This window comes from Balaenoptera musculus, chromosome 6 (genome assembly GCF_009873245.2).
Source record: "Balaenoptera musculus isolate JJ_BM4_2016_0621 chromosome 6, mBalMus1.pri.v3, whole genome shotgun sequence".
Classification (NCBI taxonomy): Eukaryota; Metazoa; Chordata; class Mammalia; order Artiodactyla; family Balaenopteridae; genus Balaenoptera; species Balaenoptera musculus.
Genome location: NC_045790.1, coordinates 22,473,893 through 22,545,981, shown reverse-complemented (window position 1 = coordinate 22,545,981; position 72,089 = coordinate 22,473,893).

Below are 72,089 nucleotides of genomic sequence, written 5' to 3'. Positions count from 1 at the left end.
CAGGAAAATCAGCCCCGCAGGTTTACTCAGATCATTAGGGCAGGAATGCAGGCCAGAGAGTCACAGTCCTTCTTAGGATGGTTCTGCCTGAACTGCACTGGCACATGGTGTGCATTTTAGGTGAGTAGACAGCCAACATTTGAATGCTGTCCTAAACATTTTCTATTTAGGAATTCTAAACAATGATTAGACAGCACTTTATGTTTGTGGAGTATTTTTACACTAGAATCACAAAGCCATAACCTTGCTCAGTTTTCACTGCCAGCTTACTTTCAAGTTTTAATGTGGTAAATGTAATCCACATTAATTCATATGCATTTAATTTAAATGCAAAATCATTTTCTTACATTTTCTATATACATGCTTAGGTTTGTCTTAGAGATAAAATATTCAATATACTCAAAAATTTTAAATAAACCTCCAGTATTCTAATATTTTAAAATCTAGTTGGTGGTAAGAAGTAATTTATCATGTTTTTGCAGCAATCACATTGATCTCACTTATCATTTAAGGCTTAATGATGATTAAGTGTACTTAGAAAATTCAGGAAGACTTTGAGAAATGGACCTTACCTTTCTGTTATGTGTTCAAAAAGACCCTATGATAAACAATTTAAACACTAGCAATTGTTTTCTCCTCTGGTCAGTTTCCCAAAGCATTTGTTTTCTAACAAATATGTTAAACATATAAACATTTCCATTATGAGATACTTAGGGATAGATGTAAATTGGGCATATTTCAGATTTCTAATAAGTTTAAGGATCCTGATTTGAGCAAGAATGGGAGGGTCAGATTATATGCAGTTCTAGCCAGTCATTTGTGACTCCTCTACCACCATTAAATTAAGACAGTATATAACAAATTTTTTAATTCATAAAACTCTTCATGTTTATGGATAGTCATTAAAAGAGAAGGTAAATTGTTAGTAGTGATATGTGTCCTGCATCATGGTAAGCACTTTGCCTAGATTATTGCACAGCCTACAAAAGAGTCACTGTCAAATCCTACTTTTCAGACAGGGAAATTGAGGCCAAAGAATATTATTTCCCTCATTTTAGAAATGAGCAATCCAAGGCTAAGAGTAGTAAATAGCTTAGGCCATATCTGTTGGAGCAGGGAATTTAATCTGGCCCTTTGGAGCTAGAGCCCAGGGAGATTTTAACTAAGAAGTTGAACAGGGATGGAACCGGGATGGAATGGTTTCTCCCGGTCAAAACAACAAATTATTTCACAGAGGAGGCTTCCAATTTGTATACCTCAACTTAATGATTAGTGAACAAGAGGCTTTTCCCTGAAAAATATCTTTTAAGATTACTATTATTCATCTTATATTTAATAAACATTTAAGAAATTCTTACTATCCTTAAGGTAAAATAGAACAAGATAAAATGCCTGCTTTCAAGAAGATGGTAGACTAGGAGTCCTGTGATACGCACAGTGCAATTAGGAAACCAGGTAGAAAGCAAAAAGGACCTCGAGAGAGTTCCAGAGAAGTAGAGTGACCCATTCTGGGGAATTCTACCATTATTTCCTTCTGGGTTGGGTGAAGTTTTTCTGGAGGAAGCAGCATGGATCTGCACACAAAGATGTGAAGAGGTTCGAGTCTGCCTGATCTGAGGGGCAGAAAACTGGAGCAAGGCGCATATAAAAGAAATGATGAGTAGGTCTGTTTGTCTGCAGAGGACTAAAAGAAATTAAGCCTGAAGAGAGGCACTGAAGCCAAATTTAGTATGGCTTTTAAAGCGAAGATAAGAAAATGCAAAGTCATTGAAGAATTTTACCTGGGAAGAAGTGTCAACTAAAAATATTATATATACAATGGATAAAGAACAAGGTTCTACTGTACAGCACAGGGAACTGTATTCAGTATCCTCTAATAAACGATAATGGAAAAGAATATGATAAAGAATGTATATATTTGTATAACTGAATCACTTTGCTGTACAGCAGAAATTACAACATTGTAAATCAACTATACTTTAATAAAATAAATTAAAAAAAAAAATTCCCTTACAGAACTTTCCTGGTGGTCCAGCAGGTAAGACTACATGCTCCCAATGCAGGGGGCCCGGTTTCGATCCCTGGTCAGGGAACTAGATCCCGCATGCCTCACCTAAGACCCAGAACAGCCAAAATAAATAAATAAATAAATAAATATTAAAAAAAAAATTCCTTTACAATAAAGGGGGCACCTCCTTGCTCTGTTCACCCAAGTTTCCAAGATTTTCAAATTCAGAACATTTGCCCTGTCTCTAGGCTTTCATAACACCCTGTGCATGGCTTTATCTTGGGATTTATAGTGTTAATATTCCTTTCCCCTTTATCAAAAAGAAGATAAAAATCAAAAGTCTCAATATTCTTAACCCTAAGATTCCATTAGTGGGGATCAATACTGCTAAAGGTCTATGCAAGAGACCAGAGGAAAAAGTTGGGGTGGGGTGGGGAGCGTGGAGAGATTTAAGAAAGCAAGAAAGGAAAAAGGAATGGAATAGATGCTTTACATAAATGGGGAACACAATGCATGATGCAATTAGCAGGGTAAGGTTGGGATCCATACTTCATAGTGCTTTGTGTGCCCCAGGTAGTCCTCTCATGCTCAACCAGCATACTGAGGCCCAAAATCCAGAAGTTGCGTGTCAAGTGACCAGAGGCCCCAGAGTTCTGATGTGCCCATCAATTGTTGCAAGGATAGGAAAAACATCACATTATATAACAAGACATGATAAGGAAAACGAATAATCATTTCATCTCATTTTTAGTCAGGTGGACACACACTTTCAGGACATTAACACTGAAGCATTCATTTCAAAGACATCCATCTCGAATAAACACACTGCCAGCTACACAACTACATAAAGAGCCAGTCCACCCCCCCCCCCACCCATGAAGTTTCCCTTGTAGAAAGCCCTGGGTGACCTAGATAACTGACCTCTTGAGTGACCCTGCTTTTCTCTTCCTTCTTCCCTTTTAATTCCTGCTCTTATGTATTAAATTCACCAGTAAAGAGTAAAGCTGTGAAACCCAAGACACCACACTCTCAATCCCAATAAAGGCAAAGACCCAGGTCCTTGTGTTCTCTCTCCACTTGAGACCTTGCTGTGTGGCCCCAGATGTGCTAAGTACTCGCCAGGAAGTGAGAAAAATAAACCTTGTTTTTTCAAAGTTCCCTGATGATTGTTGCTGTGGTGTATCCTGCAATCATAATAAGGGCCACAAGGACCAGTCCAGCCACAGCATTGGCTCTGGTTGGGAAATGTCTGTGGGAGTGGCCACAGGCAGCAGTAGAGCCCAGGTGAGTGCCCCAGGTGTTCCTAACCAATGGCATCATTATCAAGCTAAGACTGGCACAAAAGGATACCTTTATATATAACAGAGATAAGGGAAAAAAAGTTACAAACCACTATTTTCAGTTCATTATGGGCAAATCTTATATCTATTGTATATCCTTCCTAGATCTTTAAATAGTACATTGCATATTAAAGCTCTCAGTATGTACCTTTTAAGATACAATTCATATACAATGCTATTTACCAATTGAAGTGCGCAATTCAATATTCTTTAGTATATTCATAGTGTTGTGCAATTATCACTACAATCTAATTTTAGAAAATTTTAGTTCCCTCAAGAAGAAATCATGCACCCATTAGTAGTTACTCCCAGTTCTCCCTTCCCTCTAGACCCTTACATAGATTATTCTACTTTCTGTCTCTATATTTGCCTATCTTAGATAATTCATATAAATGGATCATGCAATAAATGTTCTCTTGTGATTGGCTTTTTTCACTCAGAATAATTTTTTCAAGATTAATCTATATTGTAACATATGCCAGTACTTCATCCTTTCTCGCTGCTCATTTTATTCCAATGTACAGATATGCTACTTTTTGTTTATTCATTAGTTGAAGAACATTTGAATTATTTCCACTTTTTGGTTATTATGAATGATGTTGCTATGATCATTTGTGTACAAATTTTTGTGTGGACGTATGTTTTCAGTTCTTTTGAGCATATACTTAGGAGTAGAATTGGCAGGTCATATGGTATCTCTATGTTCACTTTTTGGAGAACCACAAACTGTTTCCCAAAGACAGACTGGCCTTTGGGGAACAGAGGAAGCAAGCAAACTCCAAATTCATATAACATTGGAGTTACTATAACTCACAACACCTGTATTTTAAGTGAAACACGGGACCTGTGAATGTGAGTCAGATCAAATTTTGGAAAGCAGAGGTAGGGAAAAAATCATAAGATCCAGACAGAACAAGACAAATGTGGTAAAATAAATGAGTGTGATGCTGGACCCCTGGGAGGAGAAAACTTGTTTTTTCATCTTTATTTTCTTACAACTCTGCTACTGGTAAATTGTAGCTTTTTGTTAGTTTTTTGTTTTGTTCTGTTTTCTGACAAGAAAAACATAATTGGCACTGACATCTAATATACACAGTACTAACCAGACTTGTATTTAAGAACTCTGGGCACTTATGATAGACAAAAGAAATGCCTTTTGAGCACACTCTGAAGCTTGGATAGAAGGTTTCAAGATACTATGTTGTATTCTTTAGGGAGAACTAATATTATACTTTTTGCGGTGCCCATATGCAAATACAGGCGAGATTGACTGCCAGGGCTGCAAACCACAGGAGCACCAGCCCAGGGGCCCCCTGCGGACAATCAGCAAGAGTGCAAGTGGGTGGTTATACACTGTTTCTGCTCATTTCTCCTCTCCTGCTGCAGCTCATTCCCACCCACAGTCTCCCTATCTGGGATTACTCCTTTGGTTTCTTTTAGGAACTTTTTTTCCTTTGGTACCCCTCGTCAGGAATGTTAAGTAAGTTCTCTTTTGGACAATGTGTGCTAAAGCACCTTAGAGGCTGTTAGTGGAAGGATCTGTCTTGGGGGTGTGTAGAGGAAGATTGCACACCTCACTGAGATCTACTGGCCTCTGCAGTGTGTAAGGTGATAGCCATGTTTGGGGGCAGATTGCAAGAAGTCTGATCTATTTGTGGACCTGTTATGCACAAAAATATCTGGTGAGTTAGGAGGTAGCCAGGGAGCAGAAAACCCAACCATCTACAGATGTGGATTTGAGTAGGGACTTGGCTCAGATGAGCTGAGTCACCTTGCATCCCTCCCCTGCAAAGTGAAGCATTAGAACAGATAAGATTGATAGATGCCCAGATAAAAATATTCTATAGTTCTTAATAGCAGCTCTTCTGTCTGGGCCTCAAGGGTTCTCCCTGATTATGTCATGGCGCTCACAACTCCGATTACCTTAAAGATTGACCCTGCCTCCTCAAATACTCAGGGTAAGAAAGGCCATTTTATGAGTATTCAATACTCAGTTTGCTTCTTTTAAATAATTCTAGATTCAGAAGTTGAGAAGTCAGCCCTTTGTTCTTTATTACTTCTGTAAACATTTCAAAGGAGAAATAAAACACAGTCACCCCAAATATTTACTCAAATAATAGAATTAAGCACCTTTAGCCAAATAACTGGGCAAATACCTCTAGCACTGCATTCTCGTCAGTGACCAATTCCCTAATTCTCTTCACCTTCTGTTACTGTCTTGCTGCCATCTCTCCTTGGTTACACCTCCTAAATCCCACAGTTTGTGGCTCCATGCAATACGTGCACCCTTGTTCCTCTCTCATCTCCTAGCACTCACTGTGGAGACAAAACCACAACCCTGGTTAACCCCACCCTTCCACCTTTCCTTTGCCTGCACCTGAGCAGCCAAATAGAATAGAGAAAAATACACATCTACGTTGAGATCAAATGAGCTGAAACATCTGTGTACACTGAATTTTGCCAAAAAGCATACTATGCTTCTGTGTCTCTTGACTTCTTTCTTCTCCGCTTTTTAAACCTTCCCTCACTCTTCTCTCTCCCCGCATCTCCTCACAAACCTCACTCTCAGCTTCTTATTTTTCTTGCTTCTGACTTCACTAGAAGCGAAGAAATCAGTAGAGAATTTCCACAAGCCGCTTGTCTTGCATTTACCTGCCCACCAGCATCTGTCCCAGTACACTGGATTTCCCCACCTTACAACAGGATGATCTATCCATCCATGTACCTAATTAAGGACAAAGGTCCATTAAGGATTTCCTCTCTCTCTTCTTGTAATTTTTCACTTTTCCTTGAATTATTTCTAATATCATCCAAGTTTATTATTATATATGTCCCATCTTACAATAAGTAAATAAAACCCTTCTTTTGGCCCACTTCCTCAGCTATTTACTGGCCCACTTTTCTCTCCTCTACACCGAATTGTATGTACTCACTCTCCCCAAATCTTCTCCATCCATACTCTCTTAAACCCACTCCAGTCAGACTTTTGACACTCTACCAAAACTATTCTTGTCAAATCACCAATTGTCAAGTCACATTTCCAAAGCCAATAGTCAAGTCTCAGTTTTCATATTTCTCATTTGACACAGCTCATGACTCCTTTGCCTTGATGCACATTCTTCACTTATTTTCCAAAATAACAGCCATAGGTGATTACGTTAAAATGAGGCTACTAGGGTAAGCTCCAATCCAATCTGACTGGTTTCCTCATAAGAAGAGCAATTTGGACACACAGAGACATGGGGACATGAGTGCACAGAGAGGACGTGTGGGGACAAGGCAGTGACAAGGCAGTCAGATGTAAGCCAAGGAGAGGGGCCTGGAACAGATCCTTCCATGACGACCCTCAGAAGAAACCAAACCTGCTGACACTTTGATCTTGGACCTCCAGCTTCCAGAACTGTGAGAAAATAAATTTCTGTTGTTTAAATCACTTGGTCTGTGGTAATTTGTTATGGCAGCCCTAACAAAATAATGCATTCCTAACATAAGATCTTTTTGTCTTAATTTCCAAAGATGTTTTCTTCTGCTATATGCTGTTATATAATATATCAGCACACACAAAAACAGAAGATCCACAACAGTTCCCTGTTCTGATTATTTCCCAACTATATTCTGATAATTTTCCATATTTTGGATGGCCTCATTGCCTAACAAATGGCATCAGTTTCTCTTAAATATGCACTTTACATTTATTTTCATGTGTATCAATTTGTGATGTTTAGCTTTATGTGTCAATTTGACTGGGCCACTGGGTGCCCAAATATTTGGTTAAATATCATTCTGGGTGATATCTGTAAGGGTGTTTCTGGATCAGATTAGCATTCGGTCAGTAGACTGAATAAAGCATATTGCCCTCTCCAATATAAGTGGGCATCATCCAATCCATTAAAGGCCTGAATAGAAAAAAAAAAAAGATGCAGTAAGAGAAAATTTGCTTTCTCTGTCTGACTGTCTTCAAGTTGGAACATCGGTCTTCTCTGGCGTTTGAATTTGGACTGGGAGTAGAACTTACACCACCAGCAATTCTGCTTCTCAGGCCTTCAGACTTGGATAAGAACCATACCATCAGCTTTCCTGGGATTTCAGCTAGCTGGCTGTAAATCTTAGGCCTTCTCAGCCTTGATACCCACATGAGCCAGTTTCTTATAATAAATCTCTCTATATATATCAGATTGTTTCTATTTCTCTGGAGAATCCAGACTAGTACACAATCATTCATTATTTGAGTGAAAAATGGGGCTGTCACATTTGAATATGAACAGAAAGCAAATATCAGATAGTTGGAAATCCCATTTTCTTGGATTGATCAAATTATACAATAGGCCATGCTCTTTTTCCCGTATTAAAATAACAAAATGTTATACAGTTGCTTGCCATAAACTTTCATGTGTCACAAAATAACCCCAACGTCTAACTAGAATCACTGATGGACTTGATGCCCTAGAAGATTTTAATTTATGGTCAAATCATAGAGAACCTTGAAATAAGCTTTTCTAAAGGAAAGCTGAATTAGGACAATCCATCAGCTGGTATTGAAAGACCAGAATCAAACTGCTTGATTTCTAAGAACATAGATGTTAACAAGATGAAAATTGCCAAAGCCCCACCATGGCATGTGCCCCACTTATCTTCCCTCCTGTTATGGCGAATGACCTGTCCATGACGTCTTGGGGCAGCCCCACCATCTGGGCATGACATCTTTCTCTCTCACTCACCAGGTATTCTCCCTTCCTCTGCATCATTTTCCCCTTCCACTGATCTGGGGAGAATACAAACAAGAAATCAAACATGGATCCCCTTCTAGTCTCTTCTCCCCTTTTCCCTCTACAGCTCCAGCCCCGTTTCCCCATTTCTCTCCTTCCTTTACAGCAAAACATACACAAGAAACATATGTAATTGTTTTTAATCATACTTTCATTCTCCCTTGAACTCAATCCAATAACTTCTCCTGAAGCTATTCTTGTCAAGGTCACAATGACCATTGCTAAATCGCAAGACTGCTTCTTAGGCCTCATCTTCCTAGAATTTCCAGCACCATTTGGGTTGCTGAACACACTCTCCTGGTGGATGCCCTTTCCTGACTTGGGTTCTTAGCTTTCCTTCTGACACACTGACTGCTCTTTCTATTCTCTGTGCTGCTTTCTCCTCATCTCTGTGATCTCTAAACTTGGAGGGTCCAGGGTACAGGCTTTGGACTTCTCCCCCTGCCTCCTCCCCACTGCCTCTTCCGCCTCCTCGTCTTCTTCTTCTCCTCCTTTGCCTCAGGCCCTCCTGGCATCATAGAAGCAGACCAGCTGCAAATTGGCCCCAGCCACCCTCTATGCCCTGACTGGCCCTGACAACTCTACTCAGGCCACAATGTAGCCACCAAACAGCACGTGCTCACCCTGGGCCACCTGAGTCACATAGCTTCCTTACAAATTACTTAACCCCTAGTATTTACCTCTGATCCAAGGAAAGACTGAGGGCGTGAACCCCACAATACAAAGCCTTTGGCTTCCAAGATGATGGTATTTCTTTTTAGAGCCTGACTGAGGACCAGAGGCTGCTCTCCACACCATACGGGACCTCAGGTTGGGGGAGCTCCCTGTCAAGTGCACAGACCCCTGACTCATCTTTGTGGTAGAACAAGAAGACTGTGGTGGCCCATGCAGAGCAGCTAATGGAGACAAAGGTGGAGGCTGTCCTACTCTTGGTTGGAACTTGGCCTACGACAGGTCAAGAAGAAGCCTTCAACTTCCTTCGTGGGCATAGTCTTTAGGTTATAGTCACCCAAAATACACAGGATGCTTCTGGTCTATACATATCCAGGAATTTTTATTTAGCCATCTGGAGGCAGGCAACAAAAAACTTTCTCCTATTTTTGAATTCCAGAATGTCCTTCTCTGCCTGGCAGTCTCCTCCTGGTCCCCTCAGGAGACACCTCAGATGCTGTCTTTCCCAAAGCCATTCTCCACTTTCTGTCTCAGCCAGCACAACTTGTGTTCATTCATCAGGACCATGAGTCAGTATCATACTGGTTTCTCCTCCACACAGGGGCTTCCCCACACGCTCCTTTAAATTGCTACATCTAGTCTCATTCTAGGACCCCCACCACACACAGAATGCATGGCTTACACTTGGGGGAGAAAAGCTGACACAGCGCACAGAACTGGGTAGACAGGAGGAGGAGATGAATTGAGGAGATGAATGTGTTTCTGAAGCTCATGTAAACCAGATCACTTCCATTTTTTTAGAGCTGTAATACGTTTTAAAAATTAATGAAATGCAAAACAAGATTACAAAAACTGGGATATATTTACATGTTAACATTAAAAATTGAACAGTTTAACATGAATCAGTATCTAATTGTGCTGTTCACAAGATAGTTACACAATGAATAAAACAACTGGATCCCTAGAGTAAGGCAAGAATTCGGGTCCAGGCCCAGGACATAGGTTGCAAGTTGACGATGACAAGCATCATCATTCTGTCTCAAGGATATTTCTGTGGTCATATGAGTAACCTCAGGTGAAGATGAAATCCATAATATAAATGTGGGCACTTCATGAGTATCAAGTCCAGATCAGGAGGTTCTGGTCTTTCCCTGTGTAGGGCTTGGGAATAGAATCCAGGCTGGCTGTGATGAGGGACCTCATCACGAACTGGGAGGGGCTAGTATATCTTCCTGGAAGAGGTGGTACATCTTTATAAGGTGGTTCTGCATTGTGTGCCTGTACGAGCATATGTGGTGAAAGCACATGCAAGACAGGGACTTATTCCAGATCAATAAATAAAAAGGAAGGGTTTATTTCTGAAATATGTGTAAGATAGAGGTAAACTCTCTCAACTGTTAAGATGATCCTGGTTTGTGGACATACTTTCTGTTTTTAATCTGGCCCTATCACAAAGACATTCATTACAAGTTTGTATGTAATTTGCTGTACAGTTAAACTGCATGGACGCTGCCCTCCATCTAAGTAGAAAATAGAGAGAACTGACCCTGCTGTGATCTGGGGTGAGATAAGATCAGTAGCCTCTAGGCTGCCAATTTTTATTCACTATTCAAATATGAATGTGTTTGACTTTATAAACATTAGTTAGCTTGTTTACTTGAGGAAAAAGTTTTCATTGCAGCATTATTTGACTTTTTTTTATAAAAGGCAACTTTCAAATTAATCACAGTAGCTAGATTTCCTAATCCTAGCCTCTAATTAAATAAAGCTGATAAGTACTGGTACAAAGAATTCAAAGTATTAAAGAACAACACTGATGATTCTGTACATGACAAATTATCTTTGAAGGAGGAGAACTGTGAATGAATCTGATGCAGAGGAGACCACCACTCTGCATCTGAACACAAGGGGTGAAGTTATTACTTACTAAAGCCAACTGGGAACCCCATTTGTAGCTCATGGCCACACCCACTGGAGAAAAGAGCTGGTCTGACTCAGAGGCCATGACAAGTGTGTATTTCAAGGGGTTGGTTGATTCTCAGAGGTGTGTATGCCAGGCCTTATTGAGCTTGGCTATGGGAACATGATTACCAGCAGCAGTGTCACTAGGTTCCGTCATTATAATGATTAAATGGGTTTAAAACAGGTTTTAGTGGTTGCTTGTCCCCTTGGCTACAGAAGAGTCAGTCTTTTCTAAGGACAGTGAGTTAATTTTTCTCCAGTATTCTTTATTGCATAGGTATCTAGGAGTCCTCAGCCCATGGTTCCATGTGCACCTTCCATTTGTGGCCCCCCACTCCTTGACCCCCATTCATCATTTACTCTTTACTCTTTCATGCTTTCACACTCTTCTTAAACTGTGCTTAAATGAAATAATTCGTGTTGAGAATTTGCCTATGCACCTACACACACACACACACCACACACACACACAGGAGAAACCTCAGGGGCAATACCATCCTACCCTTCATCTGATCAAAACTATGTTTGACAATAGTCCTCCGACTCCACTTTTTACCCTAAAAATTCAAATAAATTCTTTCTTTCACTTGGCCATCCTATAGAGTAGATGAGCATGAATTCAAACCACAGGGGGAAATCTAACTCTACACTGTAACTCTATTTGCAGAGCATTTTGGCATCATGAAGAAAAGGAAAAGACCAAATCACAGAGAAAAATGAAGAGATTTTTGAAATTGTTTTGCTATGACCAACACACCTAAATCTCTTGAAAAAAATAAATCTCTTTGAAAAAAATAAAATAAAATAAAATAAAATAAAATTTTGGAAGTAAAACAGATACTATTATTAAAATAAATATACAAGAAACTTTGGAAATATAATGTATAAAACATGAAGCAAGAAGATATTGAGTTAAATTGAAATAGACTAAAAGGATTGACAATTTAAAACTGAAAATTAGTTTTACTGAGCTCTGACCGCCACAGCAACAGTCAGCTCTATCCACCACCAGAGCCTCCCATCAAGCCTCTTAGATAGCCTCAACCACCAGAGGGCAGACAGCAGAAGCAAGAAAAACTACAATCCTGCAGCCTGTGGACCAAAAACCACAGTTACAGAAAGATAGACAAGATGAAAAGGCAGAGAGCTATGTACCAGATGAAGGAACAAGAAAAAACCCCAGAAAAACAACTAAATGAAGTGGAGATAGGCAACCTTCCAGAAAAAGAATTCAGAATAATGATAGTGAAGATGATCCAGGACCTCGGAATAAGAATGGAGGCAAAGATTGAGAAGATGCAAGAAATGATTAACAAAGACCTAGAAGAATTAAAGAACAAACAAACAGAGATGACCAATACAATAACTGAAATGAAAACTACACTAGAAGGAATCAATAGCAGAATAACTGAGGCAGAAGAACGGATAAGTGACCTGGAAGACAGAATGGTGGAATTCACTGCTGCGGAACAGACTAAAGAAAAAAGAATGAAAAGAAATGAAGACAGCCTAAGAGACCTCTGGGACAACATGAAACGCAACAACATTCACATTATAGGGGTCCCAGAAGGAGAAGAGAGAGAGAAAGGACCAGAGAAAATATTTGAAGAGATTATAGTCGAAAACTTCCCTAACATGGGAAAGGAAATAGCCACCCAAGTCCAGGAAGCGCAGAGAGTCCCATACAGAATAAACCCAAGGAGAAACACGCCGAGACACATAGTAATCAAAATGGCAAAAATTAAAGACAAAGAAAAATTATTGAAAGCAGCAAGGGAAAAACGACAAATAACATACAAGGGAACTCCCATAAGGTTAACAGCTGATTTCTCAGCAGAAACTCTACAAGCCAGAAGGGAGTGGCATGATATACTTAAAGTGATGAAAGGGAAGAACCTACAACCAAGATTACTCTACCCGGCAAGGATCTCATTTAGATTTGATGGAGAAATCAAAAGCTTTACAGACAAGCAAAAGCTAAGAGAATTCAGCACCACCAAACCAGCTCTACAACAAATGCTAAAGGAACTTCTCTAAGTGGGAATCACAAGAGAAGAAAAGGACCTACAAAACAAACCCAAAACAATTAAGAAAATGGTCATAGGAACATACATATCGATAATTACCTTAAACGTGAATGGACTAAATGCCCCAACCAAAAGACATAGACTGGCTGAATGGATACAAAAACAAGACCCATATATATGCTGTCTACAAGAGACCCACTTTAGACCTAGGGACACATACAGACTGAAAGTGAGGGTATGGAAAAAGATATTCCATGCAAATGGAAATCAAAAGAAAGCTGGAGTAGCTATACTCATATCAGATAAAATAGACTTTAAAATAAAGAATGTTACAAGAGACAAGGAAGGACACTATATAATGATCCAGGGATCAATCCAAGAAGAAGATATTACAATTATAAATATATATGCACCCAACATAGGAGCACCTCAATACATAAGGCAACTGCTAACAGCTATAAAAGAGGAAATCGACAGTAACACAATAATAGTGGGGGACTTTAACACCTCACTTACACCAATGGACAGATCATCCAAAATGAAAATAAATAAGGAAACAGAAGCTTTAAATGACACAATAGACCAGATAGATTTAATTGATATATATAGGGCATTCCATCCAAAAACAGCAGATTACACGTTCTTCTCAAGTGCGCACGGAACATTCTCCAGGATGGATCACATCTTGGGTCACAAATCAAGCCTCAGTAAATTTAAGAAAATTGAAATTATATCAAGCATCTTTTCTGACCACAACGCTATGAGATTAGAAATGAATTACAGGGAAAAAAACGTAAAAAAGACAAACACATGGAGGCTAAACAATACGTTACTAAATAACCAAGAGATCACTGAAGAAATCAAAGAGGAAATAAAAAAATACCTAGAGACAAATGACAATGAAAACACGACGACCCAAAACCTATGGGATGCAGCAAAAGCAGTTCTAAGAGGGAAGTTTATAGCTATACAAGCCTACCTAAAGAAACAAGAAAAATCTGAAGTAAACAATCTAACCTTACACCTAAAGAAACTAGAGAAAGAAGAACAAACAAAACCCAAAGTTAGCAGAAGGAAAGAAATCATAAAGATCAGAGCAGAAATAAATGAAATAGAAACAAAGAAAACAATAGCAAAGATCAATAAAACTAAAAGTTGGTTCTTTGAGAAGATAAACAAAATTGATAAGCCATTAGCCAGACTCATCAAGAAAAAGAGGGAGAGGACTCAAATCAATAAAATCAGAAATGCAAAAGGAGAAGTTACAACAGACACCGCAGAAATACAAAGCATCCTAAGAGACTACTACAAGCAACTTTATGCCAATAAAATGGACAACCTGGAAGAAATGGACAAATTCTTAGAAAGGTATAACCTTCCAAGGCTGAACCAGGAAGAAACAGAAAATATGGGGATGGTGGTGTGCTGAATTACCAGTCACAAGTAATGAAATTGAAACTGTGATTAAAAATCTTCCAACAAACAAAAGTCCAGGACCAGATGGCTTCACAGGTGAATTCCATCAAACATTTAGAGAAGAGCTAACACCGATCCTTCTCAAACTCTTCCAAAAAATCTTCCAAAAAATTGCAGAGGAAGGAACACTCCCAAACTCATTCTATGAGGCCACCATCACCCTGATACCAAAACCAGACAAAGACACTACAATAAAAGAAAATTACAGACCAATATCACTGATGAATATAGATGCAAAAATCCTCAGCAAAATACTAGCAAACAGAATCCAACAACACATTAAAAGGATCATACACCACGATCAAGTGGGATTTATCCCAGGGATGCAAGGATTCTTCAATATACGCAAATCAATCAATGTGATACACCATATTAACAAATTGAAGGAGAAAAACCATATGATCATCTCAATAGATGCAGAAAAAGCTTTTGACAAAATTCAACACCCATTTCTGATAAAAACTCTCCAGAAAGTGGGCATAGAGGGAACCTACCTCAACATAATAAAGGCCATATATGACAAACCCACAGCAAACATCATTCTCAATGGTGAAAAACTGAAAGCATTTCCTCTAAGATCAGGAACGAGACAAGGATGTCTACTCTCACCACTATTATTCAACATAGTTCTGGAAGTCGTAGCCATGGCAATCAGAGAAGAAAAAGAAATAAAAGGAATACAAATTGGAAAAGAAGAAGTAAAACTGTCACTGCGGATGACATGATACTATACATAGAGAATCCTAAAACTGCCACCAGAAAACTGCTAGAGCTAATTAATGAATATGGTAACGTTGCAGGATACAAAATTAATGCACAGGAATCTCTTGCATTCCTATACACTAATGATGAAAAATCTGAAAGAGAAATTATGGAAACACTCCCATTTACCACTGCAACAAAAAGAATAAAATACCTAGGAATAAACCTACCTAGGGAGACAAAAAACCTGTATGCAGAAAACTATAAGACACTGATGAAAGAAATTAAAGATGATACCAACAGATGGAGAGATATACCATGGTCTTGGATTGGAAGAATCAACATTGTGAAAATGAGTATACTACCCAAAGCAATCTACAGATTCAATGCAATCCCTATCAAATTACCAATGGCATTTTTTACAGAGCTAGAACAAATCATCTTAAAATTTGTATGGAGACAAAAAAGACCCCGAATAGCCAAAGCAGTCTTGAGGGAAAAAAATGGAGCTGGAGGAATCAGACTCCCTGACTTCAGACTATACTACAAAGCTACAGTAATCAAGACAATATGGTACTGGCACAAAAACAGAAACATAGATCAATGGAACAAGATGGAAAGCCCAGAGATTAACCCACGCACCTATGGTCAACTAATCTATGACAAAGGAGGCAAAGATATACAATGGAGAAAAGACAGTCTCTTCAATAAGTGGTGCCTGGAAAACTGGACAGCTACATGTAAAAGAATGAAATTAGAATACTCCCTAACACCATACACAAAAATAAACTCAAAATGGATTAGAGACCTAAATATAAGACTGGACACTATAAAACTCTCAGAGGAAAACATAGGAAGAACACTCTTTAACATAAATCACAGCAAGATCTTTTTTGATTCACCTCCTAGAGTAATGGAAATAAAAACAAAAATAAACAAGTGGGACCTAATGAAACTTCAAAGCTTCTGCACAGCAAAGGAAACCATAAACAAGATGAAAAGACAACCCTAAGAATGGGAGAAAATATTTGCAAATGAATCAATGGACAAAGGATTAATCTCCAAAATATATAAACAGCTCATTCAGCTCAATATTAAAGAAACAAACACCCCAATCCAAAAATGGGCAGAAGACCTAAATAGACATTTCTCCAAAGAAGACATACAGATGGCCACGAAGCACATGAAAAGATGCTCAACATCACTAATTATTAGAGAAATGCAAATCAAAACTACAATGAGGTATCACCTCACTCTTGTTAGAATGGGCATCATCAGAAAATCTACAAACAACAAATGCTGGAGAGGGTGTGGAGAAAAGGGAACTCTCTTGCACTGTTGGTGGGAATGTAAATTGATACAGCCACTATGGAGAACAATATGGAGGTTCCTTAAAAAACTAAAAATAGAATTACCATATGACCCAGCAATCCCACTACTGGGCATATACCCAGAGAAAACCGTAATTCAAAAAGACACATGCACCCCAATGTTCATTGCAGCACTATTTACAATAGCCAGGTCATGGAAGCAACCTAAATGCCCATCAACAGATGACTGGATAAAGAAGATGTGGTACATATATACAATGGAATATTACTCAGCCATAAAAAGGAATGAAATTGAGTCATTTGTTGAGACGTGGATGGATCTAGAGACTGTCATACAGAGTGAAGTAAGTCAGAAAGAGAAAAACAAATATCGTATATTAATGCATGTATGTGGAACCTAGAAAAATGGTACAGATGAGCCAGTTTGCAGGGCAGAAGTTGAGACACAGATGTAGAGAATGGACATATGGACACCAAGGGGGGAAAACTGCGGTGAGGTGGGGATGGTGGTGTGCTGAATTGGGCGATTGGGATTGACATGTATACACTGATGTGTATAAAATTGATGCCTAATAAGAACCTGCAGTATAAAAAAACAAACAAAACAACTAATACTAAACTTTCATTGGGTTATTTGTATGGAAATATGTTAATATAAATGTTTCAGACATTACATGAAATTTCTAAAAATCTTATATTTGTATTTGTATGGAAATATGTATGGAAATATGTTAATATAAATGTTTCAGACATTAAAAAAAAAACCTGAAAATTAGCTAACTTATGTAAAAATAAAGTCAAGCAATATTTTTACTGAAAAAGTATAGATATATACATATACAGACAGAATGAAAAATGAAAATGCAGGGCTCTTTGTTCAAAAAGCTAGGAAAAAATTCTGTTAAAAATACTAAAGTACAAAGCTTTCTTCTTCCTTTTGCATCCTCTGTCTCTCTAGATGTTTAGAGTACTTTTCATTTGTTATATATCATTCTAAGTTAAGAAAAATTAAAATTTAAAATATTAGTATAAATTTACTATTCATTTTTATATTATGCAATGCCAGTTTTAAATGCAAAAATAAGAGCATTTGACTCATATGTAGAATCACTGAATTTATACAATTTGTATTTTGTAGCTTGTCCTCCAGAATGCCTCAAACTGGCTAAATGAGACAAGTGCAAGCCAGACTTGGAAAGGTTGGAAGGAGGAAGGAGAGGATCCCTCAGGTACCAAGTTGGTAACAAGGCAGTGTTGCCTGTGCATGGGTGGAGAACGTGACACCTGGGACTCTCCTTGAGGTTAGTTGTATGGGACCCTGAAATCCAATGACTTAAGAGGTGAATCAAAATAAAGGACTCAGGGAGGAAAGTGAAGAATAAAGAGGCTGGGTATTGAGCTTTGTATTCATTTAAATAGATAACATAGTACCGAGTCTAAAAGTTGTGGAAATCCGAATTAGAGAGAAAAATAAATGCCTTAGTTCATAACAAGTAAATACCGTGATGGGATCAAATTGGGATGGGGGGAACTCTGTATGCTAAAAGCCCATATGTCGTATAAAGAAGTCAGTAAATGCAGTATAAAATCACAATGTGTACTTGAAATAAGACTCAATCCTACACCAAAAGCTCAGGCAACAAAAGAAAAAAAGAAAAAATTGGACTACATTGAAATTAAAAACTTCTATGCATCAAAGAACACAACTAACAGAATGGAAAGACATCCAACGGAATGGGAGAAAATATTTGCAAGTCAAGAAAGAGATTAATATCCAGAATATATAAAGAATCTGTTTAATTCAAAAATAACAATAAATGTTTAAAGATGGACAAAGAACTTAAATAGACATTCCTCCAAAGAAAATATACAAATGGTCAGTAAGCACATAAAAAAGATGTTAAACATCACCAATAATTACGGAAACTCTAAATCAAATCTACAACGAGGTACTACCTCACATTCTTTAGGAAGGTCACTATCAAAAACAAGACAGAAAATAAAAGCAGTATTGGCAAGGATGTGGAGAAATTGGAATTCTTGGGCACTGTTTGTGGAAATGAATATGGTGCAGCTGCTATGTGAAACAGTATGTTTATTCCTCAAATAGTTAAAAAGGGAATTACCATATGATCCAGCAATTCCACTCCTAGGTATATACCCAAAATAATTGAAAGCAGGGTCTTGAAGAGATATTTGTATACCCATGTTCATAGTAGCACTATTCACAATAGCCAAAAGTTGAAAGCAAACCAACTGTCCATTGACAAATAAAAGGATAAACAAATTGTAGTATATATGTACAATGGAATATTATTCAGCTTTTTAAAAGGAAGGAAATTCTGTCATATGCTACAACATGTATATCCTTGAGGACATTATGCTAATTGAAATAAACCAGTCACAAAAAGACAAATTGTACACTTAAAAATGGTTAAGATGATAAATTTTCTGTTATGTGTATTTTGCCAAAAATTTTTAAAAAAAGATTTGAAAGTCTAAACATGAGGAAAACTCCATCCTATTAACATTCTTCAAAAAATTTTATTGATCTTAATAAAAAATTTTTAAAAATGTTAAAATACAAAAGAAAATTTTTTTAAATACAAAAATTTTTATCGATCTTGGTGAGAGCAAGGTAAGCACAATGGTTGGGACAGAAGCCAGACTTAGTAGGCTGAGGAATACCTGGGAAATGAGAAAACAAAGATAGGTATGGATAAATGTAGCTAAACTTGGCCATAAATGGTAGGAGGAAGGACAGCTTCTGGGGGAATAAACGATATGCTTTTTGAAGATGGGAGAGACTTGAGAATGTTTTACTGTGGATGCGAAGGAGCCAAAGAGAGAAGATGGAAGTCATGGCATGGGGAGTAAGAAAAATAATTGATGGAAAACCACCTCTACAGAAGAGTTGCTTATAGACACAGATGGAGAGATTATTGTTCAACTGAAGGAAGGATGTCTTCCCAAAAATAGAAGGAAAGACAAAGGGCTGCAGGCATTATTTACAATAGCCAAGATATGGAAGCAAACTAAGTATTCATCAACAGACAAATGGATAAAGAAGATGTGGTATATATATTCAATGGAATACTACTCAGCCATTGAAAAAATTAAATTTTGCCATTTGCAACAACATGGATAGACTTGGAGGGTATTAGGCTTAGTAAAATAAGTCAGACAGAGAAAGACAAATACTGTATGATATCTCTTTTATGTGGAATCTAAAAAATACAACAAACTGGTGAATGTAACAAAAAAGAGACTCACAGATATAGAGAACAAACTAGTGGTTACCAGTGGGGAGAGAGAAGGGGGGAAAGGCAAGACAGGGGTAGGGGACTAAGAGGTACAAACTGCTCTGTATAAAATAAATAAGCTACAAGGGTATATTGTACAGCACAGGGAATATAGCTAACATTTTATAATAACTATAAATGGAGTATAACCTTTAAAAATTGTGAATCACTATGTCAAAAAAACCAAACAACCCAGTCAAAAATGGGCAGAAGATCTAAATAGACATTTCTCCAAAGAAGACATACAGATGGCCAAAAAGCACCTGAAAAGATGCTCAACCTCACTAATTATCAGAGAAATGTAAATCAAAACTACAATGAGGTATCACCTCACACCAGTCAGAATGGCTATCATCAAAAAGTCTACAAACAATTAATGCTGGAGAGGGTGTGGAGAAAAAAAGAAACCTCCTGCACTGCTGGTCGGAATGTAAATTGGTGCAGCCACTATGGAAAACAGTGTGGAGGTTTCTCAAAATACTAAAAATAGAGCTACCATATGATCTAGCAATCCCACTCCTGGGCATATACTCAGGGAAAACTATAATTCAAAAAGATATATGCACCCCTATGTTCATAGTAGCACTATTTACAATAGCCAAGACATGGAAACAACCTAAATGTCCATCAACAGAATAAAGAAGATGTGGTACAGATGTACTATGGAATATTACGCAACCATAAAAAAGAACAAAATAGTGTCATTTGCAGCAACATGGATGGACCTAGAAATTATCACATTAAGTGAGCTAAGTCAGACAGAGAAACACAAATATTATATGATATCACTCATATGTGGAATCTAATTTTTTTACAAAAATTATACAAATGAACTTATTTAAAACCAGAAACAGACATACAGGTTTATAAAACAAACTTATGGTTACCAAAGGGGGAATGTGACAGGAAAGGATAAATCAGAAGCTTGGAATGAACACACACACTACAATATATAAGATAGATAACCAACAAGGACCTACTGTGTACCACAGGGAACTTTACTCAATATACTGTGATAACCTATATGAGAAAAGAATCTGAAAAAGAAGGAATATATGCATATGTATAACTGAATCACTTTGCTGTACACCTGAAACTAACACAACATTGTAAATCAACTATACTCCAATAATTTTTTTTTAAATTGTGAAAAAATATTTTATCATAATTTGTAGAAATAATTTGGGCACTAACATGTATTATATTAAAGAAATATTTCATTAAACTCTGGCAGTTCCTTTATAGTTAATTAATTACTAATTATTCTGCTCATATAACATTATTTTCACAACTCAGTAAAATTATTAAATTTGTAAATAAAATTATGTTTTAACTATATTTTCATGCATCCACAATAAAAGACACCTGGAATGTGAGGTATGAAATGAAAATGGTTTCTGGAAATGGGATTGGAATGATTCTTTTTAAATTTATCCCCCATAGTTTTACATGTTGTTTGAACTTTAAAAACGAACTGTGGCTCTCTGCTTCCACCCTCGCCCTGTGTGCAGGCAGCTCAGGCCTCCTGGTCAACGTGAGCATGGGGCTGGGCTGCTGGCACCACTGTCAGGTTGCCAGGATGATTATGCAGATCTATCAGATATATGGAAAAAATTCGGCCACCTCACCCAGATTCTGCAATCCCTACGAGGCTGCATCTGAAATACTGCAGAGCCGTGTGGCTGACAGGGTCTTGGTGCTCCGGCCGGGTGTCAGGCCTGTACTTCTGAGGTGGGAGAGCTGGGTTCAGGACATTGGTCCACCAGAGACCTCCCAGCTCCACATAATATTAAATGGCAAAAGCTCTCCCAGAGATCTCCATTTCCATGCTAAGACCCAGCTCAACCCAACAACCAGCAAGTTACAGTGCTTGACACCCTATGCCAAACACCTAGCAAGACAGGAACACAAACCCACCCATTACCAGAGAGGTTGTCTAAAATCATAATAAGTTCACAGACACCCCAAAACACACCACCAGATGCGGTCCTGCCCACCAGAAATACAAGATCCAGTTTCAACCACCAGAACACAAGCAACAGTGCCCTCCACCAGGAAGCCTACACAACCCACTGAACCAACCTTACCCACTGGGGGCAGACACCAAAAACAATGGGAACTATGAACCTGCAGCCTGTGAAAAGGAGACCTCAAACACAGTAAGTTAAGCAAAATGAGAAGACAGGGAAACACACAGCAGATGAAGGAGCAAGGTAAAAACCCACCAGACCAAACAAATGAGGAGGAAATAGGCAGTCTACCTGAAAAAGAATTCAGAGTAATGATACTAAAGATGATCCAAAATCTTGGAAATAGAATGGAGAAAATAAAATGAATGTTTAACAAGGACCTACAAGAACTAAAGAGCAAAAAAGCAATGATGAACGACACAATAAATGAAATTAAAAATTCTCTAGAAGGAATCAATAGCAGAATAACTGAGGCAGAAGAACGGATAAGTGACCTGGAAGATAAAATAGTGGAAATAATTACCACAGAACAGAATAAAGAAAAAAGAATGAAGACAGTCTCAGAGACTTCTGGGAAACATTAAACACACCAACATTCAAATTAGAGGGGTCCCAGAAGAAGAAGAGAAAAAGAAAGGGACTGAGAAAATATTTGAAGAGATGATAGTTGAAAATTTCCCTAATATGGGAAAGGAAGTAGTTAATCAAGTCCAGGAAGCACAGATATTCCCATACAGGATAAATCCAAAGAGAAACACACCAAGACACATATTAATCAAACTATCAAAAATTAAATACAAAGAAAAAATATTAAAAGCAGCAAGGGAAAAACAACAAATAACACACAAGGGAATCTCCATAAGGTTAAAAGCTGATCTTCCAGCAGAAACTTGGCAAGACATATTTAAAGAGATGAAAGGGAAAAGCCTACAACCAAGATTACTCTAGCCAGCAAGGATCTCATTCAGATTCGACTGAGAAATTAAAATCTTTACAGACAAGCAAAAGCCAAGAGAATTCAGCACCACCAAACCAGCTTTACAACAAATGCTAAAGGAACTTCTCTAGGCAGGAAACACAAGAGAAGGAAAAGACATACAATAACAAACCCAAAACAATTAAGAAAATGGTAATAGGAACACACATATCGATAACTACCTTAAATGTAAATAGATAAAATGCTCCAACCAAAAGACATAGACTGGTTGAATGGATACCAAAACAAGACCCATATATATGCTGTCTACAAGAGACCCACTTCAGACCTAGGGACACATACAGACTGAAAGTGAGGGGATGGAAAAAGATATTCCATGCAAATGGAAATCAAAAGAAAGCTGGAGTAGCAATTCTTATCTCAGACAAAATAGACTTTAAAATAAAGAGTATTACAAGCGACCAAGAAGGACACAACATAATGATCAAGGGATCAATCCAAGAAGAAGATATAACAATTATACATATATATGCACCCAACATAGGAGCACCAAAATACATAAGGCATATGCTAACAGCCATAAAAGGGGAAATCGACAGTAACAAAATAAAAGTAGGAGACTTTAAACCCCACTTGCACCAATGGACAGATTATCCAAAATGAAAATAAATAAGGAAACACAAGCTTTATATGAAATATTGGACCAGATGAACTGAATTGATATTTATAGGACATTCTATCCCAAAACAGCAGAATACGCTTTCTTCTCAAGTGCACATGGAACATTCTCCAGGATAGATGATATCTTGGGTCACAAATCAAGCCTCAGTAGATTTAAGAAAATTGAAATCTTATCAAGTATCTTTTCCAACCAGAACGCTATGAGACTAGATATCAATTACAGGGGAAAAATCTGTAAAAAATACAAACATATGGAGGCTAAACAATACACTACTAAATAACCAAGAGATCACTGAAGAAATCAAAGAAGAAATCAAAAAATACCTAGAAACAAATGACAATGAAAACATGACAACCCAAAACCCATGGGATGCAGCAAAACAGTTCTAAGAGGGAAGTTTATAGCAATACAATCCTACCTCAAGAAACAACAAACATCTCAAATAAACAACCTAACCTTACACCTAAAGCAACTAGAGAAAGAAGAACAAAAAAACCCCAAAGTTAGCAGAAGGAAAGACATCATAAAGATCAGATCAGAAATAAATGAAAAAAAAAATGAAGGAAATAATAGCAAAGATCAATAAAACTAAAAGCTGGTTCTTTGAGAAGATAAACAAAATTGATAAACCATTAGCCAGAGTCATCAAAAAAAAGGGAGAAGACTCAAATCAGTAGATTTAGAAATGAAAAAGGAAAAGTAACAACTGACACTGCAGAAATACAAAGGATCATGAGAGATTACTACAAGCAGCTATATGCCAATGAAAAGGACAACCTGGAAGAAATGACAAATTCTTAGAAAAGCATAACCTTCCATGACAGAACCAGGAAGAAATAGAAAATATAAACAGACCAATCACAAGCACTGAAATTGAGACTGTGATTAAAAATCTTCCAACAAACAAAAGCCCAGGACCAGATGGCTTCACAGGCGAATTCTATCAAACATTTAGAGAAGAGCTAACACCTATCCTTCTGAAAGTCTTCCAAAATATAGCAGAGAGAGGAACACTCCCAAACTCATTCTATGAGTCCACCATCACCCTGATACCAAAACCTGACAAAGATGTTACAAGAAAAGAAAACTACAGGCCAATATCACTGATGGACATAGACGCAAAAATCCTCAACAAAATACTAGCAAACAGAATCCAACAGCACATTAAAATGATCATACACCATGATCAAGTGGAGTTTATCCCAGGAATGCAAGAATTCTTCAATATACACAAATCAATCAATGTGATAAACCATATTAACAAACTGAAGGAGAATAACCATATGATCATCTCAATAGATGCAGAAAAAGCTTTTGACAAATTGCAACACCCGTTTATGATTAAAAAAACCCCAGAAAGTAGGCATAGAGGGAACTTATCTCAACATAATAAAGGCCATATATGACAAACCCACAGCCAACATCATTCTCAATGGGGAAAAATTGAAAACATTTCCTCTAAGATCAGGAACAAGACAAGGTTGTCCACTCTCACCACTATTATTCAACACAGTTTTGGAAGGTTTAGCCACAGCAATCAGAGAAAAAAAGAAATAAAAGGAATACAAATTGGAAAAGAAGTAAAGCTGTCACTGTTAGTAGGTGACATGATACTATACATAGAGAATCCTAAAGATGCTACCAGAAAACTACTAGAGCTAATCAACGAATTTGGTAAAGTAGCAGGATACAAAATTAATGCACAGAAATCTCTTGCATTCGTATACACTAAGGATGAAAAATCTGAAAGAAAAGATAGGGAAACACTCCCATTTACCATTGCAACAAAAAGAATAAAATACCTAGCAATAAACCTACCTAAGGAGACAAACGACCTGTATGCAGAAAACTATAAGACACTGATGAAAGAAATTAAGGATGATACAAACAGATGGAGAGATATACCGTGTTCTTGGGTTGAAAGAATCAACATTGTGAAAATGACTATACTACCCAAAGCAATCTACAGATTCAATGCAATCGCTTTCAAACTACCAATAGCATTTTTCACAGAACTAGAACAAAAAATTTCAAAATTTGTATGGAAACACAAAAGACCCCAAATAACCAAAGCAATCTTGAGAAAGAAAAATGGAGCTGGAGGAATCAGGCTCCTGTCAGGGTCCCAGACTTCAGACTATACTACAAAGCTACAGTAATCAAGACAGTATGGTACTGGTACAAAAATAGAAATATAGTTCAATGGAAAAGGATAGAAAGCCCAGAGATAAACCCATGCACATATGGTCATCTTATCTTTGATAAAGGAAGCAAAAATATACAACGGAGAAAAGACAGCCTCTTCAATAAGTGGTGCTGGGAAAACTGGACAGCTACATGGAAAAGAATGAAATTAGAACACTCCCTAACACCATACACAAAAATAAACTCAAAATGGATTAAAGACCTAAATGTAAGGCCAGACACTATAAAACTCTCAGAGGAAAACATAGGCAGAACACTCTATGATATAAATCACAGCAAAATCCTTTTTGACCCACGTCCTAGAGTGATGCAAATAAAAACAAAACTAAACAGATGGGACCTAATGAAACTTAAAAGCTTTTGCACAGCAAAGGAAACCACAAACAAGATGAAAAGACAACCCACAGAATGGGAGAAATTATTCGCAAATGAAGCAACTGACAAAGGATTACTCTCCAAAATTTTCAAGCAGCTCATGCAGCTCAATATCAAAAAGACAAACAACCCAATCCCAAAATGGGCCGATAACCTAAATAGACATTTCTGCAAAGAAGATATACAGATTGCCAACAAACACATGAAAGGATGTTCAACGTCACTAATCATTAAAGAAATGCAAATCAAAACTACAATGAGATATCACCTCACACCAGTCAGAATGGCCATCATCAAAAATCTACAAACAGTAAATGCTGGAGAGGGTGTGGAATAAAGGGAACCTTCTTGCACTGTTGGTGGGAATGTAAATTGATACAGTCACTATGGAGAACAGTATGGAGGTTCCTTAAGAAACTAAAAACAGAACTACCATACAACCCAGCAATCCCACTACTGGGCATATACCCTGAGAAAACCATAATTCAAAAAGAGTCATGTACCACAATGTTTATTGCAGCACTATTTACAATAGCCAGTACATGGAAGCAACCTAAATGTCCATCAACAGAAGAATGGATAAAGAACATGTGGCATATATATGCAATGGAATATTACTCAGCCATAGAAAGAAACAAAATAGAGTTATTTGTAGAGAGGTGGATGGACTTAGAGTCTGTCATACAGAGTGAAGTAAGTCAGAAAGAGGAAAACAAATACCATGTGCTAACACATATATATGGAATCTAAAAAAAAAAATAAATGGTTGTGGCAAACCTAGAGGCAGGACAGGAATAAAGACGCAGATGTAGAGAATGGACTTGAGGACACAGGGAGGGGGAAGGGTAAGCTGGGACGAAGTGAGAGAGTAGCATGGACATATATACACTACCGAATGTAAAATAGATAGCTAGTGGGAAGCAGCCACATAGCACAGGGAGATCAGCTCGGTGCTTTGTGACCACCTAGAGGGGTGGGATAGGGAGGGTGGGAGGGAGACGCAAGAGGGAGGAGATATGAGGATATATGTATATATATAGCTGATTCACTTTGTTATAAAGCAGAAACTAACACACCATTCGCAAGAGGGAGGAGATATGAGGATATATGTATATATATAGCTGATTCACTTTGTTATAAAGCAGAAACTAACACACCATTGTAAAGCAATTATGCTCCAATAAAGATGTTAAAAACATAAAAAAAAATAAAAATAAACTGTGAACATTTTTTAATTTGTTTTAAATTTTCATCTTGGCTACACCCAGTTTTCTATTTGACATTGGTATCAAACCTGGGGGCTTTGTTTTTTATATCTAAAAATCGGAGTTTGGGACAAGATGATCTATAACATTCCACGTCATAAAAATATGATTCTAACTCCTTTTGATTTAAATAAGAAGCCTTTCCTGATTGTCGTTTTAAAGGACATGAAACCAGGTATTATAGAGAAACATCAGAAGTCAAATAATATAAATCCTTTTATAGCTGAAAATGAGATATGTTTAGCAAATGGTACCTTTAAAATTAAATGTTAAAATGCGCAATAATATTAATATGTACCATAACATTAAAGACCAAGAATGAGTTCTTAACATAACATTATAGACAGAAAAATATACAATGGTATCAAAAGATAGCAAAATACAGCAGACATGAAAACAATTGATCTCACTCACAAACTAATGGACCCCTTAGACTTGAAAGGCATGTGCCTAATGAACTAATAAAGAATTGGATTCATCATCTGAAGAACAGGGTCACTGGCATGACACAAACTAGAGAAAAAAAGAAAAGAAAGCAAGAAGACAAAGTAAGAAATCTCTCTGTATATAGATACCATCTTTAGTAGATTTTTAGTAAGCATGTTTACTGACTTTTGAAGTAATTGTGGTTAAATGAATGGAAAGGTAAAGACTTTCAGAAATTTCTTTGGGCTTCGTAGTTACAACATAACTGAAGTGCAATGTAGGCCATGAACACTGATGCCTAATGACATTGGATACTGAAAGAAGATTTAGCCTACTGCAGAGGAAAAATGACTTTGACAAGCTCTGATTTCCTCGTGTTCAATACATTCAAGACACGTGAGAGTTAAAGAGTGAAATAAGATCAATATATTAAACAAATAGGAATACAGAAAATACAGAATGTTAAAAAATATTTTGGCTGTGTGCTTGACTAGCAATTCTCAAGAGAAAGCAAGGAAAACTCCCATCTTTATATATTTAGAGTTTAAAGGGCTCTGAGAAATTATTCAAGTATGAAGAGAAAGAATCTGAGGCCCAGAAAGTTTAAGAAGTCACCCAAAGCACAGCAATTTACTTACTGGTTCTGGGTCCAGGATAAAACAGAGGTAAAAGCCACTTCTACCGAATCCCTAGGGGCGGGGATTACCAAACAGGTGCTTGGCAGGTGTTTTGTGAAGGTCTGTTCCTGATGTCCCATGCATCAGGGAGACAATAATCACCATCTTTTTGTAGACATCAGAGGCAGAGAAGGTCAACTGTCATTTTGTTAAATCTGCTGTGGGTATCCACTCTCCCTAGTAGCGTGAGAGTACAGAGGAAGGGTCATGGGTGGCTATTCCAAGGTGGGCAACAGCCTCATTACCATTCTATTAGGAAAGAATTGTAATGGTAATCTTTGAGTTAATCCTCTTGCCATGGTTCTGCAGACTTTTCCTTTTCATTTTGTATTCATCCACGGGTGAGTCACAAATTTTTTTCTTTTGCCGCCACACACAATAACATGTAAAAATCAATTTTTATTCTGTGAGATTAAAATAACTTTATGCATTTAACATGAATCGCATTATCATTTCAAACTGAAAATACCATACACACAATAATAATGTTAAATAAATAAAATTTAAACAAAGGCCAACTGAAAGTTAACTACTTAAAAAAAAAATTAGAGTGAGGACAGAGAAGATTAAACCCCAGAGTATATACAACTGTTGATTGTGGGCTGCCAATTCAGCTCTGAGTTTCATTTAGAATAGAATGGCAAAGAAAAAGAATCAGTAGTAAGTTCCCGAATCTTCCCAAGATGAAAATAACAGTTGATCAAAGGAAACACAGCTTTCCCTAGTACAGAGGTCTAAGACACATTATGACATAGAGGACCATGTATTAGCACCATGTCTATGAGAAGTTGTGCTGTGAAGTTCACAGGTTATTATTCTGTCCCTCAGTTTGTGCCATAAGCATGGCTTCTCTCTGCATACACTGCAAATCCTTCATAATCTGACCAACTTTCTGCTTTATTAAAAACTTCCACTCCTCTCTTCAGCCAGGCTCACATTCTCACTGACCCAAGAACACACCCTTCTCTGGTCAGCATCTGATCCTCTTCTACTCACATTCTTTCCTCTATCCTTCCCAATGTTACATGTTGTTGACTGGGAAAAATGCACAACCTAAAATTTGAGAATTATGTTTTATTTGCTGAACTTGCTGAGGACTTAAGCCTGGGAGATAGCCTCTCAGAAAGTTCTGAGGGACAGTTCTGAAGATGTAAGGGAGGAGCCAGGATCCATATGAGTTTTTGCAACAAAAACCTGGTAGTTAGAACATCAAAAGATTACTGTTAACTGAAGAAAAAAAAAAATCTCAAGTTAATGAATTTAGAGCTTTTCTCTGTATGGGAAGATGCAAGAGTCTGGGTTCATTGAAATCATCCCTTTGATATGCACCTCAGCTATCTAGGGACAGTATCCTGAATCCCCTGAGGGTACACAGTCTGGGGTGGCGGCAGTGGCTGATGGCTTGATGGCCCCAACATCATTTGTTTACTGATATGGCAGGCAACATTTTTTGTCCACAATATTTCTTAGCATCTAGGGAAAAAAATGGACTAGACTATAGTAGAAAATACCATTTTGTCCCCAGGGTTCTAAATGTTTTCTTGTATTCTGCCAATCTCAACACTCTAGGTAGAAGGATTCTTGACCCTAGTCGACTCTGCTATTTGAACCCTTATGTGGGCACTTTGGGTTTCTCTAATCCTGCTCCCATTGGAAGCATGTATACAATGAAAATATCCTTCAGGAATGAAGGGGATATCAAGACATTCTCAGGTGAAGGAAAACTAAGAAAATTTACCACCTAACCTAAAAGAATGTTAAAGAGGGTTCTCTAAATAGAAAACAAATGATAAAAGATGGAACTTGGGAACATCAAGGAGGAAGGAAGAAAACAAAAGTATGAGTAAGTACAAAAAGCTTTCCTTTACCTCATGAATTTTCTAAATTATGTTTGCTGACACAAAAATTATAACACTGTGTGATTCTCAATATATGTAGAAGAAATATTTGACAATTATATTACAAACAGAGGAGGAAAAGAGGGTGTTGAAATAGATATGGTTTCTACATTTCATTTGAACTGGTAAAATGACATCACCAGTAGGCTGTGAGGAGGCATGTATATATTAAGTAATACTTAGAGCAACCACTGAAAAGTTATGCAAAGAGATACACTCAGATACACCAGAGACAAATCAAAATAGATTCTTAAAATTATTCACATTAGTTAAACCACAGGAAGGCAGGGAAAAGAAAACAGAAGAACAAAGACAAAAAATAAAAATGCAGATTTAAACCCTTACATGTCAATAATGATATTAAATATAAATGGTTATAAATGTATAGATTAAAAGATAAAGATTGGCAGAGTGGATCAAAAAGCATGACGTTATATATGTTGTCAACAATAAACTCACTTTATAATGATATAGACACATTAAAAAATAAAAGGTATGTTATGCAAACATTAATCAAAGGAAAGGAGTGGTGGGACTTCCTTGGTCGTCCAGTGGTTAAGACTCTGCTTCCACTGCAGGGGGCATGGGTTCAGTTCCTGGTCGGGGAACAGACCAGGTGCAGCCAAAAAAAAAAAAAAAAAAAGGAAAGGAGTGGCTATATTCATAATAGAAAAAGCAGACATAAGAGGAAAGACAATTATTAGAAACAAAGAAGGAAATTAAATACTGATAAAAGGAATCCACCAAGAAGACATAAAAATCCTAATTGTGTATTCATTGAAAAACACAGTGTCACACAAACTAGTAGAACTAAAAGGAGACAGGCAAATCCATAATTACAGTTAGGATTTCAACAAAGCACTGTCAGCAACTTATAGAACTTTCAGAGAGAAAATCATCAAGGATGTAGAAGAAAGATGTTCTTCAACAAGAACATCAACCAATAGGATCTAACACTTACAGAACACTTCATCCAGAAACAGAGTAAACTTTTTTTCAATAGCCCATGGGACACAATACCAGAATAACCTACATGTTATGATATAAAACAAATCTCAACAATTTAAAAATAATTGGCATTTTAAGTAGTTGGCATTATTTAGAGTGTTTTCTCTGGTCATGATAAAATCTAAATAGATATCAATAATACTAAGTTAACAGGAAATTCTCCAAGCACTTGGAAACTAAGCAGTGCACTTCTAAATAATCCATAGGTCATGATACATAGGTCAAAGAGGAAATCATGAAAGAATCAAACAAAAACACATTTAACTGAATGAAAATGAAAATATACCATATCAAAATTTGGGAGAACAACTAAAGCAATGCTGATAGTCAACATTATAAGCCTTAATGCATACATTAGAAAAGGGAAAATTCTCAAATCAATAATCTATGCTCACACCTCAAGAACTTACAAAAACAAGAGCAAAGGAAGCAGAAGGAAGGAGATAATAAAGAGCAGGAATTCATGTAACTGAAAACAGAAAAAAAATTTAAAGAAATCAATGAAATAAATAGTCAGTTTTTTGGAAATATCAGTAAAATTGACAAACATCTAACAATAGAAAGAGAAGAAGACAATAGAAAAAGAGAGAAGGCACAAAGTACTAACATCAGGAATGGAACAAGAATACTGCAGACTTTGCAGACATTAAAAGGGGAATAAAAAAGGGATACTATGAACAATGTTACACAAATAAATTTGACAGATAAAATGAACAAATTCCTTGAAAAACACAAACTAACACAATTCACCCAATACAGGAAAGATAATCTGAATAACCTACAACTATTAAGTCAATGGAATTTGTGACATAAAAACTCCCCCAAAAAAGAAATCTCCATATCCAGATGGCTTCACTGGAGAATTCTACCAAATATTTAAATGTGAATTCTACACACTCTCTTTGAGAAAATAGAAAATGGAAGAAACACCTTCTAATTCATTTTATTAAACCAGTATTACCCTGATATTGAAACCAGAAAAAGATAATACAACAAAAGAAAACTACAGACCAATATCCCTCATTAACATAGACACAAAAAGCCTTAAAAGACACACAAGATCTCTGTATTATTTTTTACAACAGCATATAAATCTAAAATTATCTCAAAATAAAACGTTTAATTTAAAAAAAAGGAAAATTTTTCATTAGTCTAAAGGGGTAGGCCCATGTGTCTTTTTAATTCTAAAGACACGGATTATTACATGTGTGCTAGTATTGGGTGAACTCAATAGGAAGATATGTCAAAATAAAACATTTTCCCTATTGTTCAGTGATCTATTGTGTGCAATCAAGTAATCTAAATTCAGAAAAAAATAAGGTAAAAGAGCTGTTAATTTAGCACCACTGGACATATTTGATCAACTGATACACTGTTACCAGTCCTCCAATAGGAAGTATCATAATCCTGGTGCAACAGAACTACAAACAGCAATTAAGTAAAACAACTACAAATATATATACACATATACATATAGTGTATATATTTGTACATATGTAAAATGAGAAAAATTCCAAAACTCAGAGTGGTGGTGGGCTTATATGAGGTGATGTATTGATATACATAATAAACAGAATAATAGCTCCTTTATGCTGTCCATACACTAATCCCCAGAATCTATGAGTGTTACTTTTCATGGCAAAGGGGTTTGTAGACACAATTAAGGATCTTATGATGCAAAGATTTTCCTGGATTATTCAGGTGGGCCCAACAAAATCATTAATGTCTTTATAACAGGAAGGCAAGAAGGTCAAAGTCATAAAAACGGATATGTGAGGAGGGAAGCCAAGGTTGTAGTGAAGCTCTTTGAAACGGAGGAAGAGGGCACAAACCGAGGAACACAGGTGGCCTCTAGAAGCTGAAAACATCCAGGAAACAGATTCTCCCCCAAAGCCTCCAGAGGGAACACCGCCTTACCGGCACCGTCTCCAGAATTGTAAGGTAATAAAATTGTATTGTTATAAGTAACAAAGTTGTGGTGATTTGTTACAGCAGCAATAGGAAACTGATACAATATATAAATACAACATTAGGACCAAGATGGAGCAACAGATTTACCCTCTCAGCGGAAAACAAAAAAGACAAAATATATGAAACAATGTTATTCAAAATGTTGGCTATAGGGTAACAGAACACAGTGATCCCAGAGAGACAGAAAACAAAAATAGTGAGCTTGCTTACCGCCTTGAGAGGGGTTGCAGACTGGGGGGCAGGGAAAAAGCCAAGCAGAGCCCAGGACGGGGAGCTGAAAGACAGGGAGACCACAGTGGCTGAGGTAGGTGCACAGAGTGGAGTTCGAGACCGGAAAGAGTTGCATGGCTATGTCTCTGTGAGGCTCCGAGCACAGCGCCTGCACACAGTAAATACTCCCAGTGTGTTACCCACAGCAACCAACACTACCATTGTCACAGTCATTGGTAGGTGCCACAGGAGGTCCTCGGCCCCCCAATTTGTATTACATTATTAACAGCAGCAACTAAAGGCTTCCAGTTATTTCTATAATGTAGCCCATGAAAATGATTTTAAGAACAAAAGTGGCACTCATTTCCCTCTTTCAACGAATGAAAAGGATTTGCTTTTTAACTTTCACTTTTTTAAAAAAGTTAACTTTCTTTTAACCATCAGGAAAAGTACCACTCAGTGAAACTGTGAAGTTAATAAAGAAATATCCCTTTAAATTTACAACCAGCAGCAGGCAGGGTTTTCTATCTTCAGGAAGGTGAGAAATTGTGGTTAGTTGCTTTGTTCTCACTTTTAAAGAGCCCAAAGTTCATAAATAAAAAGCTCGAGTGGCAGCTGGCAGGTGCTCCAGATTTCTTGCGGCATCTGTCGTTGCCAGGGCAATGCACTGCTCTGGGTGTACATTACTCCTGATGATTTATAAATATTCTGAAACTCCCTCTAGAAGAGTCTGAACCAAGGGTGACAAATGTCTCTGCTCCTTCTTGGAACAAAGGAATATGTGTCATTTAGCTGACTGCTACGATTGTTTCCTTCCACATGAGTATCCTTTTACTGGATATAATATTCTCAAGAAATAAGCTATGAGATTCCACAAAAAAATGTAAGTGATGAAAATGTCGCTACATAGTTTTGTGTTCATAAAAAGATCGCTAAATATTTTTGGAGATTAAATACATATATATGAGAGAGAGGGAGAAAGCAGTTTCTTATTAAATCTGAAAGATCCCTGGAAAGCAATTATAAGTCTGTTCTACTTACTAAGTTCTTCAATAGTACCAATTGGACCAAGCACATATTTTTGTTGTCAGTGTAAAATTCAAGACATTAAAAATAAAACTCAACAGATATATGGGATAAGCACATGCCAAAGACTTTTTTTTTTCCCCCATTGGTGAGGAACCACCATGGATGGTAAATCAGACTCAAGACCATTTGAGGAAATGGGTATTTTTAATCATGTTTAAAAGAATGCTATAATAAGATTTCTAGATTAGATATAAAGCAAGCTAATGTCCTACAGGCCAATAAAACCATAAAGAATTGTAATATCTTTTAGCCTAGACAAAATCACTTGCATTTCTAGAAGACAAAATTCTGTAAATTAACATATAATTTCCCAGAGTCTGGGCTCTAATCAAATAGTAGGTAGCTAAGTCAAACACATTCTTAGAAAATTAAATAATTCTTGTATATGAACAATGTCTATTAAACAATGCTCTAATATAACACTGAATGGACATGCCAACTCCTTTAGCCTTATTTCAAGTTTTCTTAACACTATCTGTACTTAACACCATCCCTATTATAATGTCACTATTTAACAAACTTGTATCATAATAAGCCTCATAATGTGATAAGCAAGCATTAAAAAACCTGGTAAAAAACCCACAGCCGTTGGAGGTAGATTAAATTCTTCAGGACACTCCAGTGCTATTTGATTTATTTAAATTTACATGAACCTGACTCCTCCCATTCACCACAATTAGATGATCAGTCTGGCTGAGTTGACTTACTGTCCTCTCCCCCCAATTTTTCACTTAGCTTGTGTCTACAAAGAACCAGCATATATAACTAATTGCCCTTTCTTTACTAGCCACAGAAGCAAGAGCACAAAGAAAGAGAAAAGCAGCTCAGCCAACTAAAATGAACGAAAATGTTTCCCAGTGCAAATGAATTGCTTGGTGGGAGACTCTCTAACCGGAGTCGCACAGTTGTTTTACTGATCCCGCCCGCTGGTCTCAGAGCACATGGTGAGCAGTGATGGTTATTACCTGTGTATAACAAGGAATCCCATTTATACAGGGCTGGATATTTCAAATAGCATGATCCACAGACACAGATAACCAGAACATAGTTTAGAGCCCAGTTCAGAGACATCAAACAAAAAAATTTGCTGGTTGTTAAGTTTAAAATAATTTTTTTTTATTCTTAGGTAAATAACCAAAGTTTAAAAAAAAGATAACATTAGGCATTGAAGTTTTTATCACCTGAAAACCAGAAGGATGTTGTACTAGAAGAGCATAGTATTTTTTTTTATGAAAACTTCATTCAAGTTCTAACTTATCAATAACAAGCCTCAATTTTTTTGATTCCTTTAATAACCTGATACTGAATGTGTTGATATCTGTGAAAATGCACAGTGAATTTTAAAATGCTATACAAAGATTGATCACTATATGTAACATTTTTACTTTAAGTCCAAACCATGTGAAAAACTCTGTAGTAAGAGTGTACGATAATAACTTAAGTTTAAAAAAATACTATCAATCTTAAAAAATAATTATTCAGTTTGTCACTTATAGAAAAAATAATAGTTCACTTAAATATCATGCCTTTTGGAATGTGTAATTGGGAGTAAACTCAAACAGATTCTGATTAGAAACCAGAGTTAGAAACTTTTACTTCCCTGTCTACTCCTGAAATATCTAATATTTACTTAGAGGATAAATGAATGAATCAAAGCATGAATTTGGATATCAAAAGATAGTGGTACTTCATGGCCCCATGATTCCTACCAAACCCTGTGCACCAGTGCTGCGATTCAATATCAGAAGTACAATTATGAAGGTAATTATATAGCCCTTAGGGTGCTCAGACTGTGCAGTTTAATTGGCTTCTGTGGCTCAAATGGCCACCAAATTAGTAATTAGTTTGTGCTGTTCTTATAAAATTAATTCTACAGATCATCTGATACAGGTTATTCCCTTGACCTCTAAGAGTCATTATCCTCACCTTTAAAAAATACCTATTTGCTGTTTGCACCCTAAACAAGGAGAGAATATCTGACAAAAGCTGACCTATAGCTGTGGCTTTTCCTGTATTGAAACAGATTCTCAGTCAGCAAATATATTTTTCTTTCTTCTGCTTGATTTGGGGTATTTTACTCTTCCTTTTCTAGTATCTTAAGGTAGAAGCTTAGATGTTTGATTTGAGATAAAAATTCAATACTTTTATCTTTTAATACTTTATTGGTCATGATTTTTTCCCTCCATGCATGTCTATTAATTTTTTACTATATACAGGACATTTTAGATGATGCATTGTAGACGCCCTGGATTGTGCTATTTTTCTCAAAAGAGTGTTGAGTTTAATTCTGGAAGGCAGAAAAATTATCATCAGATCACTGTGATCATATCTAAGCCTGGCTTATGCTTTTAATGATAAGCTTATTTTAGTTTCACCTTTACTCCAAGTGTAAATTGCACCTAGAGTGAAGCCTTTTTAGGGTTTCAGCTGGGACCCTTAATGCTAGAGGTTTTCACCAAGTTCTCTACATTTAGGGTAAATCCTAACCATGATATTACTCCAGCATTTCCTGACATATAATTTATCTTTTAGCTCTCGACTTACCAAGCTAGTATCTACCAATCCTTATTGAGTTTCTTGACAAGCTTGTGCAGCCCAGGTGTTGGCCATGGACTTGAGCAGAATTTACACACAGTCTTTTGAGGTTCCCTCTCAGTACCTCCAATCACTTTGGCACCTCACTCCCCAAAGCCATCGCCTTGGCAGCCTCTCAATCTGAGTGCTTTTTCACTCTTTCACCCTGTCAATGAGATAGCCATTTCTTGCTTGAGTTCCACCACCATGTGCCCAGACAAGAAAATGTCCTCAGGAGGAAAATTGGATTGCTCACTTCACGTGCTTCCTACTTTTAAAAATTACAATTTTTTTTTTAATGCACAGTTCCTGAAAATAGTGGTTTTGTGTATTTTTCCAAACTCTAGAGTTGTTTGTGATAGCTATTCAATTCAATATTTATTTGTTAAAGTCCTTTAAATCATCTCACAAATATCTCATGGATTTGAGCATAGTCAGAAGCAGGGCTCTTTAATTAACTTTTGGAAATGCAAGGGGAATCTTTTGAAAAGAGAGCTATAAATTATGAAATATTCGTCATAAATCATGTTAATTAGTACAATGGACAATGATGTCAAGTTATCCACTCAGTGTTTTTACTTGGCATAGGGTTTTGTAATTTCTATGTCATATAATGTTCTCAAAAAGTCCTATTTTCAAGGACATCTAATTTTTTTTCTTACACTCTAACAAGAAATGATATTTGCAAAGTCATTTGAAAGATACCGTAGTATAACAGATGCTGTGTTTTAAAAACCTCCAGCTTGTCATTATTGCAAGCAGATAGGAGAAGACTTATTCTCACTTGTATTTTGAATATTTTCTTTTGTTCTGACTGACACTTTCTATTGATGAAGGAACAATTTCATAAAAAACAGAAATCACAAGATAGCTGGTCATTTTCTTTTAAGCTCTCTTCTTACTAAGATAAGTCATTTCTGAACCTATTTAGTCATAGGTCTGCCAACTGAAATTTTGGCTACTAGAATCAAGATTGAACCAGAAAATGTATATTAAAAGAGTTCTGGAAATAACTCTGTGATTATATATGTGATTAGATATCCACACATTCAGAAGAGAATAAAACATTGTGTTAGGCTTCTGAGGACAAGATGTTGCAGAACTGGCCCATCAATAACTTTCAGTAGAAATAGCATGATGCAGTACAAATTTTAAAACTAGTAATATTAGAACATAAAATCATTTTTATTCTCTGACAATTATATAAAAATAGAGATGGACATGAAATAATTGAATGTTTATTTGAGAAAATGCTCATGACATTATCTTTGAAGGAAAACAAACAAAATATGTTATAGCATTTCATTTGTTAAAAAAATAACATTTTGTGAGACTTTAGTTCTATATTTACGAGTAGAATTTTCACTGATTGTAAAATAATAGATGCCCTCTTTTGGTCAAATGTAATGTTTTCCATAATTTCCAAAATATATAAAATAACATGTATCTACTTTTATTTTGACCAAATATCAGAGCATTTTACTTAAAACAGGTATTTTAGAAAGAGTTAGTTTAAAAAATTATGCCAAGTGAAAGAAGCCAGACACAAAAGGCAACGTACTGTATGATTGCATTTATATGAAATGTCTAGAAGAGACAAATCCATAGAAAAAGAAAGTACATGAGTGGATTCCAGGATCTGGGGGTGATGGTGGCAGTGAATATGGAGTGACTGCTATTGTATGTGAATTTGTCAAATTAAAAAAATAGGTACTTTAGTCATTATCTTTTATTACTACTCATTTGTTTCTTTTTTTAAGAAAAGACTTTATTAATAAATAATTCACAATTCAGAGATTTTTAGTATTTTACAGAGTGGTACATCCATTAACACTATCTGATTACACATTTTCATTTCCTCCTTGCAAACCCATACCCAGTAGCAGTCACTCTTGATCCTCTCCCTAACCAACCACTCAGCCCTTGGCAACTGCTAATTTATTTTCTGTACATAAGACTTTGTTTACTTGGGGCAAGTCATATATATAAATGGAATAATCTAATACATGGACTTCTGTGACTAGATTCCTCTACTTAGCAGAAGGTTTCATCATTCATCCATGTTATAGCATGTATCAGTACTTCATCACTATTTATCATTAAATAAATTCTATTGTAGGGGTATACACATTTTCTTTAGCCATTCATCAGTTTATAGACATTTTTTTGTTTTCAGGTTTTGGCTAAAATAAATAATGCTGCTATAAGTATTTATGTACTGGTTATTAAGTTTTCTTTTTTTTTTTTTGATTGGGAAGCATACACCTAGATGTGGAATGTCTGGGTCTTATGGTAACTCTGTGATTAAGATTTTGAGAAATTGCCAAGTTGTTTTCCAAATCAGCTATACCATTTACATTCTCACCAGTGATATATGAGGGCTCCAATTTCTCCACATGATCATAACACTTGTTTATAGTCTGTCTTTTTAACTATATCCATCTTAGTGTGTATGAAGTGTTTTCTCATTGCAGTTTTGATTTGCATTTTCATAATGACTAATTACGTGGAGCATCTTTTCATGTGCTTATTTACCATTTCCATATTTTCTGTGGAGAAATTCAGATCCTTAGCCCATTTTTAAAGTGGGTTATTTATCTTTTTAAAAAATTATTCATTTGTAACAGGTCTTTATATACTCTGGATGTAAGTATCTTTTGAGATACACGATTTGCAAATATTTTCTCCCATTCTGTGAGGCATTTTTCACTTTCTTGATGATGTTATCTGCACACAAAAGGTTTTAGCTTTGAAGTATTTTAATTTATCTATTTAATTTTTACTTCTTTTTCATGAGTTTTTGAACTGTGCTGGGTCCATTGCATCTCTATATAGTTTTAGGGTAAGCTTTTCAATACTTGCAGAAAAAACAACTGTGGTGATAAAAATTGCATTGAATCTGTAGATCATTTGGGGGAGTATTGTTATCTTAACAATATTAATCCTCTGATTGATGAGTATGGGATATCTTTACATTTACTTAGGTCTCCTTTAATTTCTTTCAATTATGTATTATAGTTTCTGGTGTACAAGTCTTGTTCTTCTTTTGTTAAATTTATTTATAAGTATTTTACTTTTTTGATGCTTTTGTAAATGGAATTGTTTTCTTTTTTATATTATATTATATAATTTTTATATTATATTACAATTTTTAATTGAAGTATAGTTAATTTACAATGCCATGTTAGTTTCATGTGTACAGCAAAGTGATTTGGTTATATATATATATATATATATATATATGTGTGTGTATATATATACATATATATATTCTTTTTCAGATTCTTTTCCATTATAGGTTATTACAAGATATTGAGTATAGTTCCCTGTGTTATACAGTAAGTCCTTGTTGTTTACCTATTTTATATACAGTAGTGTGTATATGTTAATCTCAAACTCCTAATTTAACTAAAGATAATCATATTAAATGAAGTAAGTCAGACAAAGACAAATATCATATCACCTATATGTGGAATCTAAAATAATGATACAAATGAAGTTATTTACAAAACAGAAATAGACTCACAGATATAGAAAACAAACTTATGGTTACCAAAGGAGATAGCTGGGGAGAGGGAGAGTTAAATTAAAATCGTGTTCTTAATCCCATTTGGGGATCGTTCATTGCTAATTTGTGGAAATACAATTGATTTTGGTTTGTTGATCTTGTATCCTGCAACTTTGGTGAATTGATTTATTAATTCTAATAGAGTTTTTTGTTGGACTGTTAGGATTTTTATGTATAAAAGTTCATGTCATCTGCAAAGAAAGTTTTATTTTCTTCCTTCCCACTCTAGATAGCTTGTATTTCTTTTACTTGCCTAATAGCCCAGAATAGAACCTCTGATGCAAAATTGAATAGAGGTGGTGAGATCTAATATTTTTGTCTTGTTTCTCATCTTAGAAAGAAAGTACTCAGTCTTTCATCACTAGCTACAATATCTTCTTTGTATTTTTTTGTAGTTGTCCATTATTAGGCTGAGGAAATTCCTTTCTATTTTCAGTTTGTAAAGTGTTTTTATCCTGAAAGAGTATTGGGTTTTGTAAAAAATCTCATTTTATTTGTGTCTATTAAGACATTCATTTTGTGTTTGATTTTATTATATTAATATGGTTTTTTACATTAATTGATTTTCAGATTTTACCCACTGTGATATTACTAGGATAAATTCTACCTGGTCATATTGTATAATCTTTTTCCTATGTTTCTGGATTCATTTTGATAGTATTTTGTTGAGAAATTTTGCTTCTATATTTATAAAGTTTATGTGTCTCTAGTTTTCTTCTGTTATCTTTGTCTTAATTTTGGCATTAGGGAAATGCTAACCTCATAGAATGAATTGAGAAGAGTGCACTCCTATTTTGAGGAAGAATTTGGGGAGAATTGACATAAAATCTTTTTGAATTGTTTGCTAGAAATCACCAGTATATCCACCTCAGCCTTAACTTTTCGATTTGTTTATGTATTATCAGATTATTGCCACCACTGCTGCATATAGATTTTCCCAGCCTGAATCCAAGAGAATAATTAACTAGGTAGATGAATATATCTGGAATAGATGAATATATCTTCCATCCTAGAAAGCTAGGAGAGATGTAAGCTGATCCTCAACGACTAAGCCCACCACCACCAGAGCCATTTTTGCTGTTTTGCAAGAATGTGTAATATGTGACTGCTCTCTCCACCAGCTGCCCCACACCTGTCCTACCTATGTAGTTGGAAGTGGGCATGAAAGCATGCCACCTGCTTCGTGGAGGCTTTCCACAACATGGAGCTCTAAGTGGGATTTGCCCATGTTCCCAGGTACTGAATCTAATAACAATAGTTCTTCTGCCCCAGGGAATCCGGGGAGATGGGAACCACCACTAGACTGCTGGAACAGCTCCTCTTCGAGGCAGAGCTGTCCTGAGCATGTCAGGACCTCCTATTGGTCTTACTGAGCTTCAGTAAATTGCATTAAATAAATGTGTCTCGATTTGTTGTAACCCCTTTGATCAATCTCCAGAGACTCTGAATGACTGTCCACGCTAATTTTCACTTGTTTAATAAATGTCTATTTGGAGGAGAGATTTCCCTAAGCTCTTTACACTGTCATTCCAGAAGTCCTGCTCAACACTTATTCTTTCTAGTACTAAATCTTGACTTCATAGATATCTTTTTCTGTTTTTACCTCCTCACACTTACCTCCCAACAATATATGTTTAGCTTTTTGAGGTACGGAAAAAAAAATCCTAGTTTTCTGTAGTAACTAGATTCTAAGATACCATTAAATGTAAGACACAGAAAAGCTTTAAAGTTAAAAAGATAACAAGAGACAGTATCATGTATTTAAAATGGAGACATTGACTGAAAGGTTAATCCTACTTGTTTAAATGTTAAAGTATGAAATATGTTATACTGTCAATAAAACATAGTGATTTTTCAACAAGTCAGTGGATAGCATTTCTCCAATGTTGGATTTATTTTCCTTGAGTACCTGTAAAGCAGAAGATGTTTTGTAAAATCTTCCTAATGTGGCCATCTTGCCTGCCTTTGGACATATGTGTGGGAAGGCAGGAGCAAATTCTTACTCTAAACTGGGTGAAATAAGATGGACCACCACAAATACACTTCCAGGGTGGTCAAGACAGATTAGCTCGTGTGAAGAAGAAACCAGGCTGTGGAGGGAGTTGACCTTATGACTGGATTTTACTGACCTACTTTTTCAACCCTGTTAGGATTATGTAACTATACTTTTTTTTGTTCCAGGTTAATAATAAAAACATAAAAATTCAGAACATTTATTTAAAAGCAGAACAACAGCAAAAGTAAAACAATGCTCAGAGAATTAGGTTGATTGGAATGCAAGTGAAACTCTTAACACTAGTTCAAGACGACTTCTGTGAGAAGCAGAGAAAACCTTCTGTGGCATAGTCTCCACTTTAGGACAACACCTGCGCTTCTCATTACTATTGGTCATGGATCCTAAAGTCATCTAGTAAACTGCAGACCACTGTGTGCAGGCACTACTCCCCTCCACACAGGCATTTTTAATAGTATGGTAGCATTAGAACCAACATTACAAGGTGGCCAGGCTGTGTCCTGGGTGGAACAAGGAAGGGTACAGGATGGGGTGAGAAGCTATATTTTGGAGACCCTGGTCTATCCCTGCACCTTGAGCAGGTGGTGACCACACCAGGCTCCACTTTCTCAGCCTACCACTTCTCTTTACTTTACTTCATTCTCCCCATATCATCTCTTCCTGTTCATCCTTTCTATATTTCTTTCTTCTCCTTATTTAATTTTCTTACTCTCCAAAGTACTGATAGGCTGAATATACAAATGGCCAATGACCAGACCATATATGAAAATAGAACCGTGACCCGCAATCTGCAGCAACCAGCCCAGAAAGTCAACCTACTATCTGTAAGTCAGACCACTATCTCTCACAAACAGTTCAGGAAGCCAAACAATAACTCCTGTAACAATCATCACAAAACAACCAGGACTTGATTAATACCTGATAACTTCCCAAATTTTTGCCCCCACTTCTAAGTTAGGACCAACCAGAGAAAGCCAAATATGCTCCCCTAACAAATCACATGGGATGTCTCCTTCTAATTATTTGGCTACAGTTTCTCAATGCAACAGCCGCCCATCAGGGCATATCTGAAGACTTTCCTTTTCTTCACTATAGATCTTGCCCACTCCTTTATCTAATTTTGAGTCTTTGCCAAAACACAAGTTATGGTAGCTGATTCTCTTGTGATAACAAGCTCTAAATAAATAACATTTGCTTGTCCCCATTTGGTTGGGGTGCTTCTACTTCCACAGTATGAAATAGCTCATGGTCTACAAAAAAAGTAAAGTATGAGTCCTTTGCTGTTCGTTAATCCTGACTCCATTCAAAAAATTTTTTAATACACGTTATACTACTGATGAAGTAACAATCCCAGTTCATCTCTCATCTTGTGTCTGTTTAATAAAGTAGCCAGTTACATCTAAAACCATGTATAGGTTTTAGAGAGTAAGATCTATGGGAGAAGTATCCAATCACAATAATATTCTTCAGAACTGAGCATTATTTTTGTTTGAGGTAGTTAAGCATAACTCTGGAACCCATGAATATTCCTGCTTGTGTGGTGGTATTCCTGTATGGTGGAAACCAAAAGATTCACAGTGAAGAGAAGAACAGTCTGCAGCTCTCTGCCCTGATGTGAGCTGAGCATAAGCCACCTGGTACTGATTGGCTCCAGAGCTGTGAGTTTGGAAGATTGCTCAGCTGATCTCAGAACCACTTCATATAATTATAAAGACTGATGGCCCAGATCAGGAGAGAATACCCAACTAGTATGTGGACCACTTGTCCCACCCTCACTTCATGACTAATTTAGTATTTAGGAATACTAAACACAGTCAAAAAATGTAATTAGAATTGTTCCATAATGTAGTCTCTTGGCCACTCAACAGAAAATCATCGCATCAAGCAGTGCACTCTAGTGCATCCCCTACTTTCTGTCTTCACTCAACACATATACACACATGCATACACACACACAAGTACACACATACACATCCACATGCACTATGTAAGATCAGTGAGACATCTATCTCAAATACAAACTTTAAGGAAGGAAGAGGGCCCACAAAATCAGTAATTAAAATAAGAATACTTAATACAATACTTTTAAAAAACAAAAGTACTGCAAAATCCACAAAAAACAAAATATCACAATTTCAGATAAAGACAAGATTCTGCTCTGCCCTTGCATGACAATACCTCACTTGCCTACCCCTGGCAAATGGCAAATTTTATTACAAAAACAGATGGTTCATAGTTTGCTAATTTTTTTTTTAGAAATATGTTTCCTTTTCACATCAGTGAAAACTAACAAGCACAAGTCTGCTCTCCAAATTAATATCAGCTCACCCTCACAAAATAAGTTAATTTATCAATTTATCAACTCTGGTATGACAATATTTACCATTACATAGAATTGACACATCATAATAAAATTACAAACATAACTGGGGAATTTAAAAGCCAAGCAAAATTTGAGAATTTTTAAAGATTTTTATCTATAACACTTAAAATAGCTATTCAGGAGTCCAAAAGTCAATTCTTTGATCTAGGAGGAAGAAACCAGTCAGGTGAATAAAAACTTCACTACAAGGTTTTCTTAACATCTTCATTTATTGCATGAATGCATCTTTTCATTATATTCCCATCTCCACTTCCGCTGAAGTGCTGAGTACTGCATTTCAAGTTGTCATATCTAAGGCTAACTTCTGTTCATTCTTATCTAGGATACTCACATGAACTCTCTCTTAGGTAGGTGAACCTGCCATTCCTCATGCACTTACTATATATCATACAAATGTCAAGTGCAATTCTATTTCCCCCTCAAGAGTTGTTGCTTCTCTTGCAGTTACAGAAGGAGCACTCCATTATCAATAGGAGAACAGAGTTTTCATATGTGTATGCACTTGTGTAGCACAATTTCCAGCTCCCTAAATTGGCTCTATTTCTTATCTCTATTTTTTTTTCCTTTTTTTTTGACTTTTGTGCTCTCCACTCCCATCCATATCTTCCAAAACATGCTACCATGACCAGAAGAGGAAAATAAATTACACTTGTTTCTTTGAAATTATTAGAAAACAGAAAATTTTAGTTACTGTCAAGGTCTTTGAGTATTACATTATTAAGAAATTAATATTTCAAGCAGAAAGAAAAATATATGACTGTTTTTACAAATATTTTCTTTGAAAGAAGCATCCTCAAAATCTTAAAACCCCTTCAGGAAACACGCAAGGAAATTTTACTTAACTTACTGCCCCTCTGGTATGTTTCCTAATTGTTTACTTTTCTGAGTTTGACAAAAACTTGGTAAAAGTCTGTCAAAATTTCAAGCCGTGAGCTTTCTCAGCAATATTGAGCTTTCTCTTATGAGTCAGAAAGGTTTTTTGTTGTTGTTCCTTTTTTTTTTTTTTTTTTTGTTACTCCATGCAGCATGCAGGATCTTAGTTCCCTGCCCAGGGATCAGACCCGTGCCCCCTGCAGTTGAAGCATGGAGTCTTAACCACCGGACTGTCAGGGAAGTCCCATGAACCAGAAAGTTTATGTTTGCCTAATAAGGACCTACAAAACCTGAAATGAGTAAATTGCATTAATTTGCCCCTCTCAAAAAAGTCATAGTAAGAATCTGGACGTAAAAAGACTCAAGTAGGAACATCTGAATGCCCTGACATTCCTGCTTTCTGTTTCCACTTTCTTCAATCTGTTATATTTCCCCACTAAATGACTCTTCCTCTGACACCCCTTTTATCACTTTTCTCTACTGCTCAAAACTCTCAGAGACACCCCCTTGTGCTCAAGAATTAAAATTAAGTGCATTTGCCTAACAATCAAAGCCATGCATTCTCTGGTCCTAATCCCATTCATGAGCTGTAAATAATGAAGCTACACGCTGGAAAGAATATGGCAAATCACAGGTACGTGAAACCATATATTGAGAGTACGAAAATCATAGGAATTTCCAGTACAGCTGAACTTTTTTTTATTGAAGTATAGTTAATTTAAAATGTTCTGTTAGTTTCAGGTGTACAGCAAAGTGATTCAGTTTTATATATATATATTTTTTTCAGATTCTTTTCCATTATAGGTTATTACAAGATATTGAATATAGTTCCCTGTGCTATACAGTAGGTCCTTGTTGTTTATCTATTTTATGTATAGTAGTGTGTATATGTTAATCCCAAACTCCTAAGTTATCTCTCCCCCCACCACCCTGCTTTCCCCTTTGGTAACCGTAAGTTTATTTTCTGTTGGTAAGTCTTTTTCTGCTTTGTAAATAAGTTCATTTGTATCATTTTCTTAGATTCCACATATAAGTGATATCATATGACATTTGTCTTTATCTGGCTTACCTCATTTAAAATGATAATCTCTAGGTTCATCCATATTGCTGAAAATGCAATTATTTTATTCTTTTTTATGGCTGAATAATATTCCAAATATTCAATAAAAATATGTATATATATATATATATATATATATATATAAATCACATCTTCTTTATCCATTCATCTTTTGATGGACATTTAGGTTGATTCCATGTCTTGACTATTTTAAATAGTGCTGCTATGAACATTGAGATGCATGTATCTTTTCAAATTAGAATTTTCTCCAGATATATTGCCCAGGAGTGGGATTGCAGGATCATATGGTAACTCTAGTTTTAGTTTTTTAAGGAACCTCCATACTGTTCTCCATCGTGGCTGTACCAATTTACTTTCTCACCAACAGTGTAAGAGGGTTCCTTTTTCTCCACACCCTCTCCAACATATATTATGTGTAGGCTTTTATTTAAAGACTTTTTTTTTTTTGGCTGTGTTGGTTCTTTGTTGCTGTGCACGGGCTTTCTCTAGTTGCGGCGAGCAGGGGCTACTCTTTGTTGCAATGTGCGGGCTTCTCATTGTGGTGGCTTCTCTTGTTGCGGAGCACAGGCTCTAGGCGTGCGGGCTTCAGTAGTTGCGGCATGCAGGCTCAGTAGTTGTGGCCCGTGGACCCTAGAGTGTGTGGGCTCAGTAGTTGCAGCGTGCAGGCTCTAGGGTGTGTGGGCTCAGCAGTTGTGGTGCACAGGCTTAGTTGCTCCACGGCATGTGGGATCTTCCTGGACCAGGGATCAAACCTGTGTCCCCTGTATTGGCAGGTGGATTCTTAACCACTGTGCAACCAGGGAAGTCCCTGTAGACTTTTTAATGATTGCCATTCTGATTTGTGTGAGTTAATACCTTATTGTAGTTTTGATTTACATTTCTCTAACAATGAGCAATATTGAACATCTTTTCATGTGCCTGTTGGCCATCTTTTATTGAGTTGTTTGTTTTTTGATATTAAGCTGTATCAGCTCTTTGTATATTTGGAGAATTAATCCCTTGTAGTTCTCATTGTTTGCAAATATTTTCCCCAGTCCGTAGGTTGTCTTTTCATTTTGTTCATGGTAGAAATTTTCCATATTAAACTACATGTACTTCATATTTTCTCTCTCTATGGGATTTTCAGAAAAGGAGCTCCCTTCCATAGTACTTTTTCATTCTTTTTCATTTCTTCCATCTCTCTTATTGTTCTAACTCCTACCAGGTATTTCATTGTAAGTATAGGATTACAGAAAGATATTTTTACATTGGAAATTATTGCCAGTGAAGAAGTGATTTCTGTACTGAAGTCTCAGTGACAACATACCTGAATTCGCCCACTACTATGATCATTCATTAACCCTTAGGCTTTGCATCAGAATGGTGTAGGTTATGCTGCAGTAACAAACAGACCTAAGATACCAATGACTTAATACAGAGATGCATTGCTTGTTCATCTTATACGTTCATCATAGGTAACTCAGGGACCCAGGCTAATAGAGATTTTGTCATTACAAATATCACCACTTGCTGGAGTATGGGGAAGAAAGAGAAGGGGGGTCTTCTATGCTTCACCTAGAGCTAATGTAAACATCTTGCCCCATGTGTAACTTCTTCCCACAGCTCATTGGTCACTTGAAGGTGACTGAGAAACATCATATTTCACAGACTCAGGATAAAGAGAAGTATCCAGTTTTAAACCATTGGGAGCTCGTTCAGGTTGGTTTCTGTGTCCTATAGAATATACACAACATATTTTTCTCATTTTCTTTTTTCTTTTTTGAATTTTTCTTTACTTTCTGGCACATTAAAATTCTCAACATTCATCTGTATATCCCCTGCCTTTGCTCTAAAACTAACTTTTTCATCAAGCAACTGGATTCCTTTTACTAAACAATGGTTATTAGGAACCATAATCTGGGCAGTACATGTGCCTGTTACTACTGGGATGTCATGGCTTCTAGGTCATCTCAGAGAAGAGATTTAGGAAATATATATATATATATATATATATATATATATATATATATATATATATATACACATATATATATGTATACTGAATCATACATGTACCATACATTACTAGGACTATCTTTATGTAAATAAAATAAGCATAAGATCCTATAGATACCTCCAACAGTAATCTGGTAACACAGCGTTCATCCTTATCTTCTCCTTTGCTTATTTGTCACTACTTTCCCTGAAAGTGAGAAAACTGGCTGTCATCATCTACAAAACATTTACCTATTAATTTTCACATACTAAAGTTCATTGTAATGTAGAGGTCTATGGATTTCAATAAATGCGTAGATTCAGATATCCGCCCCCAAAGCACCATATACAAAACAAGTGAACAAAGAAAAACAGATAAATTAGACTACTTCAAAATTAAAAATTTTTGTGCTGGCCACTATACTATCAGTAAAGTCAAAAGATAAGCCATTGAAAAGGAGAAAATATGTGCAAATCATATGTTTGATAAGAGACATACCAGGAACATGTAAAGAATTCTCACAACTAAACAATAAAAAGACAAGTAACTCACTTTAAAAATGAGCAAAGGATCTTAATGGACAGTGAGAAAGTATAGAAATGGTCAAAAAAAGCACATGAAAAGATATTCAGCATCTTTAGTCATCCGGGAAATATAATTCAAAACCTCAGTGAGATGTTACCTCATATCCAATAGGATAGCTATAACACAAAAGGTTGCTATAAAAAATGGCTGTAATACAAAAGTTGTGGTGATGGTTTCACATCTATGTGAATATACTAAAATCCACTGAATTGTATATTTAAATGGGTGAATTTTATGGTATGTAAATTATATCTCAATGAAGCTGTCAGACTACATAGCACAGAACATGCTTTGGTTTTAAATTAAATTTGCCCTTAAAGGAAAATAAAAAAAGAATAAATCTTTTATTAATGTATAAGGCTGGTTAAAGAAGGGAATGATTTAATGAGAAGCACCTGTGTGAGGAGAATAAGTGGGAATTTTTGGAAACTGGACATTGGAAATCAGCTAATTTACTTTTATGTAGTGTGGATTATTTGAGTTTGAAATATGCATTTGTATAAACTGATCTCTTAGATTCATTTAAATTCATTTATACCAGAGAATTTACATATTCAAAAAGGCAGGAGGAAAAGGAAGGAAATGCTGGCATAATTTACAGTAACTTGGCAGTGGTGTAAGACTCTGAGAAGCCGAGGCATGGGAGGGAGTCACAATCACCTAAGGAAAACGTGGAAAAAATAGAATGGGCGACTAGAAGGGAGTAATTTTGGAATGTGGATTCTTGTCTATAGAGGTAGGTGGGGTGGGCATTGTGTATATGAGAGCCAGTTAATCTCTGCATAACAGAGGTATCTACTATTAGGGATTGTTTTATGTCTATAATAAAATGTTAGATTACCATTTTCAGGTCAAAATAACTTTGTGCTTTTTTCAATTTTTTAATTTTTGTCCTTACTTGACATTAAACTGACACAGGTCACAAAATCTAAGGTAATAATTGTGTAAGCAAGATACTTTCTTCCATAGGTATACGCATGATAGTGGGATATATCAGGTTACAGCCAGAGCTAACACAAGTAAACCAGAGTGATTAAGAGCCCTAAGGGGAATTGTTTTAATTTATCAGCCTTGCTTGTTATTGTCCTTCTAAAATATAAAGAAAGAAGAACTCTAAAATCCTTCTAATGTTTTTCTTCATTAACAGAGGTGCATGGGCTTTATGTGGTCCATAGATATGATTTTTGTTTTTGTTTTGTTTCCCAACAGATGTCTTCATGTTTGAATTTACTGTCAACATCTATATTTCCAGCCACAGTAAAAGTGAATGAGAAACCTCACTGAGGTCTAAAATTTTTTGAAACTTTTAAATTTTTACATAATTTCAAACAAAGAAAAGTCATAGAAAATTCCTCTAAACATTTTACCAGATTCATCAAGTTTTTCATTTTTTATTTGACTTTTGATTCTCCTGAATCTTGTAAGAATATGTTGTAAATGCCATGTCCTTTTACCCCTAAATATTTTTTGTGCTTTTCCAAAGAACAAGAACATTCTTCTCAAAAACAATTGTACACTTACAAAAATTAGGAATCAGGAAATTTAACCTTGATATACTACTATGATCTAATGCAAAGTCCACACTCAACTATTATTTGTCCTGATAGTGTCTTTTCCCCAGTCGCGGCAAGCGGGGGCCACTCCTCATCGCGGTGCGCGGGCCTCTCACCATCGCGGCCTCTCCTGTTGCGGAGCACAGGCTCCAGACGCGCAGGCTCAGTAGTTGTGGCTCACGGGCCTAGTTGCTCCGCGGCATGTGGGATCTTCCCAGACCAGGGCTCGAACCCGTGTGCCCTGCATTAGCAGGCAGATTCTCAACCACTGCGCCACCAGGGAAGCCCAAAGATGTATTTTTTAAATCTAAAACAGTCCCTCAATTTTTGGCTTTCAAGACATTTTCACATTTGATGAATACTGGCCAGTTAATTTGTAGAATGTCCTTTGGTTTTAGTTAGTCTGATATTTCATTATAATTATATTCAGATTATCCGTTTTGGGCAGGAATACCAGAGAAGGTGACATGGAGCAGGACCCTATGGTCCTTGTCCCCCATGTCCTCTGCCTGTCTTTTGTCTGTGGAAAAACCTTAGCCAGAGAATAATTTTAATCAGAGAAGTGAGAACATGCCAGAGACAAAGGAAAACAGTCAAAGGAAACCAAATAATAATAGCTTAGTCATTAAGCATAGTCAAGGACATTTAGTTCCTTCTCAAGGGCTATAGATAATATTCTGAGCCATATCCTATGAGCTGTCTTATGGATACTGAAACCCCCACCAGGTAGAAGTTAACTACAAGATGACCAGACTGTAGCCATGACATAAGCTGCCACAATTCTGAGAATTGGACTCAAAGAAATGGAAATAAATGGACCCTGAAACTGGAAATTAACTGTACCTGAAATAATCAAGATTATGCTGGTCAGACCACTGATAATCAATTTCAAGATGACTATCAGAGATGACTGTGCTGCTTCTGCATGTGGCCCCCTCCCTCTGTCTACAAAAGCTCTTGCCTCCTGATTGTTGGGGGGGAGTTGGCCTTTGGACAGGAGTCCTCCCTCCCCCACCCCCAGTTGCTGGCATCCTAAATAAAGCAAACTTTCCTTTCCACCAACCTTGCCTCTTTACTGGCTTTTGAGCAGTGAGCAGCCAGACCCCACTTTCAGTTACAAAGGTATGTTATGTTCTTGGTGCAAGAATGTGAGAGGTCCCAATGGATGAGGGAACCAAACCTCCTGGATAAATGTCAGTGAAGCCCCATGAACAATGATAGCAAGAAGTGCCCTGAGGGGTGAGGGGGTGGAAGGGGCGGGGAATAGTGAAAGTCTGTCTATGCAGAAGTAGAGCCAGGCTGCACCCCTCCATGACCCTGACTCTCCCACTCCAGAGAGTTACTTGAAGACCAGCAATAACCCATAGGAATTGCAACTAAAATTATCCAAAAAACTTCTGGTGTGAATATTGCCACCTGAAGCAAAGTCTTCCTTTTTCTGGCATGTGGGAGCTACACTCCACACCAACTAAAAGTCAACATTCTGATTCTGACAGACCTACTCAGATGTAAGGCACACTAGTAGAAATCAACTTAATCCTCCATTCTTAAATATAAGCAGATAAAAAATTAGAGAGTATCCAATACAGAGAGAAAATAAGTAGCATAGAAAGAAAAAGACCAAAATAAACACAAAATAGACCTTGAAGAAATAAGACTGCAGTTAACACAAGAGAGTAAACGTATGTAAGAGAAAATATTCCATCTGCAAAACATAAACAGACTATTAAGAAAAATGAAAATGAGATAAAAATCTAGGATATAAAGCATAAATCTAGGATAAAGATATACAATAGCCACAAAAAGGAAAAAAGAAAGGAGAAAAGAAAAAAAATTGAAATTACAAGTGACTTGAAGGATCAATGAGAAGTTCCACTCTTACCTGATAGGAGTTTCAGAAACTGAGAATGATAAAACAATGCTAGTGATGGTGGGGTGAGTGGATATTGGTTGGGAAATTACCAGAAAATAATAAGAAAAATACTTCCCAGTACTAAAAAGAGATTTTTTTTCTTCAGATTGAAAAGAGCTACTAAGCTACTGAAACCAATCAGGACCCTGTGGGGCTCCTGGGCACAGAAGTCTTTCTATGTCCCCCATTTCTTCTTTGTAGGAAATAGGCTTCAGCCTCCATGACCTTCCCTGAGTTTCAAAGGGCAGGTTCAAACAATTGCTAATCAGGGAAGGGAGGGGATGCAGAGAAAAAGGGGGAGCAGCCAAGAAACAATAGTGCAGCCTTGGGGCAGGGTTCTGGTTCCTCCTCAAGGGATACACATAATAATATCTCTGAGCTCTTCTGCAGAACTAAAACTCCCCAAAAATGGAAGACGTTAACTACTTGATGAAGCATTCTTCATTCCAGAGGGAAGGGCCCAGTTTGATAACCTTGAGAACCACAGAAGCTCATCAGGAGACCACCTGAGGCCAGATTAAAGGAATGCAGGCCATGCACACGCCCTGATCCTTATCAGCAACCCTGCCCCTTGAACAACTGCTATGAAACTCCTCACCAAATCCCCCCAGGTTGGAACACACAGTTTTGAGGGCATTAACCCACTGTGTCCCCCTTTGCCTGGCAAAGCAATAAAGCTGTTCTTTTCTACTTCACCCAAAACTCTGTCTCTGAGATTCGATTCAGCAGTGGTGCACAGAGGCTAAGTTTTCGACATCATTACTAAGTGGCTTACAATTCCAGAAAGGGAGAGGAAAATGAAAGATTGTACTGAGAAGGCGAGACTACTAGAGGAAGGAAGTCAGGTTTCTGTTGGCCATCTGAATACTCAGAACTGTACCACAGCACAAAATTAATTATTATTACATAAATTTATAACGTGTAATTTGGCCATGTTCCTGTCAACTTTTCAAACTCAGCTGCTACTTCTAGGGATGCCCAATGCTCCATAGGAACTTTGCTTTGAGATGCTTCAAGAAAGTGTAATTTATTGTTCCATGGGAAGATTGGAGAAATAGAACTTAATGGGATACTCCTAGCCGTGCCAGAACTCCTATTATATATAATCTGAATTATTATTTTTTTTCTTCCAAATCAAATATTTTCAGCTATCTTTGGAATTGTGATAAAGTTCTATGGCAGGGAAGACCTGAAAGAGATGAAAATTACATTCAAACTGAGAGAGAAAAAGCCCTTTATAATTTTCAAGGAGATTGATTTTGAACTTAAAAGTCTTACACAAACTAAGTGTCCAATAGATGCGAATTCAAAGTAATGCCAACTTTGTCTGCAAAAAACTTACATCCCGTTCTTCTTTTCTGAAGAGGCAAATAGAGAATACGCTCAATTTATAAGAGGAGGTAAATGAGTACGAGGAAAACTTGAAGCCCAGGAATCAGGGAGATTAATCTAGAAGTGCAGAGAAAATTGCTCTGCAGTAAGAGTTGTACAGTGAGCTGAGACAGCACTTAAGGCAAGTTGGTGAAGAAAATATGAGAGATGAGGTCCAGTTTCTGCCTAGAGCAGAAACTGCTCTAGGCAGAAACTGGACCACATGCAATAGAAGATGTGATTAAGAAAGATGGGATTAAGGTTAAGTTTTATGTATATAGTAAGCAAATTTATTCCTAGTCAAAAAGAAAGAGAGGCAATCAGAAAGTTCAGGGAACACAAAAGCTATACCAGAAATCATGGGACCATTTGTGAAGCAAATTTAAATGCACCATAATTTTAAGCTCTTGATGGGGCTTAAGGAAATTTTACCTTGATCCTAGGAAAACTCTCCTTCAAGTGACATATAGGTTATACCTTTGTTTCCATAAGGGAAGAAATGCAGTATTTGGGGTACAGTGATTGATATTTCTAGAGTTTTTAACTCATAGAACCAATCTATTGACAAAATGGAAAAATACTATTTGTCATTTGGAATATAGTATAAATATTAACAGTTTTCACAGTAGTCTTGACAGATAAATTGTTAACAATAGTCATGGCAATTTAATATTAAGGATATAATAGAATTTAGGAAGTTAAAGATTTAGGGAAATATAGTCATTTTAGAGAGTCTGGAACTTAAGGGAATACCAAAAGTTGATGGAACAAGAAAATTATTTTAAAATATTATTTATTGTTAAAGCAACTAACATAGAACTATAAATAATACAAATAGTTAATAAAACAAATTGTTCATAATAATACAAATAGATAAATGAGTTTGGGAAATGGGAATGGAGAGTAAGATGATTGTGCTAATTTTTTCCTTTCATTAGAATGTCCAATTATATTGTATAAAGTTGTTAAATTGTGAAGTAGAAAAATATATAATATTTTCTCTAAGTCATAGGAAAGTATAAATTGGAAATTTAAAATCTTCTATATTAGATGATTTTTCTATACATTTCTGTGAAAAATAAAATCAGAGGCTGGAATGAACATAATAGAGTTCTGTTTAGGATATGGGTAAATAGAACTCATGAGCCCTGTTTGAAAGACTTTAAGACTCCATATTATCTAGTGATATTTTTTATAAATTATTGATATATTTAGATAGTTATTCACATTCTATGATAAAATATAGGATATGATACCTGAAAACAACAAATAATAATGTCAGTTGTCAGTAGAGATTTATGTAACAAGTGAGGAAGTCTTGACAATAAAGTATAGAAGACTTGAAGGATGAATTTTATACTTATAAAATTAATTAAATTAATTAAATGAATACATTAAATTTATTAAATTTATATTTTATATTTTCCCTTTAAGACTTAGTGTTGAACCTTTACAATTGCCTTTAGCATTATATTTAGAAAGATTTATGTTAGATGTTTATAACTACCCACATTTTTTTGCTTTTCATTATAGGATATATAGAATTTTCTATAAATGTTTATAAATATGTGTGGCTTATCTTCATCCATCATAAATTGCTGCTTCTCCTGCATAAATAAGTAAGCAAGTAGCTATTCCTGGGTTAAGTCTACAATGTCATCATTTTAATACACAATTTTATTAATCATAGAGAAGATTTAAAACAGACAGCAAGACTTACATTTTTAGGAAATAACTTCCTTACATTCCCTGACTTTCAAAAAACTGCATCATGTCAGGCTGTGAATATACATTACTTCTTCAAATTAATCCTGGAACGATTTCTCAGCTTTGAACACATTGAAGGCACCTTATCTTCCTTTACATTTCAGCAGATGGCTGCAGGCTTTCTTAAAAATATCCTTCAGTCTTTTGATTTGAGTTGCTCATGGATCTGTCACTTTGTCATGGTGGTTGCTCTATCATTTTGCTTTTTATAAAAGTAGGAAATGAGACTGCAAACTGGTGATGGATGAAATTTAAAAGGATGAAACGGTTGATTGGTTTGAAGTTGTTCAGAAAAGGTCTGTGAAGCTCCCTTCAAGTTGAAGGCCTCTTGATTTCCAGTCCCATGAAATCATAAAATATGTTGGAAACAAATGGAGACAATTTGATGCGGAAACCCTGACAACCTTGTGGTGGGCTTGACATTTAACACTTTGCCAGCACAAGACAGGAATCACGTACGAATGTGGAACATTCAGCTTAAAACAGTGAATTCAGTCAAATTTTTAGTTTTTGATAGTAACTCAAAAGTTTGATGATTTTTCTTCAATGATTAAGCTGATTGTTTTTGTATATTTAAAAATGTTTCTGGGCTTCCCTGGTGGCGCAGCGGTTGAGAATCTGCCTGCCAATGCAGGGGACACGGGTTCGGGCCCTGGTCTGGGAGGATCCCACATGCCGCGGAGCAACTGGGCCCGTGAGCCACAATTACTGAGCCTGCGCGTCTGGAGCCTGTGCTCCGCAACGAGGGGCCGCGATGGTGAGAGGCCCGCGCACCGCGATGAGGAGTGGCCCCCGCTTGCCACAGCTAGAGAAAGCCCTCGCACAGAATTAAAAAAAAAAAAAAAAAAAAATGCTTCTATTTGAGAAAATAAGTAATAAAGGATATCTGAAATCTCCTAATATTAAATGCAAAGTTTAGGTGTAAGTCTAGTTTAGCACTTATTTAACCCCAAGAAGTTTATGTATCAATGTTTTAATCAGTTCTTACTTCCTATATTTCAGCAAAGCTTTATTATGAATACTCAAGTGCCTTTAGACTTTTTGTGATGGCTTTTAAAATCAATTTAGGCCAACAAGCATAGAGACATACGATGTCATAGCTGTGGTGGAGTATGTAATTGATGGGCCCTTTTCTGAGACTTCAGCTTGACAGAGGGTGACAGTTTAGCTCTGTTGAAAAAACAAAATGTCAAATATGAGAATTTGCAAACTGAACCACTTTCCTAAGGCACAAGGAAGGATGCAACTATAAGGATCTAACAGAGCAGCCAAAGTATGGGAGGAATTGCACATATTAGCAATCCATTATGTAAAAAATTCACGGAAGGAAAATATTATTCATCAGGTATAGAAAAAAATTTTAACTGCAATAATATAGAGTTTTTCAAACTGAACTTTCCTTGTCTACATGACTAGGGTGATATAAAAAAAGTTTACAGTGATTGTCAAGTTAGCCCAATAGTCATTAAGACATCAACCAACTAAACAGGGTAACTCTTTTTATCACATTATTCATGGTTCTTAATACATGCCATCATAGTTATAGAAATTCTCTTATATTTATTTTATATTTATATATTTTATTATATATTAATACTGTGTGAGTGATTTAGTATAAATTTATCTTTCATGTTGAAACACACACAAACAAGGAATAAAAAAATCTACTGGGATTGCATTATTTGTTAATTAAAATATTTAATTTAGTTAATAAAAATAAAATCAGGATCTCCTCCATATGGTGGGACTTCAAACACAAAATTTGATTCTCCTGATTTGTTTTCCAGGAACTACCCAAACATAAATAAAAGTATTTTCAAATTTATTTTGTTCATCTTTCCTGTCCCCTCTCTTTTCTGCCTCCTTTCTCCCTTACTCTTTCTGCTTTCCTTTTTTTCCTAACACGCATATTTACTTAAGGTTTCTATGTGCCAGGCTGTTATAGGTACTTGGGATACATTGTGAACAAAAGTCCTTGTATAAGTCATATTCCAGTAACACAAAATCTTTCCTATCAGGAGAGTTCCCCTTCCAGATGGTGGTGTGAGGGGCTCCCCAGACCTGCTTCCTGTGAAATAAAAAAACTACTGTTTACTGTTAAATCACAACCATTTAAAGTTTCAGGAAGTTGTCCTACAGGCATACAGCAAATGAAGAGCCATTTATTGAGGAAAATCTATTCAATCTCAATAAGACCAATGGAAACTGAGTGAGGCCCTGTGGGGCTCCCGGTCACGGAGGCCCTTTTGTCCCCCATTTCTTGTAGGCAAGACTCCAGCCTCCATGACCTTCCCTGAGTTCAAAAGGGCAGATTCAAACAGTTGCTAATCAAGAGAGGAGCAGCCAAGAAACCATCTGAGGCCAGATTAAAGGGACCAGAGAAGCTCATCAAGATTAGGAGACCACCTGAGATGAGATTAAGAGACTGCAGACCCTGCTCACCTCCTAATCTTGTCAGAGACCCCATCTTTGAACCATTGTTATAAAACCCCTCATCAAATCCTCCCTGGTTGGGACACATAGTTTTCGAGGGCAGGAACCCACTGTGACCCCCTTTGCCTAGCAAAGTAATAAAGCTATCATTTTCTACTTCACCTAAACCTCTGTCTCTGAGATTTGATTCAGCACCGGTGTACAGAGAGGCCGAGCTTTCAGTAACACAGTGAGAGTCTGTGTTTTTTAAGCCATAATGCACTGCCTTCATTTCTCACCTTCCCATATGCATGGGTTCATGTGTGTGGCCAACAAGTTGGGTCTTTCTCTCCCCTCAGTTCCCAGTCAAGGAATATGGAATCCAACCAGGAGGGGCAAGTTACAAGTATTTTTCATTATTTCCACCTCTGAGTTGCAGAGGCTAAATTTCTGACAAGTGTGACTGAGAAGTTGGGGCCCCCCTTCCTCCACCCAGCCCCTACGCATAGAGCTGTCTGTCCCAGGCATGTTAGACTGAGAATACGGTGTCTCAATCACCTTTGTCCCAGGTGCACATATGCACATATGGCTGAACTTCCATGCTTGGAGAAGCAGAGGAAAGATATACAAAGAAACAGAAACGTGTGACTGCTACACAGGAAACAATGCAGCCGACAGAAACTAACTGTGAGAAGGCCAAGGTACTGGATTTAGAAGAAAAACCCTTTAAAGCAGTCATTATAAATGTGATCAAAGAATTAGAGAAGCTCATGCATAAAGAAGTAAAGGAATATATAATGACAATGTCTCATCATACAAAGAATATCAATAGAGAGCTAGAAATTACAGAAGAGACCAAATGGAAATTCCAGAGATTCAATAAACAAAGTAAAAACTTTATTAGAGGGGCTGAAAAGTAGATTTGAACTGACAGAAGAAAGAATGAGTAAACTTGAAGATAGATCAATAGAGATTACGGAATCTGAAAAACAGACAGAAAAAAGAATGAAGAAGAATGAGCAGAGCCTCATAGAAATATGAGACATCATTGATGTATGTGTAATGGAAGTATCAGAAGAAGAGAAAAAGAAAAGAGCAAAGGGAGGGCTGGGGTACCTGCACAGCGACCGCCCCACCATGGAAAAAAATGCTCTGAGCTTTAGAAGTAGTCACTGTATGTTGTACAAGCATCTGTGGACATATATAAATAAACATTATATAATGCTTCTACTAAAAAAAAAAAAAGGAGCAGAAAAAAATATTCAAAGAAATAATGCTGAAACTTCCCAAATTTGATGAAAACCACTAACTTACACATCCAAGAAAACAAACTCCAAGTAGAATAAACACAAAGAGGCCCACACACAGGCACATATTTTTCATGCTGAAAGCCAAAAACAAAGAGAAATTTTTAAAGCAGCAAGAGAATGATAAATTGTAGCATACAAGGTGTATTAGTTCCCTAGGGCTGCTGTAACAAATTTCCACAAACTGCGTGTCTTAAAACACCAGAAATTTAGAGAATATTATGCTTAGTGAAATAAGTCAGAGAAAGACAAATACCATATGATATCACTTATATATGGAATTTTAAAAATAATACAAAAGAATGTATATACGAAACAGAAACAGACTCTCAGAGACATAGAAAACAAACTTGTGGTTACCAAAGGGGAGAGGAAGGGGTGTCAGGACAAATTAGGGGTCTGGGATTAACAGATACAAACTACTATACATAAAATAGATAAGTAACAAGGATTTACTGTATGGCATGTGGCATTGCACCCAATATCTTGTAATAACCTATAATGGAATATAATGTGCAAAAATATTGAATCACTATGCTGTACACCTAAAATTAACACAATATTGTAAATCAAATATACTTCAATTAAAAAAACCCAGAAAGTTAGTCTCAAACAGTTTGGAGGCTAGAAGCATGGAATAAAAGTGTGGCAGAACCTTGATCCCTTTAAAATCTGTAGCAGGGAATTCTTCCATACTACTTCTAGCTTCTGGTGTCTGTCAGCAATCCTTGTCTTTCCTTGGATTGTAGATGCATTACTCCAATCTCTGCCTCCATGATCACCTAGCTGTATTCTTTTCATGTATCTCTCTTCTTCTTATAAGGACACAAGTCTTACAGGATTCAGGGACCTTTCTATTCTAGTATGACCTCACTTAACTAATTACAACTTCAATGACTCCATATTCAAATAAAGTAACATTCTAAAGTACTAGGAGTTAGGGCTTCAATGTGTCTTCAACAGATCTTCATTATATCTTCAACATATAACAAGCATAGTTGTGACACAAGAGAAAACCAAACCTATTTTAGAAATAACCCAAAAGTCCATCAAATGATGAATGGATAACCAAAATGTAATATATCCATACAACCACGTATTATTCAGCAATAAAAAGAAATGAAGTACTGATTAAAGCTAAAACATATTCGCCTGTAAAAAAAACATTATTCTAAATAAATGAAGCCAGTCACAAAAGACCACATATTGCATATATTTTATGATTCCTTTTATACAAAATGTGCAGAATAGGGAACTCTATAGACCCAGAAAGTGGATTAGTGTTTGCCTAGGGCTGGGGCTGGAGTTTGGGGAAAAACTGGGAATGACTGTTAATGAGTATGACGTTTCTTTTTTAAAAAATGTAAATGTTCTAAAATTGGTGTAATGATTGCCCAACTTTGTGTATATACTATAAACCATTGAATTGTACACTTTAATGAGGTAAATTGTACAGTACATGAATTATATCTCAATAGGCTGTTATTAAAAATCCCATAAATCACCAGGTTGCTATTAAAAATCCAATAAATCACCGTGCTTCCTACAAAAAGATGATTGCTATTGGCCAAAAGAAATAACGCAAAAATATGTTTTGTTTGTGGGCTTTGTAACCAGCTGAATATACATTTTATAGCCCACAGAGGGACATTAATTAGTGTATTTATTAATGAGTTGCTCAGTTCTGACCAAATGAGAATGTTTATATGGGAAAATTAAACATGATTTAAAATGTTTATCTGATACCAAAAGAACAAAAACAATTTTAAAAACCTCATGAAAGCTAAGTTCTTGAAACCTAAGAGCATCACGAGTATGTATTAACCTAATTACACATCAAGATAAATTCATTTTTACAGTACTCTTAATTATCTTTCAAACTACAATAGCATTCAAGTAATTTTAAATGCTCCCTGATGACTTGGGGATTTTTTTCTGAATGAGAGTATTTTAAAGTATGTGGGAAAGTCTATAAAATACTATATATATATCAAATATTATTTCCTATTTGAATACTTTATGATTATTTTAATAAAAAATTGGTGCTCACCTGACATTTTCCCCCAAAAGTCACACAAGCCAATATGTATGACTCAAATTCAACAACAGCTTCTCTATTTTAGATGGAGATATTATGAATAACAGGTTTCTTTTTCATGCGTTTCTGATAAAAACTCGTTTCAGTTTTTTATCTGAAAGAGAAACAGCTCCCTCAAATTGTACCTGTAAGAAATGCTCTTATCTTTTAAAAAAAGTCTGCATCAGCATCAACTGATATGATTGTTCATAGCTTGCTTTATTGAAGAAGGTAAAAATGGTAATAACTGATTTGTTTCTTTCTTATAATGAATTCTTTAAGAAAAATTTTCTATTTTAACAACAGTTGTTTTTTTGGATTTCTGGTCCAAGTTGGCATAAACCAGCCTTGGAGAGTGCAACTCATCTTCTAGCAAGACAGTGCAATACATTTGATTATTAACATTTGTTCCCTTCTTCAACAAATGTTCACCATTCTGAAGTACCAACATGCACACACACACACACACACACACACACACACCTTCGTTATTGTCTTTCCTTGAAAGGATCATAGAAATAAAATCTAGTCCTTTTTCCCTCATGAAACTTCAAATATGTGAAGATGACATTATTGTTGCTAATTTTTCTTTTTTTTTTTGATTGAACTATAGTTGATTTACAGTGTTGTGTTAATTTCTGCTGTACAGCAAAGTGACTCAGTTATACATATAAATACATTCTTTTTCATATTCTTTTCCATTATGGTTTATCACAGGATATTGAATATATTTCCCTGTGCTATACAGTAGGACCTTGTTGTTTATCCATTCTCTGTATAATGGTTTGCATCTGCTGATCCCTAACTCCCAATCCATCCCTCTCCCAACCCCATCTCCACCTTGGCAACCACAAGTCTACTCTCTATGTCTATGAGTCTGTTTCTGTTTCATAGGTAGGTTCAGTTGTGTCATGTTGCTAATTTTTCTATTTCAATTGTCATTTTCAGTTTTTAAAACCATAACCCACTTCACAATTGTCTTAGTTTAGGTTTCACCTAAAAGAGACCCTAAGCAAGGGATTGGGTGTCTGTAGTTTACTCGAGTGATGACTCCTAGAAACCCAAGTGAGGGAGTGGGGAACAGACACAGGACAGGAGATAAGCTAATGGTTAAGTGTGTCAGTGAGGCAGGTACCACTGTGGACAACCAACATTGACACCTGTCTCTGGGACCTTCTGAAATACCATGCTTAACATACTTTAGATTTGTCGAACAGAGTGTGGGGAGGCGGGGGCTTTGATACACTAACTTCCTGACCCATCTGCTGCATTGCCCAAGGTGTTGACCATGTTCTACTGCAGGATTCACCTCACAGGAGCCAAGGCTGGAGGAAGCTCTGCCCTTGAGACAAGCCCTGTAGTTGGAAAGGTGTTGTGTTTCCCAGAACATGTTGCAGCTAGTTGCTACCAGGTGGGTGTGGACATCAATGGTATCTGCTTCAACATTGTTTTGAGTGTCCTCTCCACAGACATTATTTTATATCCTTCCTAAAGCACAGTTATCACACATAACATCGCAGTCAGATGGCCTCGACCAGGGCTGAAGAAAGCAGAATTCCATTTTCTTTAATTGCAGCTTGATGTGCCTCACTGATTTTTTAAAAATTTTTATTTTATATTGGAGTATAGTTGATTAACAATGTTGTGTTAGTTTCAGATATACAGCAGTATGATTCAGTTATACATTTAAAAGTATCTATTGTTTTTCAAATTATTTTCCCATTTAGGTTATTACAGAGTATTAAGCAGAGTTCCCTGTGCTATAGGTTGTTGGTTATCTATTTTATTAATTTATTTATTATTATTATTTTTTTAACATCTTTATTGGAGTATAATTGCTTTACAATGGTGTGTTAGTTTCTGCTTTATAACAAAGTGAATCAGTTATACATACACATATGTCCCCATATCTCTTCCCTCTTGCATCTCCCTCCCTCCCTCCCTATCCCACCCCTCTAGGTGGTCTGGTTATCTATTTTAAATATAGCGTGTGTACATGTCAATCCCAAGCTGCCATCTCACTGACTTTTAATAAGGTTGTTTTGATGAAATTCTTGTTTTCTTTAATGCGCTTTACACATGTTGATGAGGTCCACTGGTACATTTCTGAATTAAGCACAAACTCTAGATTCATCCCAATTACTTACACACATATGTATATATCTATTGCTTGTGCATGTGTGTAGACACACATAAACTCACCTGCAAGCAGCCACATTCACAGCTGCTTGATATGCTGTGTGATGGTGTGTGTTTTTTTATAGTGGACATCAGGGATGTCTCCATATAAAATGGTGTGCGTTATTTTCTCCCCACGCCATCTTCCTTTCAACACGTTGGGTTCAGTTGCACCCTGGACTGATGTCTTCAACTTTTATGCTCACACACCCTGCCCACAGTGCCCTTCCTTGGTCTTTTTCCCCTTCTTCTCTGTTCATTATAGGTTAACTGACTAGATAAGGGCATGCATTGACCTGCAATAAGGAGTTCGTGGCAGATAACAGCTTAATGTGCTACTCCTCTCAGATAGTAACTGATCTTTTTAACAATAACATTTAGGCACTTAATTTTTAAAAATTGTGGAAATTTTGCATAACACCACAGGTGTAGTTTAAAAAGACTTTGTTAATAGCTTTGCAATTTCTGTGTTTCTTAAATTATACTACTTCTATGAATGCCCAGGAACAGAGTAGATTATTTCCAGAAAGATAACAAAATAATATTTTCAAGATTCTCCTGGGAAAAGTTGAACTATTTTACCCATTCTTTGCATGATGGTTGATGGTGGGCTGAACTCAGCAAGATAAACAGAAGTGAAGCCAGAGTAAATGAGACTGATAGGATCAAAATGGTAATGCAATGGTAATGCAGTCTTCTCTTTTTATATTTACAATGAAAATTTATCTCTCAGATACTCACCTTGGAAAACCTGATAATTGACACTAAAGCAATAAGTGAGAGAAATATGACTAAAAGATAATTTTAATATATATATATTTCCAAAAAACTCTTTGTTATCAAGAGAAATACTAATGTGAAGTGTTACTTTTTTGAAAACTGAACTTGAAGAATCAGATACCTTTAATATTTCTCTTACTCTAATTCTATATAACATGTGAAGAGATCACAGCCACAAGAAGTGCGTGGGGTTCTGTGCTCCTGGCAGAAACTGAGGGGCCATCAAAGAGGAAGAAACCAGGGCCTGAGATAGAAGAGGGTAGCTTCCCATTTCCCATTTTGGGTAGTCAGGGTCTCAGATCAAGCTTGTGTTGAGGATGGGAAAGGGGTGAGAATGAAATTTCATGTTATATTAAGCTTTCGAACTGAACATTAATATGTAAAACTGGCCAGTAAATTACGGGATGCATGGGAAATTTTAAGTGATAAGAGAAGGAAATTCAACTAATGTATTTGAAGACTGTAGGAAAATTAAAAACATTTCATGTTATACCTCATTTATTGAGACAGGGTTACTAAATAAAATAGTACACTCATGCACAAACACATGCATTTACATACATGGGTAAATACTCACATGTGCACACTTGAACACATATATAAACATTTGAAAATGGAATACTACACAGCAGCTAAAGGAATGAAGTACATCTTTAGATCAACATTGATAGAGCATGATGAGATATTGTTTATAAGAAGAAAGCTGGGGCTTCCCTGGTGGCGCAGTGGTTGAGAATCTGCCTGCCAATGCAGAGAATACGGGTTCGAGCCCTGGTCTGGGAAGATCCCACATGCCGCGGAGCAACTGGGCCCGTGAGCCACAATTGCTGAGCCTGCGCGTCTGGAGCCTGTGCTCCGCAACAAGAGAGGCCGCGATAGTGAGAGGCCCGCGCACCGCGATGAAGAGTGGCCCCCACTTGCCACAACTAGAGAAAGCCCTCGCACAGAAACGAAGACCCAACACAGCCATAAAAATAAATAAATAAATAAACCCAAAGTTAAAAAAAAAAAAAAAAAAAAAGAAGAAAGCTGTAGAATGAGGTAAATAGTGCATTACCACTTATGCAAAACACACATAAAATGATACTACTGTGTGCATGTGTGTGTACATGCATGTATATTTGGAAAAAGGCTGGATGCACAGACACCAACTTCATAGTGAAGATTTGCCTCTGGGAGGGAAGAAATTGGAATTAGGGTGGACAAATGAACTATGGGTTTATTTGCAACATATTAATTTTTAATATGACACTTTAATATGTTACTTATGTGATTTTAAAAGTACATGTGTATTTTAAAAACACATGAAAATATGTCAAAATATCAATAGTGGTTAAGTCCCTATGGCAGGAAGATGAATGATTGTACTCTCATTTAGTTTATTATTTAAAGTAAGAATCATCACAAAATGGTTGTTTGCTAAAATAAAGAAAGAAGTATTAAATACATCTAGTTCAAATGATAAGACACAATGATTCTTTTTATCCCACAGGCAAATTTCACTGTGAAGTGTGTTGCTGTTTGGCTTCAACGCAGCGTGGGATTATGGAATTGTACAACACGGGGAGTGATCCGCTTACACAAAGCTCTCTGCTCTTTCTCTGTAATGTGTTCCCCAGGTACCCTCCCCATGATTTTTCCTCAAAGAATCCCTCCTCAGCTAGAATTTTTACCTCTCTATCCAAAAATAGCATCCATACTACTCCTTACTATGCTTATAACTAGCTGTATATTTTCTAATTTGCTTAACACTATATGATCCTAGAAATAATATGTTATTTATTTTGTTCTCCAGTCTCTAAAAAGTAAGGCCATGAAGACAGAGACTTTGTATGTTTTCTTCATTGCTATATCCCTTTTGCCTAGAAAAGTGTATGGGTCATATCGGTATGCAATAAATATTTTAAAATAGTCACTTTTTACTTCTGAAGACTAAAATACCTTAATATGTCACAGTTGTATGCCACTGTCCACTTCTGTCTGTAGCAGAAATATCTCTCTAATTCCTAGGCCTAAAATCACCCACCAGTAAGCTTAGTATGAGAATTACTCCCCTAAAACTGCTCTGAATGTAGTCCTCTCTTCTTAAAATTATTTAGTGTTTTTTATCTGGAGTTCAGTCAAGCCTTTCAAATTTTGATATCTGGCATTTGAGCTGGCTTCCTATGAAACAGGAACAAATTCACAAGGGAACCCCATTTCTTTTTTTTTGTTTAATTTTATTGGCATGTAGTTGATTTACAATGTTGTGTTATTTCAGGTGTACAGCAAAGTGATTCAGTTATACATATACATATATTCATTACTTTTCAGATTCTTTTCTCATATAGGTGATCACAGAATATAGAGTAGAGCTCCCTGTGCTATACAGTAGGTCCTTGTTGGTTATCTGTCTTATATATAGTAGTGTGTGTATGTTAATCCCAAGCTCCTGATTTATCCCTCCCCCCAACATCTCCCCTTTGGTAACCGTGTTTGTTTTCAACATCTGTAAGTCTGTTTCTGTTTTGTAAATAATGCCATTTGCAGCAACATGGATGGACCCCCATTTCTTTTTTAAAAGTCCTCAGGCAACAGCAGTGATTCAAGGGAATAGTCCCCATCCACTGTGCTAAGACAGACACACCACTTTCCAGCCTGCTTGCAGAGTTCAGGGTAGCACTGAGGCAGAGATGAAGGACAATGGCCGCCCATGATAGGAGCACTTAATCTCATTCACCAGAGCAGGAAAAACATCACAGATGCTTTTATTTATTTGTTATTAAGCATCTGAGATTATCCACATGTGACCAGAGTACCATTTTTCTCAGTAAATCAATTTTCACCTGTCATGAAAGCTATCTAAGTTTTCACTGTTACCAAAACTGGCTCCAGCATTAGGAATTCTCATTTAGTGAACTAACTCTAACTGTAGTCATAGGCAACAGAGTTAGACCCATTTGCACGAGGAACAGAGATGGCTTAGCTGCCAATTCTTCAGAAATTTTCTTCAAAATGTTACAGGAAATATATGTGACTCGGAAACATGGAATATAATTGACAGAGCACGGCAGTAATTCTGTTCCTCTACCACAATTCCTAAGCCCGAGATGCCAGTTTCCAAGTAAAGAGCTTTATCAAAGATGTTCCAATCATAAACTTTCTCACGGTGGCCACAAGGTAAAATGACTTTTATTTTTGACAAACACAAGATTTGTTAAGTTCTGATGTTATCCAATTGGACTTTGTCACAAACAAAAAAATAATCAAGCAAACAGCACCTCTTTCCCTCAACAATAACCAAATAAAAACAGGTCACATTTAATTTTCCAGGTTGGACACATAAAATATCCTGGTTCAACTTTGTTTTTTATTCCATTTCATATTACAAGATGTGTTGCTTCCCATTTTCCAATGAAACTGTAACAAAGTCTTTGGAGTATTTTTTTTTTTTTTTTTTTACATTTTATGACTTAAAGCAGGCCCAGCATAAACAGGCATACGTATACAACTGGGGAAAAGGGAAAGGTTCAAACTTTAAATACTCCTCTGCAGTCTCCTTGAGTTTCTGCCCTCTTTTGCCTCCAAGGGAAGATCCAAGTGTTCCAGGCAGCACTGGGCTTTTATGTGCAGGATTAGGAGAAGACAGAGAAATAGACGCAGGTTTGCTAAGAGCAAGAATGAATCAGTCCATTAAGTTGTTTTTCAAAGTAACCAAAGGTCATCTTGCAGATTAATGGTCTGAGATTGAGGAAATGGGTCGGGTTACAAATTGAGAGTGAGGGGCTGAGAGAGAACAGGTGCAGAATCACACAAAGGTTAGTGGTGTTGAGAATAAAGTTATTACTGGAAGAATTTAAGATGGCAGCTTGGGTTATCAACTGGATCATTGTGGTATGGGATATAATATATATATATACATACACATATATATGGTTGTATTTTTTGAAGTGACTTAGTTATTATGCAACACAATTATGTTTGTGTTACAGCCTAAGGGCAGTCTATTTTCCGTACATATTACCGATAATTCTAGATGTCATGGCACACCTCCTGACAAGGCATAGATCCTCAGCAGTCATCCTACTAGCAGTACACTGGAGTAAAACAATAGTTCAGATATATAATATAATACTTTTTTTCTACACAAAGATGATTTTCAAGGAGTGGCTAGAATGTGATGAAACAAAATTGCATTATTAGATAGATCCTCTGAAACCATCTAGACTTGAATGTTAAAACCACTTCTAAAATATAATCTTCTTTGCTTTTACTTGTCACATGACTAGCTAAGAGGAATTTGGTCTGAATAATTTCATTAATTTTTCACATAGCTACAGTTTGACTAACTAGGTCACTCTTGCCCATACCTTGTCAAACTTTTCTAATACTGTCATAGTTAGTTTTATGCTCAGATTTTCAATATCTCATAAAGAATGTGATTGAAATCTTTTGGCAATTGAATGCTGAAGAAGAAAGCCATCTTTAAAATAAATTATTTTAGAACAAGTTACCTGCTTACCTAATGATTGCCTTTAAACCTTTAAACAGCTTCCTTATATGCAAAGTAACTTATCAAATTTAGATTTTAAATTTTATTTAGATTAAGTATCTGTAGAACACTAACAAATTTTATGAAACTTTTCATAACACAAATTTTAGCTATTGAATACATGTTTCATACTAGTACTTAAAATGTATTTATTCATTCTGCATTAGTTTTCTATTGCTACTGTAACAAATTACCACAAATGTAGTGGCTTAAATCAGCACAAATTTATTACCTTGCAGCTCTTTATATCAAAAATCCAATATTGGTCTTTCTGGGCTAAAATCAAAGTGTCAGCAGGGCTGCGTTCCCTTTTGGAGTCTCAAGGGAACAATCCCTTTCTTTGCCTTACTCATCTTCTAGAGGTCACCTGCATCCCTTGTCTCCTGGTCCCCTTCCTCTATCTTCAAAGCCAGCTGCAGGGGGTCTAGTCCTCTAATTCCATTACTCCTACCTCTTCTTCAGCCTCCCTCATCCATATCAAAGAATCTCGTGATTACATTGCGCCCACCCAGAAAATCCAGGATCATCCCTCTATCTTAAGGTCAGCGAATTAGCAAACTTAATTCCATCTGCTACCTTAATTCTCCCTTTCTGTGTAAGTTAACTTAGTCATAAATTCTGGGAATTAGGGTGTAGATGTCTTCAGGGACCATTATTCTAATTACCACACTGCTAGCCTTTAAATTTTCTTCTAATATCTAAAATTTGCACCACATTTTTTTCTGCCCAAGAAAATGCCCCCGTGTCCATTTAAAATGGATAACCAACAAGGACCTACTGCATAGCACAGGGAACTCTGCTCAACATTATGAAACAACCTAAATGGGAAAACAATTTGAAAAAGAATAGATACATGTATATGTATAACAGAATCACTTTGCTCTACACCTGAAACTATCACAACATTGTTGATCAACTATACTCCAATATAAATTAAAAAGCTAAAAAAAAAATGCTCCTGCAAACAATTGTTTGCAATTGTTTTTACCAGATTATTACATATTTGATAGTATTTCTGAATTACTGTGACATGTCATTTATTAATTTAGAGGCCCTAATTCTTTTGTCACTATTATGAAACACATTGTTTATAAGCTATATCTCATTTTATAATTCAGTTTGTTCAATTATGTTGCATAAGATGGTAATTTACATTCAGAAAAGATAAGTAAGCAACACAAAGGCATTTAGGTAGGAATTAAAATGTTCATCATAATTAAAGTTAAATAGAGAATTTAAAATGCTGGTTTATGTAATTGTTTCTCAAAATTTTACGACTTTAAAATAGTTCCACTTATATTATTGCACTGCTCCATGAGATAAGACAGAAATTTGAATATGTATAAATGATTTGACTGAAGAGCTAAAAGAAGGATCTATGAGACTGGAATGCCAATCAGAAGGGGTCTAGTGAAACACAGAGTGGAACACAACTAAGGAATGCACTCATAGTATAATTTCCTGTGGTTTCTGGATAGAAAGAGCTAATTAGCTCTGAGTTAGAGAATGCATAGCTATGCATAAAAGAATTTAGCAGTACATTTATTTATCAGAAATTATGAAAAAGGCAATGTATCTTTCAAAAGAGAAAGCTTTGCTAAATGGAAAAAAAAAGAAAAAAAGGAATAAAAAGAAAAGAAAGGGAAAGAAAAATAAAAGAAAAAAGGAAAGGAAAAGAAAGGGGGAAAAAAGGGACATAAAGGAAGAAAGAAATTGTATGTACTATATGTTCCAAATACTAAAAGTAGTTATATGTTGAGAATATTGCAAAATCTGATTAAATAGGATGCATTTTTTAATCACAGAACTGGTAAATTAGGCATGGTGTGTGTCTTATTTCAAAGCACTAAGTTTGTTATTACAGTGATATACTCCTGCTGCTTTGCTTATCAAACCAGAAAATCTATCATGCAGAGTCCCTTTTTCAATCAAATCTAAATCTTTTCTCTTACATCACCAGCCATGTCCATGTTAATGCAATTCCTCTAGGCAAAGCTACCCCACTAGAAATACAGAAACCAAAGCAGAAAGAAATAGCCTTGTAACTAATATGTATTCCAGGGCACTAAAGATGCTTATCTAGAGTTAAGTACAAAAGAAGTCTATTTATATAGTCTGAAAACTCCAAAACACAGATGCTTCTAGGAACAATTCTTGAATAAAAATTAAATTAGGCAGTTTAAGCTTAATATTTCATTTCAAATCCTTTCCCAAGCTTTACAAGGCCTCACATTATGCTTATACATCAACACAGAGTTGACTTTTATTCACAGCTTTACGTACTCATGTTTTGAAGAGCTGTTATTTGGTAATTCTGAAGTTATGTATTTTAATTTTCATTGATCTAAATTTTACTTAACCTCACTCAAATAAATCAATGATAAGTCGTGAATTTATCTTCAGAGTAAATAAACTCAGAACCCAAAGTCTTTTGTTGTTAATGTTGTCATCTCAGCAAAGTTAATGAAGGAACAATTCACGTGGAACTTCAGTCAGTGAGCCAGAAGCATATCTAAAATATTTTTCCTCCTATGTGTAAAGATAACATCTTAAATTTTCATGGAAATAATCATTTTCTTTCTAGGAGTATCCCTTTTCCCAGTGTGAATACAGCTACAGACCTGAGAAAGACAGGAAGAATTTTGGGTGAACGTTAAAACGCTGGTGTATTAAAAATAGTGCAAGTATCTTAGGAAATAATTGTAACAGAAAAATTGAAATTTTGGCAACAGTAAACAAGCTAATTTCTTATATTTATGCCAGAGAGTTGATATAAATATCTTTAAGGTTTGGGTGTTGTTATTGTTTATTGGCTTTAGAAATATAAGGAAGAACACAAAGAAATGTAG